General features: G+C 32.8%; 2 protein-coding genes and 4 long non-coding RNA genes across 6 annotated transcripts; 1 reads left to right on the plus strand and 5 right to left on the minus strand.

Annotated features, from left to right (window-relative positions):
- Positions 1-13,974: 13,974 nt before the first annotated feature.
- Positions 13,975-15,122, minus strand: LOC123923917. The gene is made up of 2 exons (XR_006814524.1): positions 14,812-15,122; positions 13,975-14,710 (listed from the first exon to the last, which is right to left on the minus strand). It is a non-coding gene; the product is annotated as an uncharacterized LOC123923917 (long non-coding RNA).
- Positions 15,123-21,231: 6,109 nt separating this feature from the next.
- LOC123923918 lies at positions 21,232-21,896 on the minus strand. Its single transcript, XR_006814525.1, has 2 exons — positions 21,750-21,896; positions 21,232-21,648 (listed from the first exon to the last, which is right to left on the minus strand). It is a non-coding gene; the product is annotated as an uncharacterized LOC123923918 (long non-coding RNA).
- A 6,881-nt stretch (positions 21,897-28,777) lies between these two features.
- Positions 28,778-35,794, plus strand: LOC123922740. Its single transcript, XM_045975436.1, has 5 exons — positions 28,778-29,271; positions 29,770-29,997; positions 32,287-33,299; positions 33,414-34,783; positions 35,672-35,794. Exons 1-5 carry the CDS (start codon positions 28,778-28,780, stop codon positions 35,792-35,794), a joined length of 3,228 nt encoding a protein of 1,075 aa, XP_045831392.1.
- A 16,542-nt stretch (positions 35,795-52,336) lies between these two features.
- Positions 52,337-53,394, minus strand: LOC123923920 (protein TIFY 11d-like). Its single transcript, XM_045976662.1, has 3 exons — positions 53,189-53,394; positions 53,033-53,074; positions 52,337-52,629 (listed from the first exon to the last, which is right to left on the minus strand). Exons 1-3 carry the CDS (start codon positions 53,296-53,298, stop codon positions 52,545-52,547), a joined length of 237 nt encoding a protein of 78 aa, XP_045832618.1. The 5' UTR covers positions 53,299-53,394; the 3' UTR covers positions 52,337-52,544.
- A 2,070-nt stretch (positions 53,395-55,464) lies between these two features.
- Positions 55,465-57,068, minus strand: LOC123923921. Its single transcript, XR_006814526.1, has 3 exons — positions 56,888-57,068; positions 55,784-55,884; positions 55,465-55,494 (listed from the first exon to the last, which is right to left on the minus strand). It is a non-coding gene; the product is annotated as an uncharacterized LOC123923921 (long non-coding RNA).
- Positions 57,069-57,991: 923 nt separating this feature from the next.
- Positions 57,992-58,439, minus strand: LOC123923922. The gene is made up of 2 exons (XR_006814527.1): positions 58,322-58,439; positions 57,992-58,213 (listed from the first exon to the last, which is right to left on the minus strand). It is a non-coding gene; the product is annotated as an uncharacterized LOC123923922 (long non-coding RNA).
- Positions 58,440-60,731: the final 2,292 nt, after the last annotated feature.

The raw sequence follows: 60,731 nt of genomic DNA on the forward strand, positions 1-60,731 counted from the left end.
GCTTCTCCCACTTTCTAATTAAAAAGTAGAATTTAAACATATGGTAGGTGGGGCTATACATTATCCACACTTCAAGCTCAAGTAGGCTCTTGCATGAGGGGGCGTGTTAAAAATAATATAAAACCATTGTTATGACTCTATCCTAACACCTTAAGGTTTTATGATCATTGGTTATTTGACAAAGTCTTATTTTGGATACAAATATGAAATGAGTCTTTAGGCAGGTTAATAAACTTTTTTATATATAATATGTTTGCCATTAAAAAATAAATAAACTATATCAAACTTTTCGCCATTAAAAAAAAAAAAAAACTATATCAACTCAAATTTGGGTTTAATATTTTTGAATAGACTAAGCCTAGATATTGCAAAGTTATAACCCAGAAAATTTATGAGCCAGGTTGAGGTTTTAAACTTATTATATTATTATGAATATGTCCATATAGCTTCAAAGCATTAGTTATGAAATTAAAAAAAGGAAATTTTGCATTGAAAATTACATTTTTTTTACATTTTAAAAATTAATATTGACTACATAAACTTTAAAATAACTTTACCATATTGAGTTTTTTTAACTAGTACCCCGAAAATACTTTGAGGCACTATAACTAACATTTTTCGATGTTGCAACTTGCAAAGTATGATCCAACCCAGTCTATTTGTATTTTTGTGTTGAGTTCATGGATGCAATTCAAAACATATTTCATATTAAATGTATTTTTATAATTTTTGTTTTGTTTAATATATAGTAAATGTATTTGCATTAAAATTACATATTTTATATAAAATGTAGTTTGTTAATTATGGATTTAGAATGATATCTATCGCAAAAATGTATTTTCCTTCTAGAATTTATCCCTCACAAATATGCTACAAATCTGTTAAAATCCATCACAAATATGCTACAAATTTGCTACAAAGTCATAATTAGTGATGGAACTTTGAGATTAAAAATGTTGATTTTTTGTTTTTTTTTTTGGAAAGGCTAAAAAACAATTTATTAAAAAGAGGCATAAGTTATGAACAAGTCAAGGTACATGTTGATTTTTTGATAATTGTTAGTGACGAATTTATTTACTCTGTGAGGGTTGTTTCCGTCACAATTTTGGAAAAAATTCAAATTTCCTCACTAATATTTTGTGACGCTCAAATTCATTAAGAAATTGGATCGTCACTAAATCCGTCTCCAAAAATATTTATGACAAAATTTTTTATTTGTTTGATACATATTTATGACGGAATTTTAATACTTTCATGATGAAAATCTACCATCTCTAAACTTAATTTTTCTAGTAGTGTTATAAATGGAGACTAAAAATATGGACTTTTAAAATATGGTTCAAAGGTGAGCATGGACCGTTTTTAGTAAAAGAAAATTATAATAAAAAAAATGAAGACTAAAATAGAAGTCCTAGACATCCGAGGCGAATGAACCGTTCGTCAACACGAAAAGGCCCACGTACCCGCTACTCCCTGCAACAAGCATCAAGCGATGATGACTTTTCCAAGTTAAATAGTTCGAGATCAAGGATCATACAGATAATCAGATACACCCAACAAAGTAGCTCTTTATCAACCTCTGAAGAAATAAGTCTTGTTGAAAATCATAGCAACCGAGAATCAATCGAAAGTTAGATCGCAAGATGGTCAATCAACGGAGCGAACCCATAATTAGTACGATGAACGACTACTACCGTCTACACGAAGTATCTACGCAGTTAGCCTTTTCGAACATTAAATCAGATCATGATGAGTCCAGATCGTGTGAGGCTTACAACAAAACAAGACACAAAGATGAACAATCCAAATTGGATTTAAAGGCAAGACACATTAAAGCCATTAAAAATTCATCACATTGCCATTTCATACAATAGACTGGTAGGACAAAATAATATGTCCTTATAGAACTGTAAAAGTAATTTTTATTTACTTTGCGTGTAATATATCAATTAAACTCTAATTTTATTTTGCGTGATCTATCAAAGGCAGAATATGCTTGATCTGAAACATATTGCTCAACACTCGAAAAAGCAGTAGCAATCAAAGCTTGCACAACTACCGTATCTTGCAAACTCCGTTTCGAGGCACTCTGCATTACATGATGCGTTAATAATACAAGGCCCTGACCAAGTTTCACTTAGCTTTCCACAAAGTCTTGCTTCAACCTCTACACAAAAATAAAAAGAAAAAATAATATACAAAATTAAAAACTTAAATATTACTAATTAGAATTGAAAAAGCACAAGAGAATTAAATATAGGTTGCTCAGCTAGTTTGTACCACAAGTGGAAATGAGAAGAAAGACAAGACAGAGGAACATGAAGATGGTGTAGAATTTTCTGAAAGAGAAATTCATAATTTCTAAAATGTAAATAACGTTTTGATCTACAAAAGGAACCAACAAAATGTTTGTGTTTATGTAAATATAGAAATTAAAGCAATATAAGATAGAAGAGGGATCAATTGACTCTAGGAGTAAGTCTCCAATGACTTATTCCGCTTAATATCTCGATATCGACATTATATTTCTTCAATTCAACCGTTGAATTCAAAGATCTTATTGAGTAGATCAACTCCACAAATTTTTATAAAAATTCATAAAATGTAGTTATGTATTCGGACTATTGAAATTCAACGGTTTTTTAAAAAATTTGTCGTACGTTCAATTGAAGTTATCAGAAAAAGTATCAAACGGTTTTGAATTTTTATAAAAATTTGTGGAGTTGATCTACTCAATGAGATATTTGAATTCAACGGTTGGATTGAAGAAATATAGTGCCGATATCGAGTTATTAAACACAAACCGTTGACTTACTCTAACAGTCAACGGATCCCTCCTCATATAGCTATAAATGAAAAAACTATTTTAATTTTTTAAAGGATATAGTTTTGCAAGCTGGGTATTTTGTTAATTTGTTTGTGATTTTCAATTTAATATTGTCAATATGTTTTAATCTTCCCATTTAGTCTGTCTAGAGCCAGGACATAGAAAGTTCATTGGACCGAAAATAAAACTTTTATTTTATTATTATCAACCAATTTTTTAATGAAAAAAATAATCAATTTCAATATTTGATGTTAGAGTTGGAAATACGACCGGAAAAAAAATTATTCTTGTTCAAAAAACGACCGGAAAAAATTATTTATATTAAAATGAGACAATCAGGACAAAAATATTTATTTTATATGTGGTTATCTACGTGCCTTAAAATTAATATTCAGAGGAGATACAAATGCACAAAAAATAAAGACTTTAATGTACTTTTGATCCCTCTATTTTAAAAAATCTGAACTTTTGATCCCCTTATTTTAAAAGCCAACTTTTTTATCTCCTATTTTGAAAAATCTGAACTTTTGATCCCCCTATTTTAAAAGTCAATTTTTTGATTCCCTATTTTGAAAAATCCAAAGTTTTGATCCCCTGTTTTAGATTTTTTGAATTTTAGTCTTCAAACTCAATTTGGTCAAATTTTTGCTGATGTGTCAAACTTATTATTGACGTGGTAGTGCCATGATGACAAAATGTTTTCATGTCTTTAATTTTTTTACATCAAATATTTTAAAACTATTAAACAATAAAATAATTAATTAATAATAATTTAAAAAATCAATAAAATTAATTAATTATATATATATATATATATATATATATATATATATATATATATATATATATATATAATAAAAAAAATCAGTAAATCACCCAAAAAAAGTTAACGATTGAGAACAAAGTCAATGAACGATTGAGAGGGAGCAAACAAAGACGAAGGATGTTAACACGAGCATGATAATTTGTGTTTATGATTTCTTTGGGTATCATGATTGGGAACCAGCGTTTGCTTTTCTGACTTCTTTGATTAATTTACTGATTTTTAGTTATATAATAATGTAAAGAGTTTTAATTTAGTTTTTTTTATCAATAAATTTAGTTATTATTATATAATGTAAAGAGGTTTATTTTATTATTTTAATACTTTTAAAATATTTGATTTATAAAAAATATTAATGACATGAAAATGTTTTGTCAACATGAAAATTGTCACGTCATTAATGTGTTGATGACTAAAATTCAGAAAAATCTAAAATATGGGGATTAAAACTTCAGGTTTTTCAAAATAGGGGGATCAAAAAGTTGGCTTTTAAAATATGGGATCAAAAGTTCAGGTTATTCAAGATAGGGGGATCAAAAGTGCATTAAAGTCAAAAATAAATAATAATCTCTTATTTTATTTATTATGACTTTTTAGCTCCTACCGAAACTTTCTAATAACCAGAGAGAATTCACATCATCTGATATATAGAGTTTTGCTGAACAGACCCTTTTAAGGTGAAATAGTAAAAGTATATTTATCAAGATTCGAACTCTGATTCCTGTATTTTACATGCAATATCTCTACCAATTAAAATATATTCCGGGACAAAGGGTAACATCTTTTAATTAGTACAAAGAAACACATGAAAAAAGTTAGGTCTTTTATTATTACATTGTCATCAAAACTCATGTAGTTAAAGTTCAAATACCTAACACATGTATTTGGGGTGATTGGTTTGGATGTATCATTATATAGGTAAGGTTTGAAAAATAGGTATATATATATATATATATATATATATATATATATATATATATATATATATATATATATATTAATGACACATGAACAAAAAGTAGACATGTAACAAGCTGCACCGTTAAACCTTTTTGTATAACAAAACTCAATATTTGTAAAGCTAAATTCATAGTGCTTTTGTAAAATATTAACATATATACTATATAATATTATAAATACATTAATACTGAAAATTTTCAAATTAATTATAAAACAAAAATATACGAAATCTTTATAATAAAGTGTCATGCTCATAAACTTTTAATCAAATAATTTTAAAGATCGCACCAAAATATAAAAACATCCAAATTACCGTGTTTAATAAATTTCTAAAGTTATTATAAATGGAAACAAACTTAAAAGGAAAAGAGTTGATTTCTTTAAAATTGGGTAAAATCAAAATATGTTAACTCGATTTTATCTCAATTTTACCCAAACTCACCGATTTCATGTAATTTATCAGCCGTGTTTCAATCATTTTAGAACTAGCTGTATAAAATATTCATTTCGAGTTTGTTTGTTGCATGCCATTGGTTTTTTTTTTTTTTTTTTTGGCTTTCACCACCAGTTTAATTTGGTTCAGGGGTCAGTTTTGGCATCAAGTGGTTCCCGCCCCCTCCCGATCGCAGTTGCGGAGGATCGAACCGCGGTCCTCCCTACCAAATTCACCGTCACTGGTTTTCTGTTGCTAGAATTATTGTATCATATAAGAGATTGTAAAATCAGGTAAAGGTCCATTTGAAAGATTAATTGGTCCATGAATAACTGTTCAAAGCGTCCATTAACTCGGTTGGTAGAAGTGTCAAGCTCATGGAAACAAATAAAAGCACCAAATGAAAGAGATTTTCTAAGACAATATGGTATAAATGCAAAGAATATAACTTATCAAAGGAGAAGAATGATATTTTCTCCATAAGTAGAGTAGACTCTCTCAAGTTTTTTTTTTAATGGCAAATATATAAATATAAAAACGAGAACAGTACAAAAGAAAGTTCGGAAAAATAAAGAAGTACATTCTATCGGAACCTAATAATCTTTAAGGTAAGATACAAAAAAAACTAGGCAAAATAAAATTACAAACAAGAAGGCATACGACCACCAAAATAAGAGTCCCTCAAAAACACCATGAGATAAAAAAAACCCTTCAAAAAAAGAGAGATAAGGATTAACCACGGGTAGGACAAAGTCAAAAAGGACCTCCAATCTTCATGACCCAACTAGAGACCCTCTCTCGAGTTTTCTTAATTCATGGTTGCATGATCTGAACTGAAACTTAGTGCTCAACAATCAAAGAAGCATAAACATTCATGGCGTACACAGTTCCCGAATTTTGCATACAATTTGCGGCACTCTTCATCACAGTACGAGTTAATAATACAAGGCCCTGACCATGTTTTACTTGGCTTTTCACAAAGTCTTGCTTCAACCTCTACAAATAAAAATAAAGAGATTAAGAGTAAAACTACTCTTATAGAAAATTAAAAACTTAAATAAAGCTTAGAATTGAAAAAGCACAAGAGAATAAAATATAGGTTAATTGCTTAATTTGTACCACATGTAAAAATGAGAAGAAGGAAAAAACATAGGAACATGAAGATGGTGTAGAATTTACTCATAATTTCAAAATGTGTTTTGATCTACCAAAGATACCAACAAAATGTTTGTGTCTCTATGTAAATATAGATATAGATTACAAAACTAGTATAATTATTTTAAGAAAAATGCTAATCAGTTGTTCCCTAGAGTACTGTAAATGTAGAAATATAATATTGAAGTTTGTAAAATCAGGTCTTTAAAAATCTAAAAAGGGTTATTTTTAATTTAAAACTTTTTTTTTTATTTTCTTAACCGGCAGAGCACCGGTTAACATGATCCTTATTTTAAAGGATAGTACTCACTCCGACGTTATTTATAAGCAAAAGTCAACAAAAATGTTTGGCCTCAAATATAAGCAAAAGTTATCAAAAATAATTATATTTAATGATATTCTTCCAAAAGTACCCTTGATTAATTGTTTCACTTTTAACATGATTTTATAATTCCAATGCAAATTTATTGTAAGGGGTAGTTTAGTAAAAATAACAACTTTATTAATATACATGAAACAAGAGAAATTTGCCTATAAATAAGGCTGAAGGAGAGTATAGTTTTGTAAGCTGGGTTGAGTTTTTTTTTGATAATTTTGTTTGAGATTTTCAATTTATTATTGTCAATTTTTTTTTGGGGTCAAGATTGTCAATGTCAATATGTTTTAATCTTTCCGTTTAGTCTGTCTAGGAGCCAAGACATAAAAAAGTTTATTGGGCCAAAAATCAAAATTTTAATTTATTATTATCAACCTATTTTATACCCCCCGTGTAGATTATTAATTGGAGGAAAAAAATATTTGCCCATATAGTGTGTCTATGAGTCAAGGCATGTCGATTTTTTTTTATATAGACGAAATGATAAAGTTACTATAAATTCACATATAAGTGAGGAGCTGGGATTTGAACCCCGATCATAACATTCAACCTAACAATTTTGACAGTTGATTAGAACTTGTGGACAAGGCATGTCGAAATTTTTCAGACAAAAAATCAATTAATTTGGAGATGACATGCTAGGGGAGTTGGATCCTTACTCATGCTAAGGTGGGAACTGGGAAAATGTCAGACTCTTAACGGCAAAAAAATTGAGTACTTGCATTAAAATGGGACATTGAGGAGTTTCCTAGAACACAGAACATTGCATTTTACATGTAGAGAAATTAAAATTGAAATTTTAGACATTTAATTTATTTATTTAAAGATGAAATTTTTAGTCACTAAAATAACAGACAAAATATGAGACAATACAATTATTTATTTTATATGGTGTTACTTAATTACGTACCAAATGGTGCATGGATTTATTACTTGTAAATGGGATTATTTTTCAAGTAGTTTTTTTTATAAGTTGACAAACTTAATTTTCCTTGCATAAAGTTATTCGTATTTTAGGGTTCATTTAGATTAATTTTTTTTTTTTTTACAAATGGATTTGGCTTATTTAAGAACTTATAAAAATAACTTATCCAAATAAATAAATTTTTATATTAATTCATAAGTTTTTACTAACAAACGTTTACTTTATAAATTATTTTTTCATAAACTACCTTAAAAACTTATAATAATACTTAAAAGATTATTGATTTATATAAATTGTTTTTCGTAAACTCAAGTATAAGCCAATCCAAAATGTCTGATATGATAATGTTGAATTTTATTTTACAAATGATAATGTTGAATCTAGAATTGAATAAATGTTTTCCTTTTATAACGATATACAGTATATGAAGTTTTTACTGCCGTTAATGATTACTGATCTTCGTCGAAAAATTTGTATGGCATATAAAGTGAGTTTTTTTACTCCCAACTGAATTGTTTCTATATGTAGGAGATAAAAATCGAACTTCTAACCACCTGCTTAAGTAAATCAAGAATCTTACCACTTAGAACAATTTATACTTATTGAATTGAGTGAATATTTATATGCTTCAAAATTTACCAATTGTACATAAAAATAAATAAATGTTGTGGATTGAGTCGAAGTATTAAACTCGACCTCTTAAGTTGACCTCCGAATTAATTTATATTTAATTTTTTTTTATTATAAAATCATGTAAATCACACCAACAATTTGTCACAAGTAGTTTATTAATTACTCCGTACTATATTATTATTGGAGATTAAAAATGAAATTTTTAAAAACTATAGGGACCATTTATTTATTTAACCATTAAAAATATCCTAAATATTATTTTTAAAAAAAAAAACAGTTTCATTAAGTTTCTAAAATTATCAAAATCCAAAATTAAAAACAAACTCAAAGAAAAGATAAAAGAGTTAGTTTCTTAAAAATCAAATTAAATGAAAATAAAAGTAACCGGGTATAACATTAATTTTACCCAATTTCACCGATTTCACATAATTTATAACTCGTGTTTCTTGGAGTTTATAAATTAAGCGCATAATTTTTTATTTAAAGTTTGTTTTTATAGCGCGCCACTGATTTTATGTTGGTAATATTATTTTTAATCGCCACACACAAGATCGTAAAACCAAGTAACTTGTTCAAAGTGTCGGTTGACTTGGTTGTTTTTTTTTTTTTTTTTGATAAGCGGTTGACTTGGTTGGTGAATATTTGTTAGTTCACAAGTAATTGGTTCATGTAGCATGTGTACTCCTAAAATGGTGAAGTACTCGTACCGGGTACGTACCAGTACCGGATACTCCATGGTACTCATATGGTACGCACCGATTCCGTACCCATTTTTATTTGGTTGATTTATGATGATGAATACGGAAAAAACATATTGGCTATTGAAAAATCTCTTAAAATATTATAATTTTTTATTATATTTCAATTATCTCTTATTTTTTATGAAAATAGTTGAGACGTGGACAAAAAAAATTAAATCTTCAAAGGATGATGATAATAATTCACTTAAAAATAATTTTTCTAATATTTTATATCAACGTGCCCGTACCTTAAATTTTTTAAAAATGTCGTACCACGTATCAGTACCCATACCGGATACCGGTACCGTACCCGTACCTAGGCAACATACTCACAAGTAACCTTAAGTTGTTTGTTTGACTTAAAATGGTGTAGTAAATGGTTTAGGATCAACCATAACTGAAACAATTTAAAAACATGATATCAGCTCCAGTATCAAATTGATCTTCTACAACTAGTACAAACATGTTTGTGTAAGGAGTAATGGTATTAGCTTGCATTCATTCTATGGGAAGACCCCATTATATAGTGCTTACAAGACATGAGTTAGTTACTAGGCCAGCCAACATAGCTTAAGGCACAAGTAACCTAACAATTGGGCCAAGCCCACATACTAAGCCCAAAGGCACTAATTACTCCTAACATATGCTCCCCTAATCTGAGCATTGACACAATCAGATTACAAACACAGTACAAAGACTCAAACAATACAAGAATTCAAAACATGAAATCAGAAACTACATAACCAGACTAGCTGTTGGAGTTGAAAGCATCACACACTCCAAGTTTTGACCTTAACTTCACAAAAGATTCCAGCTTGAGAGGTTTTGTCATGATGTCTGCAATTTGTTCATCTGTGCTGCAATGTACTAGTTCCACCACACCTTGCTTTGTCAAATCCCTTAAGAAATGGTACCTCACATCTATATGCTTGCATCTGCCATGCAAGATTGGATTCTTTGACAGTTTGATTGAAGAGCTGTTATCACAGTACATTGTGCTTGGTTTATCTTGCTTTTGCCCAAGTTGCTGCAATATCCTCCTCAGCCATACACCTTGACAAGCTCCTGATGCTGCAGCTACATACTCTGCCTCAGTGGTGGACAATGTTACAATGGGTTGCTTCTTTGAAGACCAAGATATTGCTCCAGAACCAAGCTTAAAAACATAGCCAGATGTGCTCTTGCGATCATCACTATCACCTGCATAGTCAGAATCAGTCCATCCTTTAAGTTTCATATTCAAGCTTCCTTTGTCATATAAAACACCATAACTAATAGTTCCTTTGAGGTATCTGAGAATTCTTTTAGCTGCTGCTAAGTGAATTTCTGTTGGCCTTTCCATGTATCTTGCAATAAGGCAAACTGAATAGCACAAGTCAGGCCTAGTTGCTATAAGGTACATCAAGCATCCCACCATCTGCTTAAACTGTGTGGAGTCTACACACTTTCCATTTTCATCTTTGAACAATTTAGTACCAGGTACAATGGGGCTGCATACAAAATTGCATGAATCCATGTTGAATCTATTCAGAATTTCTGCTGCATATTTCTGTTGATTTATGAAAATTCCTCTGTCATTTTGAGTTACTTCAACACCAAGAAAGTAGCTCATTTTTCCCAAATCTGTCATGGCAAAGTTTCTTTTCATGGAGCTTTTGAAATCCCTGATTAACTCATCATCATTTCCAGTGTATATTAAATCATCAACATACAGACTCACTATGAGTATCTTTTCTTCTACTTGCTTGACAAACAAAGTGTGCTCATGTGAGCATTTTTCAAACTTTTCATTACTAAAATATGCTTCAATTTTGCTATACCAGGCTCTTGGGGCTTGCCTCAATCCATATAAGGCCTTCTTTAGCTTGTAAACTTGACTTTTCTTGCCCTTTTGATATCCTAGAGGTTGATCAACATACACATCTTCACTGAGTTCTCCATATAGAAAGGCACTTTTGACATCAAGTTGGTATACAGTCCAACTTTCTGATGCTGCAATGGATAACACAGTTCTTATTGTGTCCCATCTAGCCACAGGAGCAAACACCTCTTGAAAATCTATTCCATATTGCTGAGAGTACCCTTTTGCAACAAGTCTTGCTTTATACTTTTCAACTTTTCCTTTCTCATTTAATTTTGTCTTATAGATCCATTTGACTCCAATTTTCTTACTTCCTGATGGTAACTCAGTTAACTCCCATGTGTCATTGCTCTCTATGCATTCAATTTCCTGATCCATTGCCTTTCTCCAAACCTCATGCTTTACTGCTTCATCAAATGTTGTAGGGTCAGTGTTATTGCAAAACACAGCTAGATTGTGCAGTTGTTCTTCTTCTTCCAATTCTTGACCAGTTACATAGTCACTAAGATATCCAGGCCTCTTAATCACTCTTGGTGGTAATTCATCTTCTGATTCATACTGTTCATCACTTTCACTATCTGGCACAGTTAGATTCTGAGGATCTTGTTCATTATTCACATCAGTGTCTGCTTCTTCTGCTATCTCTGCAGGTTCATCATCATTGTCATAAAGAGTTTTCTGCTGAGTTTCAGAGGCCTCTCCCCAATTCCATCCCTTTGATTCATCAAAGACAACATCTCTGCTGATTATTATCTTTCTATCAATTGGATTGTACAACTTATATGCTTTAGATTCCTCACTGACTCCTAAATGTATACATTTGGTGCTTTTGTTATCTAATTTCTTCCTTTGTGCATCTGGTACATGAACAAATGCCAAGCATCCAAATATTTTGAAGTGCTTCACAGAAGGTTTCATGCCACTCCATGCTTCTTCTGGTGTCACATCTTTGACTGACAATGTTGGGCTCCTATTCAATACATACACAGCCCATTTGACACTTTCTGGCCAAAATTTCTTTGGAACTTTCTTGTCATTCAGCATGCACCTGACCATGTTCATGATGGTCCTATTCTTCCTTTCAGAGACACCATTTTGTTGTGGTGTGTAGGCAGTGGTGAGTTGTCTTTTGATGCCTTGCTCAGTACAGTACTTGTTGAATGCTTCAGACATGAACTCTCCACCTCTGTCAGTCCTTAAACTAAGAATTTGACAACCTGATTCCTTTTCTGCTACTGCTTTAAACCTTTTGAAACTTTCAAAAGCACTTGCCTTGTCCTGCAATATGTATACCCATGTCTTTCTTGTGAAGTCATCAGTGAAGGTAATGAAGTATTTGTTACCACTGTTAGATGCAGGATTTATTGGTCCACATATATCTGAATGAATCAATTCTAACTTGTGTGTTGCCCTCCAATTCACTTTCTTAGGTATCACTTCTCTGTGTTGCTTGCCAAACAAGCAATCTGAGCAAACATCACTTGCTTCTTTCAATGCAGGTAGGCCTCTCACCATTTCTTTCTTAACCAGAGTGTTCAAGCCTTTATAGCTCAAATGGCCATATCTCTTATGCCACAGTTGAGAATCTATTTCATTTGTAGTTTGCAGGCACATAGGGACAAGCACAGTTGCCTTAATCACAAACATTCTATTAGCAGACATTGGTGTTGACATTATAAGACCCCTTTCTTCATGAAACACTTTGCAAATATCATTTTTGAAGACAATGGTTAAATTCTTCTGTTGTAATTGGCCTATGCTTAGCAAATTATTCTTAAGTCCAAGCAAGTAGTATACTTCACTGATAACTTGAGTGATTCCTCCAATATACAGTTTCAAGTTCCCTTTCCCCATTACATGCATTTTGGAATCATCTCCTAATTTTACTGACTCTCTAAAGGAATCATCAAAATCAAACAGCCATTCTTTATTCCCTATCATATGGTTGCTACAACCTGAGTCAAGGTACCATACCTCAGTTTTTGCATGAATTGTAGCATCTTGCTTGGTCATTAGAAGCATTTCCTCGTGTTCATTGAACTCTGCATAGTTGACATTAGGATCTTGCTCCCAACTAGGGCATTCACTCTGGTAGTGACCCAACTTGTGGCACTTATAGCATTCAACATGTTCCTTGCTATTGTTCTGCCTTCCTCTGCCCCTACCACGAGCACCACCACGCCCACGGCCACGTCCACGCTCTCCACGTCCACCACCACTGACTTTCAACACTTGCTCATCATCTTTGTCACTTTGAAATTTTATTCTCTGTTCTTGCACAATCAAACTGCTTTGCAATTCATCAATTGAAAGTGCCAGTACATCATTGGATTGCTCGATAGAACAAACTACATAGTTGAATCTTGGTGTAAAAGAGCGCAAGATCTTTTCAACTACATCTGAAGCTTCCATTCTTTGGCCTTGAGCTGTCATCTTGTTGACAATGGAGAGTGTTCTTGCAAAGTAATCATTGATTGATTCACTTTCTTTCATTGCAAGAACCTCAAATTCGCGCTTCAGAGCTTGTAATTGAGCACGTTTCACTTTGTTTGAACCTTGAAACTTTACACGCATCGATTCCCAAATATCCTTTGCAGTACCCTTTTCAAGAATCGTTTCCATGATTGTGCGATCAATGGATTGAAACAAGTAGTTCTTGGCTTTAAGATCAAGAAGCTTACTTGCATCTGCAAGACGTTGTTGCTCCATTGTAGCCATTGGTGGCGCAACCGTGACTCCATTCTCAACAACACTCCAAAACTCCTTGGATCGGAGAAGATTCTCCATCAACATAGCCCAATGGTCGTAATAACCATCAAATCTTGGTACACTAGGTTGCAGATAGTTGCCTGAAAACGCCATGGATGAAGCAAGAAATGCTTGATTTGAAAAAGGAATGAGCAAGAATCACAGCCAATGAATCGAATCGAATGAAGGAGGAAAGAAAAAGTTCTGTAACCGTCGTAACTAACTTTTTGAAACTGCGTTTCACCAATCAATAGGTCCTTGGAGTAAGGCCTACTGATACCACTTGTAAGGAGTAATGGTATTAGCTTGCATTCATTCTATGGGAAGACCCCATTATATAGTGCTTACAAGACATGAGTTAGTTACTAGGTCAGCCAACATAGCTTAAGGCACAAGTAACCTAACAATTGGGCCAAGCCCACATACTAAGCCCAAAGGCACTAATTACTCCTAACAGTTTGACGTGATTCAAATGAAATGCTACGAAATAGAATGAGGAAAGCTTTAGATTCACATTCGCATTAATATATATTGAATAAAAATTTACTACTTCACCACTTATACAAATAATTTTAAAATATATCCATACAAAAGGAATGATAGGACAAAATAGCACATATGTTTATTTTATATTAACTTTTAGTTCATTTCATTTAAACACTTACTATATATAAACAAGATTCATTTTTTAAATTCATTCAAACAGGAGTAACTAATATATGGATCTATAATATATTATCTGAATCATATACTTCAATAATGAACCTGAGGGAGTATTTTATTTTCTTAAATACTCCCACCGGTCACAATTATTAGCAAAATAGAACTTTTTAGATTCATCGAAAAATTGATGTATCTGGATTATATATAACACAGACCACCAGATACATATGTTCTTCAATGAATTTAAAATGTGCATTTTTCTTATTTTTGTGGTCAGGGGGAGTATGTATAAGAAAATTAAATTTGAATCAAATACATTTAAATTTTTGCTTATATTTAAGATCGGAGGGAGTATTTTATTTTGCGGAAATTATCAAAATGAAATTATGCTCGATCTGAAATTTAGGGCTGAATAAAACAATCAATGAAGCAGAAGCAATCAAGGTATACACAAGTACCGAATATTGCATACTCCGATTCACGGCACTCAACATTACAGGCCGCATTATTAATACAAGGCCCTGACCATGTTTTACATACTGCTCCACAAAATCTTCCTGTAGCCTCTACACATAAAAAGTCAAATAATTAAATAAATGCTTAGAATAGAAATAGCATGAGGAATATAATATATAAATATATAGGTTGCTTAGTTATTAATTTGTACCACATGTGGAAATAGAGAGAAGGACAAGATAGAGGAAAATGAAAATGGTGTTGAATTTACTTGTAGAGAAAGTCATAATTTCTAAAATGTAAATAACGTTTTGATCTACAAAAGATACCAACAAATGTTTGTGTTTAATTAAATATAGAAAGCAATATATATAGTTTTTGATGATCAAACTAGTTGATTTTTTTGAAATAATATAGTGTTGCTAGCCGGGTTGAATATTTTGTTTGTTAATTTTCAATTTATTATGATCAAATTTTCTTATCGACCCATATAATTTGCGTAGAGTCAAGGTAGGTCCATTTCTAAAGATTTTGATGGTTCACTACGAATTTATAATTTAAGACTCTAATTAATAGAGTATAAACAATTTAAATTTCCAAATTGTGAAAAAACAACTTGTGTGAAAAAGATATATTATTTTACATTGACAAATACGAGTAATCTAGTAAAAACCGTTAGATAATAGTATTATTATATGTTAGTAGTCTAAGTAGTCCATTATAAATTATTATAAATTATCTTGTAATCCTTATTTTGTTAAAAAAAATGTCATTCTCATATTATTGAAATTCTAGCCGTCACTTTATGTTTCTCTCTGAACTTTAACAAAAACATCAAAGTGGTAATTAGGAAGAACACTAGTATAAACCCAAAAAAAAAAAACACTAGTAAAAAAAATGGAAATAGTGTTACGTGAGTTTAGCTCGGTTGGCAGAGATATTATATTATATATACAGAGGAGGGCGGGTTTCGAACCCTGATCATCCCACTTATACACCTTAAGGTGAAATTTCTAATCCCAAAATTATTTGACAAAAAATAAAAATAAAAAATAAAAATGCAAATAGTGGTGTCGTTTTGCGGTGATATTTATGATTGTTGTACTGCCAACATCGTTTTTAGTTTCTTTTTTATTTTTTTAATTAAATAATTATGTAATTGTAAAAAAAAATAATTATGTTATTTTATATTTATAAATGTTAAATTTATCAACCACTTTAAATCAATCTCAACTAACTTTTCGATTCATTTTATCAAATAGACTCTTAGTTTATCCTAGAGACAAGACATAGAATGATAGAAATGAGGATGAGTCAAAAATTAAATTTCAATTTATTATTATCTGCTTTTCAATCCCCCAATATTGATTATCAAAAGAGAAAAAAATGCCCGATATGTAGTCACTCTAGAAGTTGCGTCATGGCAAAATTTATAGGCAAAAAATCAATTAAATCAATTCATTTGGAGATGCCCCATGTGTATTCAATTAATTTATAGGTAAAAAATGAACAAAAAAAAATCAAAATAATTATAGTAACTATTACTACTTTATTTTATTTACAATAATTTATAACTTATATTAAAATGAAAAATAGTCTAATAATTATAATTTTGCTCTTTAAAATAAGTTCTTAGAAATTTCAAGTTCATATTCTGTTCTAAATATACATACATAAAAAATTGATGTATCAATAGTGACTTTTGCTCAACGGAAAAGAAAACTCTTGTACCAAAAGATGCATGAATTTATTATTTTTAAATCGGACTTGGTTTTTAAGTAGTTAATTGCCTTTTCAGTATGATTTATAGGTCTTACATGGGATGGATGGATAAATGTTGTGATGGTGATGAATGCGGTGCACTTGTATACTACCGCATAGGTTTTTTTTACCTATTATTATTATATACCCCTCCGTAACAAAATATAAGAACTAGTTTGACCACTGCACGTGTGTTAATGCACAATTTTGATCACTAATATATTTAATTCTTTATTAGTAAAAATTATAAAAATTTCATATTTTGAAAATACTCATCAAAACAAATCAAACAAGATCTCATATGCTAATATTTGTATCTATATATTATTAAAAAAATACGGTCAAAGCAAGATAAATGAATAATATCATTTAGTTAAAGTAGCTCTTATAAAATGGGACGGAGGGAGTATTTAAAGTCGAACATATTAAATTATTTGTAATTGATGATCCTTTTTGGCTAGAAGAATTAATATTAAAAATTTACAGTTATTGAATTGTAAATGTCGAAGTTGAATTTTGTCAACAAAAAAAAATGTAGAAGTTGAAAATCTCTAAAACCTTAATGGGCTTTAAAGGGAATGAGGGATAAAATAATAAGAGGTGTGTTATTTCAACAATAATTTTGGAACAATTTTTTTTCCTTATTTTTATTGGACAATAATAATAAAGAGAGAGAAAAAAAAAAAAGAGAAAGTTGTCAAATGTTGTTCAAAAATTATTGTACAAATATAATTTTTCAATAATAAAGGGTTACAAAAAATTCACCGATTAGCCACGGTTTAATTGACTGTAGGTAAATATATCAATTTGCCACGGTTTAGCCGTGACTAATATAATCTACTTTTTTCTGTTGTTACTCTCACTCTAGCTTAAGGAAGAACACCCCAAAATCAACTCTAGGTTAACGAAATTTACTCTTCACTCTCGATTTCATCTCAATTTCGTGAATTGCTTCCGCCAAATTCAACCAAAAAATTATCTTCGGCCTAATCGATTTCGCCCAATTTCGACTGATCTTTTTATGTTTTCTCTTGTTGTTATGATGATTTGTGGTCATATTTCAAGGAATGTTTGTAACTGTAGTTATAATACAAGTGCTTATGTATAAGTACTTATCATGTTAAGCGCTTATGTATAAGTTTCTGACTTTTGAGTGTGGTTATGATACAAGTGCATATGTATTAGCTATTCCTATAAAAAAGATAAAATTAATTCAAACAATTTTTGTAAAAGCTATAAGATGTTTTCATAAACTATCATGGAAAGTTTATGGAAATAAGCTGAAAAACAGCTTATATATAGAAATGTCATAAGCGATTTCTGTAAGCTCCCTCAAAGTCTAGCAGTCATGGTTTTGTATAATTGAGTGGCTATTTTGGTTTATATTTCTACTGCTATTTATGCTTTTACTCACTAAATTTTAAATTCAATGAAATTGCATGAATTAAATTGTATGGTTTTGAGATATATGAATGAAATTGAGTTTAGGGATTGATTTATAATCTACACTTTTTATGTGATGTGAAATTTAGGGATTGAGTTATAGATCCGAAAGCCATTTCATTCACTTTTTCTGTCAAAGAGTGATCTCTCAGTATGGTGCTTCTCATGTGATGCTTATTTGGTTGCTCGAGTTATTCAGCAATTGTGTTATAATAACTTTTTTGTTGTTCATGAGGAGATAATTTCTAGAAACTATAAGAAACTACACTAAGCTAAAATAACTAACTCATTTCATTCATTTTGCTTGATTATTAGATGCATCAAATGTCATTATATATAGCTAACAAACTAACCAATGATTCATCATTATTCTAGATCATTCTAGAACATGATTAATGACCTAAAATTGACTAATACATCTTGGGCCTATTTTATTTTCCAGTGCCTATATTCATTCATTACAAATTGCGTCGAACTGGCCTATATATTGAAATTCAATGAGCCTGCACCTCTTGGAGCAAGCTGAAGCCTCGAGGTTCGTCTACCATTTGACCATGCTTTATTATTTGCATGTCCTGTACTTTTGAAGAGGCTTCTTAATCCCTACATTACATATGGGTGCCTCGTATGCTTTTCATGCTCATATATATATATATATATAGGGGGCTGCTAATTTAGACCCAGTTGGGTCTAAATTAGCAAGGTGCACCTTTTGAGTTGGACAAAAATACCCATTTTTTATTTTTTTGGAAGAATAGAGCAATAGGGGCATTTCTGTAATTTTACGCAACAGTACACGCACCCCCCACTTCTTTTTTCCCCCCCAGGACACGTGGCAGCGCGTTATTTGACAAAAGCCAAGCGCGTGCATCACACGCGCCGACAGGCGCGCGTGGGTGAAGGCCACACGCGGAGAGAGAAAGCTTTTAAAAAGGAAAGGCCACGTGTCACATTTTAATTGGCTGCGTTAATTTTTTTTCATTTTATACTTTAAACTCGATTATTTCGTCGTAAATTAATTTTTTATTTTTTAATTTTTATACCAAAATTCATAATTTTTTTTTCTCTACAAATAGAGACTTGGTTTGTTTGATTTGGACACCGAAAAAAAAACGCAATTTTTCACTACTTTAAACTCGATTATTTCGTCGTAAATTAATTTTTTATTTTTTATTTTTTATACCAAAATTCATAATTTTTTTTTCTCTACAAATAGAGACTTGGTTCGTTTGATTTGGACACAGAAAAAAAAAACCCAATTTTTCACTACCTTAATCTCATTTTTCACTACCTTACATCAACTCACTGAAACCATTCTACCAGAAAAATGGTTTCGGAGTACAAATCTCTGAAACCATTCTACAAGCTAAATGGTTTCAGAAGCAAATAACTAATAATCAACTTACTGAAACCATTTTACCAGCAAAATGGTTTCAGATTACAACTCTCTGAAACCATTCTACCAGATAAATGGTTTCAGAAGCAAACACAATTAATAAATTATTCACTGAAACCATTCTACCAGTAAAATGGTTTCAGAATACAACTATGTGCAACCATTCTACAAGCTAAATGGTTTCAGAAGCAAATAACTAATAATCAACTTACTGAAACCATTCTACCAGCAAAATGGTTTCAGTGAGTAATTTATTAATTGTGTTTGCTTCTGAAACCATTTATCTGGTAGAATGGTTTCAGAGAGTTGTAATCTGAAACCATTTTGCTGGTAAAATGGTTTCAGTAAGTTGATTATTAGTTATTTGCTTCTGAAACCATTTTACCAGCAAAATGGTTTCAGATTACAACTCTCTGAAACCATTCTACAAGCTAAATGGTTTCAGAAGCAAATAACTAATAATCAACTTACTGAAACCATTCTACCAGCAAAATGGTTTCAGTGAGTAATTTATTAATTGTGTTTGCTTCTGAAACCATTTATCTGGTAGAATGGTTTCAGAGAGTTGTAATCTGAAACCATTTTGCTGGTAAAATGGTTTCAGTAAGTTGATTATTAGTTATTTGCTTCTGAAACCATTTTACCAGCAAAATGGTTTCAGATTACAACTCTCTGAAACCATTCTACCATATAAATGGTTTCAGAAGGATTTCGGTGTCCAAATCAAACGAACCAAGTCTCTATTTGTAGGAAAAAAAAATTATGAATTTTGGTATAAAAAATAAAAAATAAAAAATTAATTTACGACGAAATAATCGAGTTTAAAGTAGTGAAAAATTGTGTTTTTTTTTCGGTGTCCAAATCAAACGAACCAAGTCTCTATTTGTAGAGAAAAAAAAATTATGAATTTTGGTATAAAAAATAAAAAATAAAAAATTAATTTACGACGAAATAATCGAGTTTAAAGTATAAAATGAAAAAAATCACGCAGACCCATTCATATGCTGACACGTGGCTGCCTTTTTCAAAAGCAAAATTTTCTCTCTCCAGCATATAATCTAGTGTGGCGCAGACAAGATGATCAGATAGATCAGGATGATCTGGTCTGTCTGATTGATCAGACAGTCTTAATGAGATCACATCTTGGCTGTCTGATGGAAATCAACGGTCTGTAACCATGGTCCTTCCGTACGCGCGCGACACTGGATCCACGTCTATTAATTGTTTAAGAAGGTGGGGCGCGTGTTGTTATTTTTTTTTTTTTATATAAAATTACAGAAATGCCCCTGTTGCTCTATTCTTTCAAAAATTAAAAGAATGGGTATTTTGGTCCAACTCAAAAGGTGCACCTTGCTAACTTAGACCTAACTAGGGTCTAAGTTAGAAAACCCCATATATATATATATATATATATATAGTGGGTGTAATGATTGCTATTGAAACTTCCTACTCTAGTGGATGGCATCAACTTTGGTCGGAAACGGATTCTCTCGCGGTGACTTTAGTTTTCCGCAATTCTGATATGATTCTTTGGCGTGTTCGGAATCGTTGGTTGAGTTGTGTCGATCTTACAAAAAAGATGATGTTTATTATTTCTCATATTTTTAGGGAAGGAAATCAATGAGATGATGTTCTTGCTAATATTGGTTTGCATATTTTCGACTTCCAATGGTGGGATACTATACCTCATAATATGTGTAATTTTTTTTCTCGAGAAATAGATTTTATTTTCCTGAACATAGATCCCCTCACTTTTTCCCTTTGAATTTTATAGGTAAGATTTTTAATAAGTCAGTTGTAATTTGTTTAGTTCCCACTTGAATTTTGGTCTAGGCCTCCCAAATTTTGTATCTTTTTTTTTCTCTTTTATAATATGTATGCGATGGCTCGCTTTTTAAGATAAAATAACGAATGAGTGTGAACATATTGAGATGTCTTTATTTATCTTATTTGAGTCATTACTTTTACTTAAAAAAAATCTTAACATATTTATCTATCATTAGGTTACTATAGTAATACAATACAATAATCTTGAATGGAATACAAGATAAATGTGTTAAGATTTCATGAATGTTGACCTAATAATTTGAATGTGTTTAGCTCTAGTCATCATACAATAATCTTGTATCATACATACACTCAATTTATTTCAAATTGGAAAATTTCGATTAATTTGGGTAACGAGGTGAACCAAAACTGATCCAAACCAACAAATAGACATAATGATGATAACATTTTAATCTAAGTGATGACATAGCATTTGGTGTCAAAGGTGGAAATTGCATGATCATGAACAATAAAAGTAGCAATAGCAAAAACCATTGTGTTCACAATAACCATAATTTGCATGCTCCGATTGCTTGCATTTTGAACTACATGATGAGTTATCAATACAAGGCCCCGACCATGTTCTACTTTTGCTTCTACAAATTTTTGCTGCTTCGACATCTACACATAAAAATTTAAAATAGTAATAATAATTATAATATGTAATAAAGCAAATTAAGAACTTTATTAACTATAAGACTTATAATTGAAGAAGTTTGTACCACTTGAGGAAAGAAGGAGAAGAAGAACAAGAGATAGGAACATGAAGGCGTTGTAGAATTTACTAGCAAACAAACCCATAATTTCTAAGTGTAAATAAAATATTTTATTTGAGTAAATAAATGAAGTTATTTGAATTTGAATATCGAGTTGGGGTTGTGTTTTTTTTTATATATTTATAAAATTTTTAGTTTATTATTTATATCAATTTATTTTAATCTGCCCATATAGTCTGTCTAAAGCCAATTCATGGCAATATTTTATATTTTTATTTTTTTGAGAAATAATTCATGGCAATAGTTATTGCGCCGAAAATCCATTTTCAGTTATGTTTTAATTTACCCATATAGTATATATAAGAGTCAAGACATAACAAATTTAAATGTATAAGAACACTTTGAGGAAAAAATTGGTCATTTTTATAAGAAATTTTGACCGATTTTCAAATGTTTTAAATGTTTAATTTCACTTATGCCCTTAAATATTTATTATGAGAGTAAATGTTGGGTTTTTGTAAGTTGGCTACATTTTGCAAAAACATATTTTAGCCAAGTGTTGAGACAAGTGTGCTGACCCCAAGTGTTGTGACAAATGTTGTTACACTTTGGAACAACATCTGACTCTGTATCGTGCGCGCCAGCTAGCGGGTTTAAATTTCTACTCAATCTTTTGAAGATCTGTTTGAAGAATTTGTTCAAGGTATCTTGCAGAAGAAGGCGCACGTGTTTAATGTGTTTCATGAGGCAGCTAAACCCTAGTTTTATTTTCCAAAGGAATTATATTTTTGGAAAATATATTTTTGCGGTTTCAAAAATATAACTATTGATTTCAAAAATATATCACTGCTGCCGCAATTCTAGAAGCCCTAATTTTGTCTTGAAGCCCAAGTCATTCTACTACTATAAATACGAAGGCAAGCATATGGTTTCAAGTATCTAAAATCGTGTTCTTACAAAGCGTGTGTTTTAGGGATTTTAGAGTGTTAATTGTGAGCCTATCTTGTGTCTCATTGATGCAAGCTTAGGACCTGAGTGTTATTGAGTTGTAAGTGTGAACTTCTCCTAAGCTTTAAAGTACGGAGATTGTTCTGTTGTGTTGTGTGGTTTACTCGCAAGCTTTTAAGCAAGAGTGAATCCTAGTTTCTTAGGAGTGTGTCTCCACCTGTTGTGGTTGTGGAATTGAATAGCAGCGCTGTCTGTGTTGCTAAGGTGGGAATTGGGACGGGGTCTCATATCTAGGAGTTCCTAGGTAGAAGGGTCATTGGGTAGTGATTAAGTGAGAAGTTGTAAACGGGTGAGTTTAGCTTCGAAGTAATACTGCTGATAGTGGACTTCATTCCTGGATTGGTATCCCCCAGAGTAGGCTTTAGGCTGAACTGGGTTAACAACTCTCGTGTGTTATTTACTTTACTGATTGTATTGTTTTATGTTATTTGCTCTGTTTATAAGACAAGTGTTGGCGCACCAGTGACAACATCTGTCTACAACAGACAAGTGTTGCTACACCTTGAGCAACACCTGTCCACTGTGTGCCAGGAATTTCAATTGGCATCAGAGCAGGCACCCTGTTCTGAATTTTAGGGTGAGCTCCAGGGAAATCGTTTCTGGCAAGGATGGACAAAGAAGGAGGTTTTGTTACCAGACCACCTCTCTTGGTTGGCGCTTCAAACTATGACTATTGGAAGTCCCGCATGATGGCCTTCCTAAAACAAATTGATAGCAAGACATGGAAGGCAATTCTGAGAGGATGGACTCCACCTGTGAAGATGGACAAAGATGGTAAACCAACTCTTGAGTTGAAATCTGCTGAAGAATGGTCCAAAGAAGAAGATGAGCTTGCTCTTGCAAACTCAAAAGCATTATATGCGCTATATAATGGTGTTGACAAGCACATATTCAGACTCATCAAAAAGTGTGTCTGTGCTAAGGAAGCTTGGACAATTCTTGAGACTGTTCATGAAGGTACTTCTAAAGTGAAGATGTCTAAGCTACAACTCCTAACAACTAAGTTTGAGAATCTAAGAATGAATGATGATGAAACCATTCAGGATTTTCACATGACCATACTTGATTTTGACAATCAATTTGATGCCTTGGGTGAAAAGATACCTGAAGAAAAGCTGGTAAGAAAAATGCTCAGGTCTCTACCTAAGAAGTTTGACATGAAAGTCACAGCTATAGAAGAAGCAAAGGATATCACAGATATGAAGCTAGATGAACTGGTTGGTTCACTACAAACCTATGAGGTAGCCACAAATGAAAAGATGGATAAGAAAAACAAAAGTATTGCTTTTGTTTCAAATGCTGAGGAAGAAGATCAACTGAGTGACACAGAATCTGAACAAAGCATCTCTGATGCAATGGTTCTTTTGGGAAAACAATTTAATAAGGTGCTAAAGAGAATGGACAAACGCTCTAAGACAGGTGCAACTGACATTGGTCGCAACACTTACAGGAATTTCAGAAAACCTGTAACAGATGAGAAATCAGCTCCAAATAAAGGTGTTCAATGCCATGAATGTGAGGGGTTTGGTCACATCAGAAGTGAATGTGGAACCTTTCTGAAGAAACAAAAGAAGGGGTTAACTGTAACTTGGTCAGATGAAGATTCTGAAGGAGAAGCCGATACTGCAAAAGCTATACATGTATTGACAAGTGTTTGCACATCTGACACTGAATCATGTGAAGAAGAACTAACCTTTGATGAGCTTGCTGAATCATATAAAAAGCTGTGTCTGAAGAGTGCAGAAGTCTGCAGAGTCTCTGAAGAGCAAAAAGAGACAATCACTAAGTTGCAAACTGAGAAAGCTGTTAATTTGTCAAGAATCTCTGAATTTGGTACTAAATGGGAAGATAGTTTAAAGATCATTGAGCAACAGAAGGCAACTATCATCAACTTAGAAGCTGACAAGATCAAACAACTGACTGAGATAGCCCATCTGAATGAAGAGGTAACTGAACTAAACTCTCATCTTGAGAATTTAAAGAAGCATGTTCTTAGGCTATTCAAAGGAAGTGATCTAGATGAAATCCTGGAAACTCTGCCTGCTCCTAGTAGATCCAAAACAGGCATTGGGTATGAATACAAAAATGTTAATAGGATTATGGATTACAACAAAGAAGGGAAATATATGCCTGAGACAAGTAAACAACCTTCTCCAAAAATGCATGACAGGATGTCGCCACACCTGGCTCCTAGACAGCAGAGACAAGTGTCACCACATGTGGCACCACATCAGCAAAGATGGCAGAGACCTAGATTTATACCTAGACCTAGAAGCAGGTACCACTCATGGAGATGTCACCACTGTGGAAGAAAGGGACACATAAGGCCTTACTGCTACAAATTGTATGGTTATCCAAGTGAAGTTCCTCAAGAGTCTGATCCATCCATTACTAAAACAAGGATGGAATGGAAGCAAAAAGATGATGCAATCAATACCAAGGAGTATACAGCTGAAAGCAGTGGGAAAAGTTTGATTGCCCATACGTCTCTCAGAGCCTCATCAAAAGAAGATTGGTACTTTGATAGTGGTTGTTCTAGACACATGACTGGTGTTGAAAAATATTTAAAGGAAGTAAAATCCTATGCCACAAGTTTTGTGACATTTGGAGATGGAGCAAAGGGGGAAATCAAAGGTATTGGAAGACTGATTGACCATGGTCTACCAAAACTTGAAAATGTTCTCCTTGTAAAAGGACTAACTGCCAATCTAATCAGTATAAGCCAACTATGTGATCAAGGCATGAAAGTCAACTTTACAAAAAATGAATGTCTGGTCAGCAATAATGGAGGAGACATCCTTATGAGGGGTGTTAGATCAAAAGACAACTGCTACTTGTGGATTCCTCTTGAAGAAGGTAATGTATCTACATGTTTCTTAACTAAAAATGAAGAGGTTAAGCTGTGGCATCAAAAATTAGGACACCTTAACCTGAAGAGCATAAAGAGAGTCATATCAGAACAAGCTGTCAGAGGACTACCAATCTTACAGATACAGGAAGGCAATATCTGTGGTGAATGTCAGATTGGGAAGCAAACCAAAGTGTCGCACCAAAAGTTGCAACACTTGTCCACCTCTAGAGTTCTTGAGTTACTACATATGGATCTGATGGGGCCCATACAAGTTGAGAGTCTTGGAGGTAAGAAATATGTTCTTGTTATTGTTGATGACTTCTCTAGGTATACTTGGGTGAATTTCATTAGGGAAAAATCTGAGACTTTTGAAGAATTCAAAAATCTTTGTGTACAACTTCAAAAAGAGAAAGACTGTGGTATTGTAAGAATCAGAAGTGACCATGGTAAGGAATTTGAAAACTCTAAATTTGCTGATTTTTTTGCTGCTGAAGGAATAATTCATGAATTCTCTTCACCAATTACACCTCAACAAAATGGTGTGGTTGAAAGAAAGAATAGAACCTTACAAGAATCTGCTAGAGTAATGTTGCATGCCAAAAATGTTCCTTACAAATTCTGGGCTGAAGCCATGAATACAGCATGTTACATTCACAATAGAGTAACATTAAGGAAAGGTACTGCTACAACATTGTATGAACTATGGAAGAATAGGAAGCCTACTGTGAAGTACTTCCATGTGTTTGGGTCAAAATGTTATATTTTAGCAGATAGAGAACCTAGGAGAAAATTGGATCCCAAAAGTGATGAGGGGATATTTTTAGGTTACTCAACCAACAGCAGAGCATACAGGGTTTTTAACTCCAGAACAAGAACTATGATGGAATCAATTAATGTTGTTGTTGATGACAGTGATACAACAAGTGCAGATCCAACTGAAGAGACAGATGTCATAACACCTGTCCCAACACCTGATGATGATCAAACTGAACCTGAACCTGATCAACATTCTGAGTCTACTACAGAGGTTCCTAGACCAAACAAGGGACCATCTACTAGAACACAGAAGAATCATCCTCTGGAACTTGTCATTGGAAATCCAAATCAAGGAATTGCAACAAGAAGATCAAAAGAAGCAATTTCCAATTCATGTTTCATATCAAAGATTGAACCAAAGAATGTTAAAGAAGCTTTGACTGATGAATACTGGATCAATGCTATGCAGGAGGAACTAACTCAGTTCAAAAGAAGTGAGGTATGAGATCTAGTACCTAGACCAGATGGTATAAATGTTATTGGTACAAAGTGGGTGTATAAGAACAAAACTGATGAAAATGGTGATATTACTAGAAATAAAGCCAGACTTGTAGCACAAGGATACACCCAGATAGAAGGAGTAGATTTTGATGAGACTTTTGCTCCAGTTGCTCGCTTGGAGTCCATAAGATTACTTTTGGCTGTGGCATGCATTTTAAAATTCAAGCTATATCAAATGGATGTAAAAAGTGCATTCCTAAATGGCTATCTAAATGAAGAGGTATATGTTGAGCAACCAAAAGGGTTTGTAGATCCAAGCTTCCCTAACCATGTTTATAAACTAAAGAAAGCACTTTATGGATTGAAACAAGCCCCTAGAGCATGGTATGAAAGATTGACTGAATTTCTTGTCAGCCATGGATACAAGAAGGGTGGAAATGATAAAACCTTGTTTGTAAGAGAAGAGAAAGGGAAGCTAATGATAGCTCAGATATATGTGGATGATATTGTATTTGGTGGAATGTCGCGACAAATGGTGGAACACTTTGTGCATCAAATGCAATCTGAATTTGAAATGAGTCTTGTAGGTGAGCTAACTTATTTTTTAGGTCTTCAGGTCAAACAAATGGAAGACACCATATTTATCTCTCAAGAAAAATATGCAAGAAACATTGTGAAGAAATTTGGAATGGAAGGTGGTAGTCACAAAAGGACACCTGCACCTACACACTTGAAACTTACCAAAGATGAGAAAGGGGTTGATGTGGATCAAAGTCTCTATAGAAGTATGATTGGGAGCTTGCTATATCTCACAGCTAGCAGGCCTGATATCATGTTTGCAGTTGGTGTCTGTGCAAGATATCAATCTGAACCCAAGATGAGTCATCTGACTCAAGTAAAGAGGATCTTCAAATATGTCAATGGCACATGTAGCTATGGAATTTTATACTCTCATGGTAATGATTCTACCTTAATTGGATATTGTGATGCAGATTGGGCTGGAAGTGCTGATGATAGAAAGAGCACCTCTGGTGCATGTTTCTTCTTGGGAAACAATCTAGTATCTTGGTTTAGTAAGAAGCAAAATAGTGTGTCTCTATCAACAGCTGAGGCAGAATATATAGCAGCCGGGAGTAGTTGCTCTCAATTGTTATGGATGAGACAAATGTTGAAGGAGTATAGTGTTGAGCAAGATGTCATGACACTTTACTGTGATAATCTGAGTGCTATCAATATCTCTAAAAATCCTATTCAGCATAGTAGGACTAAGCACATTGATATACGCCATCATTTTATAAGAGAGCTTGTAGAAGAAAAAATTGTTACACTTGAGCACATTGCATCTGAAGAACAATTAGCAGACATCTTTACTAAAGCTTTGGACGCAAGTCAATTTGAAAAACTGAGGGGCAAATTGGGAATTTGCCATTTTGAAAATCAATAGCAGTTACTGCATGAAGAGCGTGCAGCAGTTGATTTCTCTCTCCCACTTTTGGTGCACGCTAACTTAAGGGAGTTATTATTGTTTTTTCAAAACCAACCTATCTTCACGCAAACTTCTCATCTTCTTCTCTCTCTCACACAAATCAACTCAACTTCCACTTTTTATTTACTCAGAAAACTTTCAACTTCCATCTTCTTCAATCACAAATTTCACCACATTTTACTCACTATGTCTGACTCTGCAAAATCCTCACCAACGAAGACAGATGCTATTCCATCGCTTCAAAAAGTGGTGATTGACGCTGTTCCACTCAACACCGTACCTTCCACAAGTCCAACGATGAGGAGAAAATCAGTTGCAAAGAAGGAAAAATTATCACGAACGAGTATAAATCCTTCATCTCCCTCCGCGTCAATTAAGAAAACAAAGAAGAAGAGCAAGAAATCGCGAACTGAATCAAGAAGGGCCTATACAATGTCTGAACTGTATAATGATCCATTGCCATCAAGTGATGTCCCTACACCTGTCTTTAATTCTGCAGAAGCGAATGTTGATACATCTGGTAAGACTTCTGTTACTTTAGGTCTTAATGTTGAAAATCCTGCTGAAACCCTAGGTTTAAAGGATCCTGTTGTGTCTGAAAAATTGGGGAAAACTGCTCCTAAACCTCCTACTGCTGTTAATACTGATATTGGTGCTTCCACTGAGACCAATGAGGCTGTTGCTACTGAGTCTCTCAAGAAAACTACTCCTGAGACTCATGTTGCGCCTAGTGTTGCAACACCTGGCGCTGTGCCAAATGTTGTGCCAGATGTTACCACATCTTTGGCACAGGAAAATATTGAGGATCATTCTGAGTCTGATGAGAGTCCTCAACCTAAGTCTGCTGATAAAGAAACCGTTCCTAATAAGGTTGTAGATGAAAATCCTGAGGTTGTAATTGTTAATGAAACAACTGTGAGTGAAAAGTCTATTCCTGCAAATTCTGAAGCTAGTGTGGCTAGGAGGACTAGAAGTAGGGCTGGTAAAGGTGTAGAGACTGCTAACACACCTGTCCAAACACCCAAACCTTCTAAGGCTAGAAGAGATACTGGTAAAAAGCCTCTGTATGGACCTCCAAAACCTGTCAGTAAAGTGGTTCCTAGGACTGAAACTAAGAAAAGGAAAGCTCCACCTACAAGTGATTCTGAGTTTGAGCCAGAGACAGATGTTGCTGCATCTGGCAGCACATCTAGGAAGAGTATAGGAAGGAAGAAGGTGCCTCAAACTGTTCCCTATGCTCCTTTGGATAATGTCTCATTTCATCTGGAGAATGGGTCTGCAAGATGGAAATTTGTATATCATAGGAGGCTGGCTCTGGAAAGAAATTTGAAAGCTGATATTCTTGAATGTCCAAGTATTGTTGAAGCTCTTGAGTATGCTGGTTTGATGAAAACTGTGGTAGGTTTGGACAAGTGCTATGACAGGCTTGTCAAAGAATTTTTGATAAATGTGGCTGACAACTGTAATGATCCTGCAAGTCCTGAATACAGGCAGGTATTTGTTCGTGGTAAATGTGTTAAGTTCTCACCAACTATAATCAACCAATATTTGCAAAGGGATTCTGATGAAGTGACTCCTCTAAAAGTCACAGACAATGAGGTCTGCAAGGTCCTCACTGGTGGAAGAATCAAGGTTTGGCCAAGCAAGGCTAAGTTGGCTGCAACTTCCCTCTCACCATTTTATGCTGTTCTGAATAGGATTGCTGCACATAATTGGGTGCCTACGACCCACTCAGGTGATGTGGCCAGAGGATTGGGAAAGTTCATCTATGCTGTGGGTACCAAGGCCAATTTTGACTATGGAGCTTATTTCTTTCAAGAAACTTTAAGTCATGCTCTGACATATGCTGTTGAAAAGCCAGTTGCTCTCCCCACTCTGCTATGCAATATCATTCTTGAGCAACACCCAGATATACTAAGGAGTACTGATGTCCCTTGTAAAAGGAAAGGGGTGTTGGTGATTGAGCAGAGGCTGCTGGATGGGACAAATGTTGCAGCAGGTGTTGGCACATCTGTCCAGGGTGGTGTACTCTCTAGGAAGCAGATGATTGCAAACTTGACTGAGACCAGCAGAGCTCTTGAGGCCAGGAAGCTGAAAATAGATCGTGTGATTGAGGCACTCAAGGCTGAGGAAGCTGCTGAAATGGCTGAGGGTGAGCCAGATGGACAAGAAGGAAAAGAGGCTAGTGAGTCTGAGGATGGTTCTGAGGATGTGATGGAGGACTCTGATGAAAGTTCTTCAATCTGATTTCTGACGTTTCCTTATATTTGTTTCTGATGTACTTTTGGTGTTTCTTTTGTTGTTCCTTTATGGGCTAGATCCTGAATTTCTAGCACCTGTGTGTGCTCTATGGTCTGTGATCAGTGCATTTTAATGCACATTCTTCTACTATTGTACTAGTGTATTCCTATGGTTTAATTTACTATTTTCACTATTTTAAGGTGTTTTTATATTTAAGTTTATTTCTAACTCTATTTTATTTTCGCACTTAATTTATGAATAAATAGCACTTTGACACCCTTCCGGTCCGCAGGTCATAACTGGAGTTACAAATATCGGATTGAGACGCGGGAAGATGCGTTGGAAAGCTGAGATCAAGAGCTACGACTTTTATGTTGAGGCCAAAACCCAGTTCGGAGCGCAAGTGTGTCAAATAATTGCGTTTATGTTCCAGACGAATTTAATTTCAGCACAACTTTATATTTTTCGGCCCAATTGTTTTAAGGCCCGTTCCATGTATTATTTAAACCGAAAAAAAGGCAGCTAGGGTTATTTTCATTCTGATTTCACGAGAAACCAATCCCCAGAGCAGCCACTACCTTCATGGAGAACTAAACTTATTTTCAATCCATTGGTGTAAGGAATTTTGTTCTTGATTCTTGAGGTTCGGTTTTATTATCAATTCATATGTTTATGCTTATCATATATCAATTTTCGTGTCTCCTTCTTTATGTATGAGTTTGATACAATTGATGCTTAATTATTCTGTTTCATATTCATACTATCGAGACCATTCGAATTCATTCATCGCTTGTATAAATTAATTTGAATAGAAATTGATATATGCTTTTTCGCTTGTAAAAAGGGGCTGAATGAATTATCGTTATGATTTTATCTATGTTATCGGTGACGCTTGATCATCTCCATAGTCAATTGAACACGTTGGTGCTTAATCAACGATTCTTTATAGAATTGATTTTCGCTTGTTAAATTAGTTCCATAATCAGCCCAGCATAAACTAACGAACAATCTTATGAGAACCTAGGATAGATGATAAACAAGATTTCCTAAAACCAATGGATTGATTACTTTCACATTGATTAAATTCGTTATTGTTGTTACTGTTTTCAAAACCGAAAACCCCCAATTTGCAATCTTTAAATTGATTCTAACATTGTTAAACCGATTGTGAGTCCTTGCGAAACGACCAAGGTTACTACCTTGTACTACTTATTTTAAAATTATTTTGATCACGAAACGACGGTGATTAAATTGGCGCCGTTGCCGGGGACTCTCAATTGATTTTAGCTAATATTAGACTCAGTTTCTGTGTGGTTGCGTTCTAGCCTTGCTTTCCCGTGTTTTCTGGCTTTTACGTGCCCTAATAATCAGTTTTCGTAAAAAAACAGTTTTCTGGAAAATCTTCTCCAAATCTAGTGTTTCCTGTACCTGTTCATTAGAAAAAAATCATAGTTCAAAATCCCCTATTTTGGAACAAAATAGGTGACGGAAACCTAAAAAGTTCAAATTCCGTGTTTTACTATTTTATTTTAATTTATTTCTGTTTTTATAGTTTCAGAAAATTCCAAACTAATTTCCAAAAATCTTATTTTACTTAATTAGACTAAATTTCGTGTTTTTATATTTTTCTGAATCTATTTTAACCATATCTCTTCTTTCTTTTTGTTTCATTAACGAATCTGATTCTGATTCTTACATAGTTTCTCTTTGCATACTTTATTTGATTCTAAACTTGCTTTTGATAACATGGCTGAACAAAGAACACTAAGGCAGCTTGCTGCTCCTGATGTCAATTACAATGGTCTATGCATCCAATATACTGACGTTGATATTCCTTTTGAATTGAAATCTGGTTTGATACACTTGTTGCCCAAGTTTCATGGTCTTGCAGGTGAGGATCCGCATAAGCATTTGAAGGAATTTCAAGTTGTTTGTTCTACACCATTGAGGCCTGAAGGTATAACAGAAGATCACATCAAGCTCAGAGCTTTTCCATTCTCGCTCCAGGGTGCTGCCAAAGATTGGCTGTACTATCTTGAGCCGAATTCTATCACAACTTGGAATGATTTGAAGAAGGTCTTTCTAGAGAGATACTTTCCCGCTTCTAGAGTTGCGTCAATCAGAAAAGAAATATGCGGCATTAGGCAGGGAAACGAATCATTGGCAGAATACTGGGAAAGATTCAAGCAGCTAGTTTCTAGTTGTCCTCAACACCAGATCACCGAGCAATTACTCATCCAGTATTTCTATGAGGGGTTGCTACCAATGGATAGAAACATTTTGGATGCTGCTAGTGGTGGAGCACTTGTTGATAAAACTCCAGCTGCTGCAAAGGCCTTGATCGAGAACATGTCACTCAACTCGCAACAGTTTACAACTAGAAATAATTCTGCAAGTGTGAATGAGGTTCAGTCTTCCTCTCCTTCCATCAAGGCGCTCGAAACCAAGTTTGATGCTAGAATTGATGAACTTACTTCCTTGGTGAAACAGTTGGCAGTTAATAGACCTCAAATAGCTAAAGTGTGCGGCATTTGTACTTCTACTGAACATCCAACCGACACATGTCCTATTCTGCAGGATGAAACAATAACTGAGCTACCTCAAGCATATGCAGCAGCAGCAGCCCTTTACAATCAGAACAGGTACAACAATCCTGACCTCTCCACCAACCAGTATCATCCTAGTTGGAGGAATCATCAAAACCTCAGATACGGTAATCAGTCACAGGCTGCAGCCCCCTCTGCCCCACCAGCCATCCCTTCACCTTCATTGGAGGACCTTGTCAAGCAAATGGCTACAAGTAACATACAGTACCAACAATGAACAGATGTTAGCATTCAGAACTTGACAACTCAGATGGGGCACATGACAACACAGATGGGACAAATGGCTAATGCAATAGGCCAATTACAAGCTCAGGGCTCTGGTAACCTTCCTGCACAAACAGTGCCGAATCCGAATGTGAATGTGAGTGCAATTACTTTGCGATCTGGAAGAGTGTCAGAACCAGCACCAGAGAAAAAGAAGAAGAAAACCGTTGCATCATCATCTGCTCCTGAACCTCCTTCTGTTACAACTGAGACCGAACCCGAAAAAGAAAGAGTATATGTGCCACCAATTCCTTTTCCTCAAAGGGTGCAGAAAAATATCAAGAAGACAGTTGAGGAAGACAAGGAGATTTTAGATGTATTCAGAAAATGTGCGGTTAACATTCCTCTCCTTGATGCAATTAAACAGATTCCTAAATATGCAAAATTCCTGAAAGACTTGTGCACACACAAGAGGAAGTTGAAGGGAAATGAGAGAGTCAGGTTGGGACGAAATGTTTCTGCTTTCATTCAGCCCAAAACTGGTTCCTCAGCTAATGTCTCAGTTCTCAGTCAAACCATGCCAGAAAAGTGTGATGATCCAGGAGTTTTTGCTATTCCCTGTTCCATTGGGGATCACAAGTTTGAAAATTGTATGCTTGATCTGGGAGCAGGTATTAATGTTATGCCTAGTTCTATTTATAATAACCTTGATCTTGGTCCTTTGCAGCCTACAGGTTTAATCGTACAATTAGCAAACAGGAGCAATGCCCGCCCTGCTGGGAAGGTAGAAGATGTCCTGGTGCAAGTTAATGACTTGATTCTTCCTGCAGATTTCTACATTCTAGACATGGAGGGAGAAACTAATTCCAGCAGGGCACCCATCATTCTAGGCCGACCATTCATGAGAACGGCAAGAACAAAAGTTGATGTTTATGATGGAACCATGTCCATGGAGTTTGGCGACATTGTCGCTAAGTTTAACATTTTTGATGCCATGAAACATCCCGTGGAAGAACATTCTATTTTTTATATGGATTTAGTTACTAACACTAACCTTTGCTCTATTTGTGCTAAGATTGAATCTGATTTGCAGGATAATAACATTCATACAGGTGAAGTTGTTGTCAATGAGGCAGTCTGTACGGTTAAAGTTCTTGACATTCCGGCTGCCCCAACCAAACACTCCCATGATAAAGAAAAGACTACGCACTTCCATGATAAGATGATTTCCAAAAAGAAATTTTCTGTTGGCCAAAAAGTCTTGCTGTTTAAGTCTCGCCTGAAAGATATGGTTGGTAAGTTTCGATCCAAGTGGATTGGCCCCTTTGTCGTGACTAATGTTTTTCCTTCTGGTGCTATAGAAATTAAAAGTACAGGTACTGGCAAGGTTTTCAAAGCAAAAGGACAGCGGTTGAAGCTGCTCCATAAAAGTGTGGAAGGGCTTCCACCAAAACCACCAGACATAGAAGCACCAGCACCAGCCGCTACACCTTAGCCCCTCGGGTGTGTTCCTTCCTTTACTCTCACTTTATGTTTAGATTACATTGCGGACACTGTCTGGTTTAAGTGTGGGGGAGGGACATTTTACATTTACATTTACATTTTTGTGTTTTAAAAAAATAAATAAATAAATAAAAAAAATTGTCATGAGTAGTCACATGTTCTAAGGCTAGGGCAGATAACTGTAGGGTCAGTGAAATTTTTGGAGTTTTTTGTTTTGATACTTGACATGATAGTCTTTGCAACTTAATGCACAACTGCTTGAACACTGTCAAACTTAGTAATGTCTAGATAAACCTCTGAAATATTTATTCTTTAGACTAAGTTCTCTAATTTCAATATAATGGAGGGTATGATTAGAACTAAGTGTGGGGGAAAGGCTAGAGTAACAGATGGACCGATCATTGCTATTAATTGAGAAAAAGGGAAACTGCTTAAGAGCTAAAACTAATGAATATAATAAGTTCCTGTGCCTGAAACTGGAGGAACAAGTTCCTGTGCCCGAAACTGGAGGAACAAGTGCTGTGTAGGATGCTCTACTCTGAGTAACAGGTTGGACTTATTACAAGTAAGATCCCGTCAGGTGAAAAGGTGGAGTAGTACCTAAAGCTTAAAAACAATAAATAATAATAAACAATAATTCTTTTCAAAAAATAATAAACAATAATAAAGCTTGAAAGTAGTTGCCCCTGAGTTGATGTTGAAAAGCTTTGGATCTCTTGAAAAGAAATAGCCCCCCCCTAGTCTGAAATTCTGGTTAAATCTGAAATTATAGGAAAAGAATGACAGCTTAGCATCTAGAATGGTAGTTTCAGAGAGGGATCTTGACATTACTTTGGTTGATGTTGCGTTAAAAACACACCTAGAGCAAGTGTACTCTAGCGCAGAAGTAGTATAAAAGATTATCGTATCCACAGAGATTAATTAACAAGTACCAAACTATTTAAGATTATTTATTATTTAGACCGACTAATAGTGGAGGTGTTTTTTATAACTAAAAACATAAATAGAAAATAACAACGAACATGAACAAAAGTAAAAGTTGTGATTCAAAATAGAGAGGTCTAGGGTCATGGTTTCACTTGCAATTATTGATTCCCTATGTTTAGTTCCACTTGAATTCCTTTATTTTAACTCAATTACCAATCCCTTTACTAAAACTATTAACCCGTTTGGTCATTCGTGATTAATATTCTTTTCCCTAAATTAACCCCTTGTTTGGTCATGCAAAGAGTTGAAATTCAAGAAAAGCATAAAGCACAAAAAGGTTGAATGATTGGAAGACTAAGATTAAGGTTTGGTCATGCAATAATCTAAGTCTCATTTATCCTATAGGTCCACCAATTAACTGCAGTACGGTCGCTGATCAATCAATTGATTATAAACATTCATAGGTTGATCATTCCTAATCATGTGATAAAATCAATAGGATAAAATTAATTGAACTAAAAATAGAAATTCAAACAAGAAACTAGAACATAAAACTAAGACATAGTATAAGGAATTTCAATTACAAGATGTACCATAAACCCTAGAAGAGTATTTAGCTACATATAATCATGAAGAACACTAAAAGATTCATGAAATTAAGAGAAGAGAATAACCCAAAAATACTTCAATTGTTGTTGGTATTCTCCTCTATGTTCTTCAATCTCTGCTTCTCCAAAACTGTCTTCTATGTACAACGTGTTTAGAGAACAGAAGAAAAGCGTACCCCCAGTGTTCACCAAAGAGCTCTATTTATACTCCTTGCCTTCCAATTGCTTAGCCGCCTTCGCAAATCTTCAATATTAAGTCTTGTATCACCGCTAATCCACTTGATTTTAAGCTCCACTTGATTTTAAGCTTTGTCAGACCTTTTTCAACTTGCCATCCTTTTCATTGTGTTGCTGCCGCCTCTCTTACCCTTGAGAAGGCACATGTTACTTTCCTTTAATATTCCTTCGTGTTTGATTTCTTTTGGACCTGTAACATTGTTTTAATTTCATTTTCACATAATAATAATAATAATAATAATAATAATAATAATAATAATAAATAGTATAAAATATATAATGTTTATCTTTAAGTGATTCAAAAAGTAGATTTGCATTTTTTTAGCTTTTCTTCTCTTTTGTATAATATAGTGCAAATCAAGTGAGTTATTTATATAATAATAAATAATTACTCTAAATTAACACAAAAAATATTTACATAAAATACACTAAATTGGAGTTTATCAACTCCCCCACACTTAACCTTTGCTTGTCCTCAAGCAAATTTCCTGGCTTACTACATTTTCAAAAAGGAAGACAGAGATAGCTAAATGAGAGACCAAAAATTATAATCAACAATGACAGACAATATATGATATATGAGATGTCAAAAATTTGCCCAATTAGAGACTTTTAATATGTCCATGAAAACTATCTTTAAATGAACAAGGATATTCTCACAATCTCTCTAAAGTGTTTAGGGACTAGGCAAATAAGCACTCAAGTTTCCACAAAATGCACATTACCATAAGCTTGTAATTTGACCGATATCTCCACTAAATAGTCTACATGCATGCAAAAGTTGAGGTCTTACGGGTTGTAACGGGGCCATGGTTAAGTTGTGTAAGGTGGGATATAAGAAGAAATGGATAATCAAAGGGGTAAAAATACAAGAAACAAATAGCAACCTTTGAAACAAAAATGGAGCTCATATATACTTTATACTTTTAACTGTTGCTTCAAACTCCAAATCAACACCTCTTCCTTTCTTTTCTACCAAAGTGTGTTCTTTCAATAATATTTTTTCTTTCTTTCTTTCTATCATGCTCATTAAACAATTGAGCAACTCAAACATGAAAATCTTATTTTTCTTCTTTTCTTTTTGGTCTTTTTGTTTTGCAATTCTCATTCTTTTGAAAGAAATGTTCACTATAACCACACAACCTACTTTTATTTCTTTCCTTCCTGCTCATCATACATATTTTCTTTTGAATAGTTACTCCACTTTCAATTTCAAATGGTTACCACAAAAAAAACAATATACTTAATCATATCTAGGTACCAAGGAATAAATAATCAATAGGCTCAAAGTGGGCAACTAAGGATGATTTTAAAACAATAAAATTAAAGGCCAGAAAAAATACCTACAAATGCCCCAACAATTTTCACATGATGCAGATCAATTTTCGCTTTATCACGGTCACAAGACAAGTTCTAGAATGTGACAAAATGGGAAACACACTCACACAAAAAGAAGGGGTCAAAACATATACTTAACAAGTAATCCCCTTTATAAAGGCTCAAATCTCACATATAGAAGTTGGTTCACAAAAAGATAGTCAAGACGAAACATTATGCTAATTATTAGCTACCTAAAGACAACCCCATTATCTCAATTGAACAAGTCTGTCAAAAAATTTCAAAGGCCCCTCAAAGGCATAATCTCTATTTTTCAATTGTTTAGCATAGTTCAATCAAAACAAGCCAGAAAAATGCAATCAACTAGAACTAGCAAATGTCAAGTGCCAAAATATAGACCCTCCCCCACACTAGTTCAGAATATGGTCAAAATTCAAAACAAAATATTCAACTAGACACAAAAGTAAATAAGTGAGAGAGAGTAAAAGTAGCTTCCCTTAGAAAGCTTTCAACCATTGAGGCGAGCGACATATCTCACTTGGAGCAACCCTTCATCATAATGTTTTGCAACTGTCCATTAACTTTGAAAGTAGTGTCATCTTCTATAGAAACCTCAAGTGCTCCGTGAGGAAGAACTCCAGTGACAGTGTAACGTCTGAACCATCTTGAGTGCAACATTTCAGGATAAAGATGCTGATTTTCTTCAAAATAGAATTAAACATACCAACATAATAAAAATATAAGAAACTAAAATATAAAACAATAAACATGGGTTGCCTCCCGCGAAGCGCTTATTTAACGTCCTGAGCTTGACGAGAGCCAAATAATCAATCAGGTGGCTCTCCAAGGGCAAATTTCACCTTTAAGGCATTGCCCCTTCTTAATTTTCTAACCATGTGGTTGACATTATTCTTTCTTTTTCTATGTGGTGGATGAGTATCAAAGTAAAGTGAAATTTTTATCTTGACTATATCCACCATTATGCTAGAATCCTGCAAAATAGGAAATTTTTCCAAAGAATCCTGCATTCTTAAATCACTGAAACTGTTATGAATAACCACATTGTCAAAATAGGAAGAAATAAAATGAGAGAAATTTTCAATTGAATTTAGAGCTTTCAAAACATCATCTTCCTTACCACACCTTAAATTTACCTTTCCCTTGTGAACCTCAATTACAACATCACCAATTGTTAATATAGTTTGACCCAAAATGATTGGCGATTCTTTACTTTCTTCCATATTGAGAACCACCAAGTGTTCTTCATCATTGCTCTCTTCAGTAAGAGCTTCTTCATTTTCTATGGACACATGCTCCTCATGCTTCAATTCTTCACTTAAGTCTACACCACTAATGAGAGTGACATTTTCATGTTCTTCCTCTTGCTTGGGCTCAAGATGTGTGGATATTGAGTCTTGAGGATTTTGAGATAACTCAATAAGAGTGTTTTGGTTCAAGGTTGTAAGTGTCTCATTGACATATGGCTCTTCCGCTTGTTCTGGACACCAACGTCTCAAGCAAGGTGGTATGTAATTAATGTCCCTCTTGAAAGGGTGAGGATCATGTTGCTCCCCATTATGGACAATTTCACCATTATCCCATATACTTCTTGTCGGACATTTTTCACTTTCATGCCCCACTAAATCACAATGTTCACAAGGAAGAGAGGTATATATCTCACATTGCCTTTGAAGAATTTCCAATTTAGCTATTATAGCATCCAATTTAGCTTCTATGATGTAATCTCTCATTGTTTTCCTCTCAGCCATGACTTTTTCTTTTCCTGCAAAATACAATCAACTACAAACAGGCTCTTGAGAGCAGGTGAGTACGCAGAAGTGATATTAAGAATGGAAAATAACAAAATAAATAGACAAAAACTGTACAATGTCTAAATTAATAAAAAAAATCTTTTTCGTCAAATATTGTTAAATTAATCCCCGGCAACGGCGCCAAAAACTTGTTGCGTTAAAAACACACCTAGAGCAAGTGTACTCTAGCGCAGAAGTAGTATAAAAGATTATCGTATCCACAAAGATTAATTAACAAGTACCAAACTATTTAAGATTATTTATTATTTAGACCGACTAATAGTGGAGGTGTTTTTTATAACTAAAAACATAAATAGAAAATAACAACGAACATGAACAAAAGTAAAAGTTGTGATTCAAAATAGAGAGGTCTAGGGTCATGGTTTCACTTGCAATTATTGATTCCCTATGTTTAGTTCCACTTGAATTCCTTTATTTTAACTCAATTACCAATCCCTTTACTAAAACTATTAACCCGTTTGGTCATTCGTGATTAATATTCTTTTCCCTAAATTAACCCCTTGTTTGGTCATGCAAAGAGTTGAAATTCAAGAAAAGCATAAAGCACAAAAAGGTTGAATGATTGGAAGACTAAGATTAAGGTTTGGTCATGCAATAATCTAAGTCTCATTTATCCTATAGGTCCACCAATTAACTGCAGTACGGTCGCTGATCAATCAATTGATTATAAACATTCATAGGTTGATCATTCCTAATCATGTGATAAAATCAATAGGATAAAATTAATTGAACTAAAAATAGAAATTCAAACAAGAAACTAGAACATAAAACTAAGACATAGTATAAGGAATTTCAATTACAAGATGTACCATAAACCCTAGAAGAGTATTTAGCTACATATAATCATGAAGAACACTAAAAGATTCATGAAATTAAGAGAAGAGAATAACCCAAAAATACTTCAATTGTTGTTGGTATTCTCCTCTATGTTCTTCAATCTCTGCTTCTCCAAAACTGTCTTCTATGTACAACGTGTTTAGAGAACAGAAGAAAAGCGTACCCCCAGTGTTCACCAAAGAGCTCTATTTATACTCCTTGCCTTCCAATTGCTTAGCCGCCTTCGCAAATCTTCAATATTAAGTCTTGTATCACCGCTAATCCACTTGATTTTAAGCTCCACTTGATTTTAAGCTTTGTCAGACCTTTTTCAACTTGCCATCCTTTTCATTGTGTTGCTGCCGCCTCTCTTACCCTTGAGAAGGCACATGTTACTTTCCTTTAATATTCCTTCGTGTTTGATTTCTTTTGGACCTGTAACATTGTTTTAATTTCATTTTCACATAATAATAATAATAATAATAATAATAATAATAATAATAATAAATAGTATAAAATATATAATGTTTATCTTTAAGTGATTCAAAAAGTAGATTTGCATTTTTTTAGCTTTTCTTCTCTTTTGTATAATATAGTGCAAATCAAGTGAGTTATTTATATAATAATAAATAATTACTCTAAATTAACACAAAAAATATTTACATAAAATACACTAAATTGGAGTTTATCAGTTGACAGTGGGAGACAGTACACACACACACGCAAGATTATTATTGAAAGTTGATAGATAAGAATTGTGCCAATCTTTGAATTTTGACCCAAGGTTTGAAGCTTGAAACCTGGAATATGTTGACTGCTTGTGATTTGTTTTTAAGTTTTTCATTTGAGTTTTGCTCGGAGTGCAAAAGTTCAAGTGTGGGGGAATTTGATCAGTGCATTTTAATGCACATTCTTCTACTATTGTACTAGTGTATTCCTATGGTTTAATTTACTATTTTCACTATTTTAAGGTGTTTTTATATTTAAGTTTATTTCTAACTCTATTTTATTTTCGCACTTAATTTATGAATAAATAGCACTTTGACACCCTTCCGGTCCGCAGGTCATAACTGGAGTTACAAATATCGGATTGAGACGCGGGAAGATGCGTTGGAAAGCTGAGATCAAGAGCTACGACTTTTATGTTGAGGCCAAAACCCAGTTCGGAGCGCAAGTGTGTCAAATAATTGCGTTTATGTTCCAGACGAATTTAATTTCAGCACAACTTTATATTTTTCGGCCCAATTGTTTTAAGGCCCGTTCCATGTATTATTTAAACCGAAAAAAAGGCAGCTAGGGTTATTTTCATTCTGATTTCACGAGAAACCAATCCCCAGAGCAGCCACTACCTTCATGGAGAACTAAACTTATTTTCAATCCATTGGTGTAAGGAATTTTGTTCTTGATTCTTGAGGTTCGGTTTTATTATCAATTCATATGTTTATGCTTATCATATATCAATTTTCGTGTCTCCTTCTTTATGTATGAGTTTGATACAATTGATGCTTAATTATTCTGTTTCATATTCATACTATCGAGACCATTCGAATTCATTCATCGCTTGTATAAATTAATTTGAATAGAAATTGATATATGCTTTTTCGCTTGTAAAAAGGGGCTGAATGAATTATCGTTATGATTTTATCTATGTTATCGGTGACGCTTGATCATCTCCATAGTCAATTGAACACGTTGGTGCTTAATCAACGATTCTTTATAGAATTGATTTTCGCTTGTTAAATTAGTTCCATAATCAGCCCAGCATAAACTAACGAACAATCTTATGAGAACCTAGGATAGATGATAAACAAGATTTCCTAAAACCAATGGATTGATTACTTTCACATTGATTAAATTCGTTATTGTTGTTACTGTTTTCAAAACCGAAAACCCCCAATTTGCAATCTTTAAATTGATTCTAACATTGTTAAACCGATTGTGAGTCCTTGCGAAACGACCAAGGTTACTACCTTGTACTACTTATTTTAAAATTATTTTGATCACGAAACGACGGTGATTAGTCTGTAATAACTGCACACTGATATTCTCTATGCTCTGGTACACTATGATTTCCTATTCATGATGTTTGTCTAAATTGTGGCTAAAAAGGGGGAGTAGTGTGTGTGTGTGTGTCAAGTGTGTGGACAGATGTTCTCACATCTGGAGACTGTTGACTGTTTTTGCTTGAAATATTCGTATACTCGTATTGAGGGAGAATGTGAGTAATATGCATGTACTGAGGGGGAGTAGTGAATATTCTTTCTCTATCTGGTGTGTGTATGCATGAATTCAGGGGGAGTGTGAGTGATATTATCTCTTGATCGCCTGAATGTTTGATGACAAATGTTGTGCCAAGTGTTAGGGCACCTGACTATTGAGTCCACTATCTACTATGACTGAGAATTTATTTTTCTCAGATGCCTATGGGAATTTATTTTTCCCTTGTGTTGTTCCATGAGGCTAGTTGTATTTTATTCCGCTGTTGCATTGCCTCTGATACTACTTATTTCTCTTGGAAGTAGTCTTACTATGTGTTACTTTCTTTCCTAGTTGTGTGATCATGTTGACTCGAAGGAAAGGTAATACTGTATCTCTCTATATACTGGTCTAATATTGTTTTAGCCAAAATTTGCCAAAGGGGGAGATTGTTGGGTTTTTGTAAGTTGGCTATATTTTGCAAAAACATATTTTAGCCAAGTGTTGAGACAAGTGTGCTGACCCCAAGTGTTGTGACAAATGTTGTTACACTTTGGAACAACATCTGACTCTGTATCGTGCGCGCCAGCTAGCGGGTTTAAATTTCTACTCAATCTTTTGAAGATCTGTTTGAAGAATTTGTTCAAGGTATCTTGCAGAAGAAGGCGCACGTGTTTAATGTGTTTCATGAGGCAGCTAAACCCTAGTTTTATTTTCCAAAGGAATTATATTTTTGGAAAATATATTTTTGCGGTTTCAAAAATATAACTATTGATTTCAAAAATATATCACTGCTGCCGCAATTCTAGAAGCCCTAATTTTGTCTTGAAGCCCAAGTCATTCTACTACTATAAATACGAAGGCAAGCATATGGTTTCAAGTATCTAAAATCGTGTTCTTACAAAGCGTGTGTTTTAGGGATTTTAGAGTGTTAATTGTGAGCCTATCTTGTGTCTCATTGATGCAAGCTTAGGACCTGAGTGTTATTGAGTTGTAAGTGTGAACTTCTCCTAAGCTTTAAAGTACGGAGATTGTTCTGTTGTGTTGTGTGGTTTACTCGCAAGCTTTTAAGCAAGAGTGAATCCTAGTTTCTTAGGAGTGTGTCTCCACCTGTTGTGGTTGTGGAATTGAATAGCAGCGCTGTCTGTGTTGCTAAGGTGGGAATTGGGACGGGGTCTCATATCTAGGAGTTCCTAGGTAGAAGGGTCATTGGGTAGTGATTAAGTGAGAAGTTGTAAACGGGTGAGTTTAGCTTCGAAGTAATACTGCTGATAGTGGACTTCATTCCTGGATTGGTATCCCCCAGAGTAGGCTTTAGGCTGAACTGGGTTAACAACTCTCGTGTGTTATTTACTTTACTGATTGTATTGTTTTATGTTATTTGCTCTGTTTATAAGACAAGTGTTGGCGCACCAGTGACAACATCTGTCTACAACAGACAAGTGTTGCTACACCTTGAGCAACACCTGTCCACTGTGTGCCAGGAATTTCAGTAAATATGAAAAATAAGTAAGTTAGTTGAATTAAGAGTAATCAAATAAGAGTACAAGGAGTACATTTAAATTTATAAGAGTATTCAATGAAAATCACTATGTAAATGTGCTTCTTTGGTATGTGTAATTTTTTCAAAATGTTTCTTATAAAAAGGACACAATGGAGTATTATAAAATAGATGTGAAATAGATGGATTTAAAGTTGGATTCTAAATCTATATGAAAATGTTAAACAGTGTCCTCAATACATTATTTAGGTATATATACTAAATTTGTACATTCAACATCTTAAAAATATAAAAGTCATATTTTTAACATTAATTTTATCTTTAATTTTATTTTTTATATGCTTAACTAGTGTCCTGAGTGCATTATTTAGCATGACTCAATTTATATTCATTTGTCTTTTTTTTTGTCTATTAGTTCGTTAGTTTTTGTTGAGTGATTTCTCTTGGGGTGCTCCTTTCAGCTGGTTCGTCCCCTCTCTCTTCTTGGTGGTTGCTCTGGATGATCGTGGTGGTTTCTAGGAGTTATTTTCTTGTGTTTTAGTGATGTATCTCTTTTTTTCTAATTTTGTCTTTAGTTTTCGTTGAGCACTTCAGATATTCCTATTTTATACTCCGACTCATGTTTTTTTATTTTTATATATAATACATATTTGCCATTAAAAAAAATCCATTAGTTTTGTTAACAAAAGAGATTCAATATATATATATATATATATATATATATGTGGGTCAGGACTCAGGATCAAATGACACAAACCAAATGATTTTTGATTTGTCTGAAATTTTACACAAATGATGTATATGATATAAACTTTCAATCCAACAGTGGATTTTATAATATTTATATCGGTTAAAACTTTATTGAGATGTGTAACATTTGATGTCAAACTAGTTTGTGTCATTTGATCCTGACCGATATATATATATATATATATATAGGGGGCTGCTAACTTAGACCCAGTTGGGTCTAAGTTAGCAAGGTGCACCTTTTGAGTTGGACAAAAATACCCATTTTTTTAATTTTTGAAAGAATAGAGCAACAGGGGCATTTCTGTAATTTTCTGCAATTTTACACGCGCCCCCCACTTCTTTTTCCCCCCAGGACACGTGTCACGCTATTATTGCATAAAATCCACGCGCGTGCATCACACGCGCCGACAAGCGCGCGTGGTCTGAAGGATGGGCGGAGAGAGAAAACTTTTTGAAAAGGTAAGGCCACGTGTCAGCATATGATTGGCTACGTTAATTTTTTTCCATTTAATACTTTAAACTCGATTATTTCGTCGTAAATTAATTTTTTATTTTTTAATTTTTATACCAAAATTCATAATTTTTTTTTCTCTACAAATAGAGACTTGGTTCGTTTGATTTGGACACAGAAAAAAAAAACCCAATTTTTCACTACCTTAATCTCATTTTTCACTACCTTACATCAACTCACTGAAACCATTCTACTAGAAAAATGGTTTCAGAGTACAAATCTCTGAAACCATTCTACAAGCTAAATGGTTTCAGAAGCAAATAACTAATAATCAACTTACTGAAACCATTCTACCAGCAAAATGGTTTCAGATTACAACTCTCTGAAACCATTGTACCAGATAAATGGTTTCAGAAGCAAACACAATTAATAAATTACTCACTGAAACCATTCTACCAGTAAAATGGTTTCAGAATACAACTATGTGAAACCATTCTACAAGCTAAATGGTTTCAGAAGCAAATAACTAATAATCAACTTACTGAAACCATTCTACCAGCAAAATGGTTTCAGATTACAACTCTCTGAAACCATTGTACCGAATAAATGGTTTCAGAAGCAAACACAATTAATAAATTACTCATTGAAACCATTCTACCAGTAAAATGGTTTCAGAATACAACTATGTGCAACCATTCTACCAGTAAAATGGTTTCAGAAGCAAACATTAGTTTTTAATTACCGTTTTATCTCATTTAATTAACTAAAAATAGTTTCAGGTCTCCAAAAATTTCATAAAATATACCAAAAGTTCCAGAATATTATCTACTATTTTCCTGGTATAATGGTTTCAGTGAGTTGGTTGAGTGGTGCGTGTTAAATTACAACACACAAGTAACGTATTTAGTAGACAAAAAATGAGTTTAAGGTAGTGAAAAATTGCGTTTTTTTTTCGGTGTCCAAATCAAACGAACCAAGTCTCTATTTGTAGACAAAAAAAAATTATGAATTTTGGTATAAAAATAAAAAAATAAAAAATTAATTTACAACGAAATAATCGAGTTTAAAGTATTAAATGGAAAAAAATCACGCCCAGCCAACCATTGTGTGACACGTGTCCTACTTTTAAAAAGCAAATTTTTCTCTCTCCAGGTTTTAATCCAGTGTGACGCAGGCGCTTGAATCTGATGGATCTGGATGATCTGGGCTGTCTGATTGATCAGACAGTCTTGATGAGATCAGATCTTGGCTGTCTGATGGAAATCAACGGTCTGTAACCATGGTCCTTCGGTACGCGCGCGACACTGGATCCGCGTCTATTAATGGTTTAAGAAGGTGGGGCGCGTGTATATGGTTGACAAAATTGCAGAAAATTACAGAAATGCTCATGTTGCTCTATTCTTTCAAAAATTAAAAGAATGGGTATTTTGGTCCAATTGAAAAGGTGCACCTTGCTAACTTAGACCTAACTAGGGTCTATGTTAGAAAACCTCATATATATATATATATATATATATATATATATATATATATATATATATATATATATTGCATGCCACATACCCGCATGGGAAGACACAATGTATTTTATATTGTTAACATTTGACATGTTGTATAAGATGCAATTGAGATGTTAAATATTGGCATGTGTTATATGAAATGCAAATGACAAGTTAATTGTCGTTTCTTTGCATGTTATAAGTCACGGTTTTTTGCTTTTTGTAGACTAAAGTAAAAAATTGTGGCTTTAGAGAAAAGGTGACGACCGCATACAACACACTTCATAAACTGTCTAAACTTTAAGCCACTCTTTTTCGGTTTTGGCCACCCTTTTTGAGCTGTTGTGTATAGTTAAAAGGCTTAAATATGAAAAAGGTTCGTGCACTTGCGAGTCAATTGAGTTTTAGTACTGCACTTTCATTTTATTTTAAAAATAACTAGCAGGACACCCGTGCATCCGCACGGGAGTCGCGGCGTTGCCGCTCCTCACTTGGTAAGATGAAAGAATATAATATTTGGTAAAAAAAATAGAAAAAGAATAATGGTAAAACCATCACAAAAAAACTTTAGGTCTCCGTATTAATTTAGGAATATAAATATAGATAATGTAGAAATTATGAAGAAAAAAAATAGGCTATCTTATTAATATATTAGTAAAAACATAGGTGTTGAAAAATCACAAAAAAAAACTTATGTCCATGTATTAATATATGAGTATAAATATAGTCCCGTAAAAAATATTAAAAAATAGGCAATCATATTAAAATGTTAGTGAAAATATAGGATATGTCTCGCAACAGTCATCAAAATAATTAGGTCATCGTATTAAATATGAGTATAACCAAAAAAATTGTAAAAAAAAATAGACAACTTAATTTTTATTTTATTTTTGTTTCAAACAACTTAATTAATATATAATTAAAAGTATAAGTCCCGTAGAAACCACACAAACAAAAAAGTTTCCATATTAATATATGAGTTTAAATATAGGTCCCGCAGATGTTATAAAAGAATGGGCAAACTTATTAATATGAGTAAAACACCTAGGTTCCCATGTACAAAAAAAAAAACACATAGGTCCCCAGAAATCACACAAAAGATTAGGATCTCGTATTAATATATAATTATAAATATAGGTCTAAAAAAAATAGTAAAAAATTGAAAACTTCACTTAATAACATAAAATAGTAATTTATTGGGAAGTAGATTAAAAGATTAAAAAAATAGAAAGATATAATATTTGGTAAAAAAAATAGAAAAAGAACAATGGTAAAACTATCACAAAAAAACCTTATGTCTCCGTATTAATATTTGAATATAAATGATAATGTAGAAATTATGGAAAAATAGGTTACCTTATTAATATATTAGTAAAAACAAAGGCCTTGTAAAAACCACCAAAAAATTAGGTCTCTGTATTAAATATATGAGTATAAATATATCCTTTTAAAATTATTAAAAAATAGGTAACCTTGTTAATATGTTAGTGAAAATATAGGTCTTACAACAATCATCAAAATAATTAGGTCACCGTATTAAATATGAGTATAACCCGTAAAATTGTAAAACAAAATAGGCAACTTAATTAATATATAAATAAAAGTATAAGCTCCGTAGAAATCACAAAAAAAAAGTTTCCATATTAATATATGAGTATTTTATAGGTTCCGTATATGTTATAAAAGAACGGACAAACGTATTAATCGTATTAATATGAGTAAAAAACATAGGTCCCGCATAAACCACACAGAACATCAGGTTATCGTATATTAATATATGAGTATAAATATAAGTTCACAAAAAATAGTTAAAAACTGTAAATTTTATTAATAAGAGTAAAAACATAGGTCCTGCGTACGTGTATGATATAAACTGTTGTTTTGTTTGGCACACCTTGTGTCAATCAGGACTCATTATTAATAATAAAATTCATTTTAGTTTGTTAAAAAAAAAAACACAGGCACCGCAGAAATCACACAAAAGATTATATCCTTCTGTTAATGCATGAGTATAAATATATGTCAAGAATGAGCAACCTTATTAATATATTAATAAAAAAAATATATGGCTCGTAAAAATGAACAAAATAATTAGGTCCTTGTATTAATATTTGATCTAGTATAACCCGTAAAATTATTAAAAAAATAAACAATTTTATTAATATATGATTAAAATTATAAGTCTCGTACAAAAAAAAAAGGTTATCTTATTAATTGTTGAGTATAAATATATATAATCCTACATAAATTATTAAAGAACATGAAATCTTATTAATAAGAGGAAAAACATATGTCACTTTTTGCTTTTTCATAGCCGCCCCACAACAACAACATAGTAAACCCTACTTTTTGCTTTTTATTCTTGTTCATCTTTCAAAGAGGGGTGATTTTGGATCAATTTTGATATAAAATCACCCCTTTTTGATTGTTTTATATTTTTTTTTTAATTTAAAGGCTTTAATGCAGTTTTGGTCCCCCTATTTTCAATTTCTTGAAGTTTTGATCCCCCTATTTTAAAAACCAACTTTTTGGTCCCCCTATTTTAATTTTTCTTGAGTTTTGATCCCCACTCCATTTTAGGGTCAATTTTGATGACATGTCAAAGTCATTAATGACATGACATTGCACACTTGGCAAAAACATTATCCATGTCATCAATTTGGTATTTATCTTGTTTTATGGATTAATGTTTGTTCTTCATTTATTTTCTGCAACTCAATATTAAAAATATGATCTTCCACTCTTTGGGTTTTAGGGTTTGTTGTTGTGGATGAATAGTAATGGAGTGAATGATGGTGTTGATAGAAACATATGACGAAGGATGGCGATGACGTTGAAGATATGATTAAAGAGAGGGATAAAAAATATCAATCACTAATTAATATATTTAACTTTTTTTTATAGATTCTTTTAATTTTCTTAATATTTAAAATATATTTATTGAAATGGAAGAAAAAGTTTAATGACATGAATATTGTTTTGGCCAAGTATGTCATGTCATTAATAATCTTGACATGTCATCAAAATTGACCATAAAATGGAGTGGGGGACCAAAACTCAAGAAAAATTAAAATAGGGGGACAAAAAAGTTGGTTTTTAAAATAGGGGGATCAAAACTTCAAAAAATTGAAAATAGGGGGACCAAAACTCCATTTAAGCCTTATTTAAATAAGTGATTTTTCACACATTCTTATGTTTCATTTGAGTTTTCTTTTGTTGTTCTTGTCTGATGTTGTTTTAATCCCGTCTTAGTGCAGAGTTTTTTTGTCTTGAGTTCGCGTCTTGGTACGGTGTCCGGTTTAATTCCGTTGTAGTACAATGTTTGTTTTGTTCAGATTTGCTCCGATTCAGATTCAGTGCAGATTCACACGTACTCTACTTACTTGAATAAATGAATATTGTTTGTTGTTAGTCTAAAAAAAAGAAAAACATAGGTCCCGTAGAATTCACACGAAAGATTATGTCCCTATATTAATATATGACTATAACTCGTAAAATTATAAAAAAAAAATAAACAACTTTACTAATATATGAGTAAAAATATAAGACCCGTAGATATATTCATAAAAATTAGGTTCCCGTATTAATTTGAATAAAACCCGCAAAATTATTTTAAAAAAATAGGCAACATAATATTTTAGTCCTTTTTTTTTCTCCAATAATTTTCTTCCGCATAGAAAAATCTCATAAGAACGAAAGTCATATCTTTCTTATTATATCTTTCTTGTGTGATTTGTTTATGGTTTTGTTTCTCTGACTCTTTGTAAACTTTTGTAGTCTACCTCGGTACGTCTTGTGTTGGGGAGGTTTTCTATGTTACTATATCTCATTTTGGTTTGTTAAAATAAATATTAGTCCTTATATCAAAAACAAAAAATCTTTAAAAAAAAAAAAAACTTCTAAAAAATGTCATTTATTTTTCAACTATTTTCAACTTTGTATTTAATTTTTACTGTTTTTTTTAAACTAAATGTATCATTCACGCGCAACTGTAGAGAATAATCCTCTTGAGGTAACTGACAATTTTTATTGTTTTTGTCTCACCATTTTTTTACGGGAGTTTTTCAGTTTTTCTCCCACCATATTCTTGTATTAAATTAATTAAATTTATTGAGTTGAACTACAAATTGAAAATTAACTTAATTAAATATTGGATTGAAGTCCATAAATCAAGTTGAGTGAATCTAAAATAACGAAACATAAACAATAAATGATAAAATTACACTAAAGAAAGGGTTGGACTCAAATAAAATATCATAAATAAATGGAAACAACACCATGTACCTCTATATTGTAAAAAAAAAAACCATACATTTGTTGTCTTATTTGGTATAATGCACTTATGACGTTGAAATAAAGAATTTCATTGAATCTCTCATTTTATTTGTACATGAATTTTACTCTCTTATTATAAAAAAGAAAAAATAAATAAACACTTCCCTTTCTTCTTTTAACTTAACTCATGTTGATTATATGTTGGTTCCAAAAATATAACAAATTAATTCATATGGCTTAGTGGTAAATTTAATAAGAAGTGTAACTAAAAGGTTAAGGGTTCGATTCCTACTACGAAATTTTTTAGCATTTTTCTACTAACTTTTTTTAATAAAGACACAAAATAACCCTGAATTGATTATGTGTCAAAAAATGAAAAACGGGCAAATTAGGGATTTCATATGTACCTTCTTTTCTTATATAGTAGATTCCTGAATCCATTTTTTACCGAAGTGTCATGTTTTTACACACGTGGCACCGTTGACTTAATATTCAATTTGATGACTCATTAAATATTGCTCTAGATAGACAAAAATATATGAGATTAAGCGTAGTATGTAGCCACTATAGAAAAGTTGCAAAAACTTGAAGCTTTGGAATGAGATTGAGGAGTTGTTATAACAACTAGTATCCGGACCCGTGCCAAGCACGGGTAAAAATGACACTACAAAAATAAACATTTTAATATTAAATTTTTCATAATTATCGAATAAAAAAAATGCTTAATAAGTCACACTGAATAGTTTTGTCTTTAAAAATGGTTCAATTCGGTTTGATATTCATTCTTAAGTCGAATCATTTACAATCCTAGTTATGAGATCGAAAATATAAAACTCATGTTGATGAAGGAACTAATATCAGAAAAATGATATTGAGGACATTTACTATAACAATAATACTAAATAGAGACACACTCACATATAATGAATGTAAATAACTATAAATACATTGTTTTTGGGGTTAATCAGAAATACACTCTTAAATATGACACTAATAAGGACGCGCCACAACATTCACAAATATGTATAGATATTTTTTAGCATAGGACTCATTCTTACAAAAATAAATAAATACACATGATCTAATTGATCCAGTCATAGAGAAACAACAAAAGGGTAGCAGAGAAGCCCGTAAAATGTTGGAGTCTGTCCAACAAAACAAAATCAGTTAAAATATCACCGAGGTGGAGTTAACGTCAGATTTGTGTTGTTGTGATTATGGTGTAAGGGAGAGCCATGCCATGGATTTATCAATTGTCTTATTAATGGTTGTTGCTGGATAAGTTGTTTGATATGGTGCCCTGGCAACAATTCTGTAGAAACACAGTCATATATAGATTGAGATTGTTATAATCTATCACTCTACTTAGGTTTGAGACTAACCCAACTTCACAAACCCCGATGAATATAGGATAAGCTCTTATGTCACTATAGGTTCTATATCAAATTCAATCCTACAAAACCGACTTATCTTAATCTATGTAGCACTAACACTTCTAGTAGAATCCGTGTCCGTTGTCTGAATTCGTGTTAGTGTTTATATCATTGATCTTTACTAAAAAGTCCATCGAGATTCTAGACTTTATTTCTAAATGTCTTGAGATTTGAGTTTTTTTATTTTAAATAAGTGAATTCTATTGACAAAGATCAAACAATCAAATACATTAAGATTTTCATCAATTGATTGAGAGAGATATGGCTTACCTATTCTTCCTTTTCTCCAAGAACCGATGAAGTGAAGCTTTCCTAGTCATTGGTAAATTTGAATATATGAAAACAAAAGTCATGAATGCAAAACACACAAAATAAAACCATAAAGACATATGATTCAAATCAAACATATCCTCTAAAATATCATACATCCAAATAAAAGCAGCATAGTTGTTGGTAGAAAAGACCATGATGTCCTTGGCTTTTTCATCTGAAATATCATCAAGCACAATCACTTCTCCATCATAAAAGATTTTCATTTGTGCACATCTAGTTTCTTCCTTCTTTGTACCCTTAATTACACTGTAAGGGTGTAATGTTCACTGAAAGAAAGGAATTAAAAATGACAAATGATTCCTAAGGAAATGTAATAGTTGAGTACCGCTCAATGATTCCTAAAGGAATAAAAACTGAAAAATGATTCCTAAGGAATAATTTAAAAGGAATAAAAACTAAATCTTATCCAATTTCAAAAGCAAAACATTAGACGATGGAGATGAACACAATTGGAAATACTGAAGCTGAGTTGGACGATGAATTGGAAAAACTCTCTTTTTGGGGATGAGCAGTGGTGTTAGTGTGATTCTGCTTATAGATTCCAAAAAAAAAGTAATCTAGTCATAAATGACCATCTTTTATCTAATTGATTAGAGCCAAATAATTAACCAACAACATCAAATAATTTTCAAGTAACTGAATAATGTCACTTTTTTTAGGATATTACAATGAGTTTGATGATGGGGTTCCACTTCATTTTTGTAAGCTTATAAATCTAACTCATCTTGATCATGCAAACTGTAGTTTGAAAGGCCTAATTCCACTTGAGTTAGAGTGTGCCATATGCTTGCACATTCCAAATAAAAGCATATTTAGTTTATTTTCAATAAAACTTCACCTTAATATATCAAAGTTTAACAAAACTAAAAGAAATATGTTTCCTCATCTAATTTTGCATGTGCAAGTAAAAATTCAATTGTAGATATATGAGCTAACTGTAGATATCTGAGCTAATTGTGATAGGATAGGGTTCATCATTTATGGCATATGAGATTATTACTGACCACACTCGTAAGTAGGAAAATTAAGACAGAATCTGACCTTCAATAAAAGAAGGAATGAGAAAACAAACCTGGCTGCAGCATGCGACATAATCTATGTGTCAGAAGAGGATTTTAAAGCAGCAGGCAGCCCATTCTTTACTACGTACCTTCACAGATATTGGAAAAGTAAAGTGCAAATAAAATCAAATGCATCGTTGACATATTTTATGATTAAAATTAGAAAGGAAGGGAAATGAAGACATACAATATTAAATCTGAGCTTCCCATATTGATTGAATGACTACCGGTATTCTGAATCGTGAATTTGTGAAGCTGCAAAAGCAACGACTGCCATGTTTATCCTCAGACATTGGTTTGCAAAAGCGATGACCGTCAAATTGTTGTTCTCTGCCTACTGTAGAATGAAAAATTGGAGCAAAAAAAAGTAATTAGCAAACAATAAAAGAAGAGGAAATTTAAAGAATACATCTAAAGAGTATAACTAATAGTGAGAAAAGGAGAAACTATTTGTTATAAACTGAATGTAGTAAAAATAAGTGGAATGAGAATTGAGCTTAGACACCTAAACACAGTAGTAGAAAGACTAAAGAAACATGCTAACATTAACCGATTACATCTATATTCTGCTTCTTTGTTCCATTTTTCAGTCAGGTACACATATTACGTATATATAGGCATAAGCTACATACGTTTGTTGATACATATATAATCATCTCTAAGCAAATTACCAAATAACTGTTAGTATGCATGAAATCAACCAATGTTCTTCAATAAATTGTTGAACTTCATAGGCCAAAATAATTTATAATGCAAAAAATAAAAGATTGAAACACACAGTTAATTATTTTCTTCAATTTACTGTAATGTTAAACCGCCTCTTACAACGAAAAGCTTAACTCCAGTGCTCGAATATTCAACATGAGACTGTCTTGAAACATCATCGATATTCCATACAAACAAATAAAAGAATAAAAAAATCAGAACAAAGGCAAGAATCGATTTTCTTTCATACTTCACAAAAATGAAAATACAGAGCAATTATGATAGCAAAATGTAAACAAAATCAGGACCCAAAGGCAAGAATCATATGATTTCATGCTTTATAAATAAACAAATTAATCATAGAGCAATCGCAATATCAAAATAAAAACAAAAACATGGTCACCTATTTTGTTTGTATCGTCTGGCAGAGTGAGGGCAAAGACACTTTGAGATTGCAACAATCTGAGATTGAAGACAGAGCAAGGCGATCAACCATGAGAGAAGGGGACGATGTGAGATTGAACGACGATTCTGTGATGCGTGAAGAGGAGTACAGCGTTGCAATTTGAAGACTACGACGATTTGAGGACAAGTATGGTGTTTCTGAATAAATTCATTTGAGTTTTTGGAGACCTATAACACAGTCACATGATAAGTAATCAAAACAAACTTTAAAACCGTAAGATTTAAATCAAACAGAGGGTGAAGATTGGGAGTAATTCTATTGAGTTACTCTTGGAGTCAATTGATCCCTCCCATGAATCAATAACAAAAAGCACAAAATAATTCAAAGAAAAAAAAACCAAATTAAGAATAAGATTGTCCTTACTATCTTTGCACAATAAATCTACAGCAAAAAACACGACACAATAATTCAAAGAAAGAAAATTAAAACATAAGTTCAGAATGAGAATGTCCTTACTCCTTACTATCTTTGCATTCCCCTTCTTCTGTAGCTCTTCCATACATCAGTGTTGGCCAACCAATATTTTAAGACCACTACGTGTTGTCTAGTTCCTTCATCTACCATGGCACATTGCCACATGAATTAATATTAATAAAAATCCTGAAATTTAAGTTCTAATACTAACACAACTTTCACCGTAGAAATAATGCGAGAGATTGCATTAGAGAAAATTAAAACCAATATATTAAACTATAGACTATTAATCTCAACAGGTAGATCATGATAAGCTTCTAAATGTGAATGTGATAAAACATCATTTCAGATTGTGAGAAAAGAACAGTTATATATGATTTTTAATTGACACAACCTACATAAGTAGATTAAAAATGTATATCTTCCCCATGTAACCTTTCTGTAAGTTCTGTTAATTCTGGTCATTAATAAAGTAAGTTCAACATGTGGCGTAAACCTATAAATAACACCACACCATTTGGGTTCAAAAGATAAGCCAAAAAACTAAAATAACATTAAAAAAAATCATTTGTACGAACTATGATGAACCCAATAATGTAAAGAAAACTCCTAACTTGAATAAAACTCTAACAACTGCATATGAATATTTCAAATTCTAATCTTTAAACTTCAAATCAATATTAAAAAAAAAACTTTACATATTTTGATGCTAATAAAACTTGAAAAAGAAAATAAAGAAGGGAAAAGTAACATGCCCGTGTAGCATTGGACACGACATCGTAATATTTTTCCTGATTAAATGGGTCTCAAAGGATAATTATGCAGAGCATTCATGTTTATTTACCTTAGCAGAGATTGGAAACAATAGCTACAAATAAAATAAAAAAGAAGGGGATAACCTGATAGAAAGGGGAATGGGTGTGAACTGATTTGAATTAAAAAGAGAAATAATAATAATAATAATAATAATAATAATAATAATAATAATAATAATAATAATAATAATAATAATAATAATCAAAACCTAGATAATAATAATAATAAAATAAAAAAGAAGGGGATAATCAGATATTGAAAATTGTTTTGGAAACAAAGATATCAATTTTTTTCAGCAACCTAGGAGATTCAAAACTCAAAAAAACCTACTTGTTGCTGACAGAGGTTGAAGCGTACGGCGGTAGACAGAGGAGGGCCAAGCACGTGAGGACGATGCTGCATCATGAAGGTAAATTGACCCGTCCCTAAATCACACAGTGATGAGCAACCTGCAATGTGAGGAGAAGGTGTAGCGGCATGAGAACGACGACGTCGCCGTGACAGTGCAAGGAGTCAGGTGTTGTGGTGTGGGTTTTAAAAATCACACTTAAATCTGAAATAAATCTGAGTAAATTTCATTTAATGATTTTGATTTGTGTGATAAGGTCGTATGTTTAGCAGTTTTGAAAATTGTTTATTGTAATTAAGTCATTTAAGGTGAAAAGAAGCAGAGGTGAGAAGTGATGATAGAATGCATTAAATGTGAGGAATGAGGTTGAATGAGGAGAGGAGAGAGAAAGACAAATAAGTCTGGCTTATTACATATTATAGATTATAGATTTATCAAAGGGCTACAACTTTCCTTTTCCTAGCCTGTGGCAATGTGCATATTTGCACGCCCACCAGTTTGCAAGGTGCAACATAGATAGGTGTTTGGTGACAACAAAGTGAGTATAGGCATAATGTGTTTTCGTGTTGTTACTCGCTGATGCTTAGTGTGAAAGAAGGTGAAGTTTATGAGTTGCTACAAGTCATCATGTGGATCTCATAGATGACACGGACAATATCATTTTCGAGTTTGATGCAAAAGTTGTGGATAATAATTTCAATAGTCCTTCTCATAATTAATCGTTTTTTGTTTTATTATTAAAGATTGTATTAGTAACTTAAATTTTTATGTCTAAGCTCATTGATTGAGTTTTCTAGGAGATCGATAGACTAATGTTAATGTATGTAATTCTACTCATGAGTTAGCAAAGTTGACGATATATCTGGTTAATGCTCAAATATTAGAGTTGATGTCAAATTGTATTTTTGATACTATAAGTTAATAATATGAGATATATAAACTTATTTCCATATAAAAAGAACTCATTTCTCAAACGATAAGTTCTACTTCAACTGTCAATATAAATATTGAATTGTTTGCAAAAGACAATACTATTATCGTTAAGCTTAACATCTTTATTCAAATTTAAATTCAAAATATCATGGTTGATGTACGAATTTCAGTAAAATTTATCACTTCAGACAAAAATAAACTCGTTGCTCAACATGTGAAGTAGCATAAGCATTGTAAAAAAAACATGTCTCGAGGCATACAAGCACCGTAATCTGCATGCTCTCTACTGATGCAGTCTACATGACATGAGTACGGACTACAACCATATGTCAATTTTGTATTCTTTGATGCTCTACAAATTTTTGCTTCCACTTCTACACATAAAAAAAAATTAAAAAAAGCAAATTAAGAAGGTACATAAGGGTTAGAATTGAATAAGTACGAGAGAATAAATATAATATCCATAGTTAATTAGTTTGTACCATATATGAAAATAAGATGGGCAAGACACAGGAAGATGAAGATGGTGTAGAAAATATTAGCAGAGGAAGTCATTTTTTTTTGGGTACATGAGGAAGTCATGATTTCTATCTAAATGAAAATGATGTGTATATATACAAATCACTATAGGTAAAGATGACAAAACTATTTTATTTTTATTTTTTTGAAGTGATATATCTAGCACAAAAATATGTGAGCCGGGTTGAGTTTTTTATTTATTTATTTTTCATTAAGATTTTTAAATTTATCATTAGTCGCCCATAATAGTATGTCTAGAGCCAAGGCTTGTAAAAGTTTACAGGACCAAAATCAAATTTTTAACTAATTATATATTTTTTTTTGTCAAAAAAAATAGCTAATTATATATATTTTTTCACTGATTATATTATCAATTTGCCTATCTAAGAGCAAGGCGTGGCAAGGTTTATAGGACCGAAAATCAAATTTCAATTTATTATTATTGATTGTTTTTTATCAAATGATTTAGTTGCTAAAAATATATTTTTTGACGTGAATTTTGGATATAAACTTTGACCACCATATTTATAATACGATGTCAATTGAGAAATACATTTGGAGATATTGATAAGACAATAAAACTCATATATGTGGGTACGCTCGAACCCTATCTGTTTTGACGAAGAAAATCTGATTTGACTGAGACGAAATGGGAATACCCGAACTTCGTTAGGTATGAGTTTGAGGTTCTAATTTATTTCTGCTAAAAATTGGGATGGATATAGAGATACTGGAACTTTATGGTTTTGGGTTTGTGGAAGGCCAAATCCATCCCTGCCACATATTTCGCATTAAGATATGTTGTTGTAGCAAATGCATGAAATTTGACATTGTTTTCAATCTCAATCGTTAATTAATGTGAGATCAGACAGTTTAAATTAAAACTGTGTCTTTTTAATTAAAACTATGTCAGTCGTTGATGTTTAATCCGACGGTGGATATTAAGTACAGTGTGTTACATCGTGCTGTTATAACTGTAGGGAATCTTTTTCCACGTATTTTCATGCCTACATCAATTATATTTAGGAAAAGTTAACATGTTCCCTAAAAAATGAGCCATTGGGAAAGCAACATCCATCAATAGAACGCGCCACTGACAGTGTGGCATCCTTAGGAAAGGCGCGCAATTGAGATTTTCTAAGTTCTCTAAAATTGTTCCATTGATTTATATATTAGAATTTTTTAACGGCCCATCCGAATTTTATTTGAAAAGACGGAACAATTGGGGAATTTTATTTTTTGTTACCAGAGGATTTATAAAAAAACAAAACTAACATATCCTAGATTGATTTAACGTTATCACGAAGACACATGATCGACAATCTATTTTAATGAGCTTGGACATGCATAAAAGACATGATCAATATATAGCTATGTGTTGAGCAGACTTGTTATCGTAGAAAAGGATAACCTCGGTAGGATTACCATTCTTATCATAATTAAAATGCTAAAACCTAAAGCCACGGTCTAGTGGTGAGGGGTTTGGATAGTATGTTATAAGTTCTGGGGTCAATTTTCAGCTATTATAACCCAAAAAGATAATACTAAAACCTAAATCTCATAAAAAAAAAAAACTCAAATAGTCCCACATAAAAACCTAAAACTCATAAAAACTAAAATATTATTATATACCTTACTTACAAATTTAATAAAACTCAACTAATATTAATTATAATTGTTGAACAAAATAAAGGGAGCTATAAAAGAATCTCTATCTCTATTTTATATACATAGCGAGATTCTCACGGAGTTCTCTCGTGCATTCTCATAGAAATTGCTTATGTGTCATTTAATTAGAGGGATTGCTTACGTGACATCTCTATTTTATATGCATAGTGAGATTTCCACGGAGCTTGCTTACATGTTCATTCTCATAGAAATTACTCATGTGTTATTTAATTAGAGAGATTGCTTACATGGTATTCAATTGAATCCTCTCTAACTCATTATTTAAAAAAAAATAAAATCTTCAAACAAAAAGATTTAAAAACAAAAAGGAATAGAAAAGGTCTCAAAAGCAGATTAAAAAAAATAAAAAAATCTTCGTATCCCAAAAAAAAAGATCCTCGTATCTCACTTATTTGTTGGATTGATTGTTAGATATATACAAATTAATCTGTAACAAAAAAACAACTAAATTAATCGGATATATATGTAAGTTTAAACAAAGTTATGTTCTATTCTATTATATATACATAACTCATTCATTGTGCAGCTTTAGTGCACACCACAAATTCATTCTTTATGATTGTGATTCAAAAACTCGTTTCTTTATTTATGGTTTTGTGCTTATGTTTATTTGTTCTTTTTAACTTTTGACATGATGAATATTGGTGGATGCGGAGGTACCCAATGACAAATAATTTTGTTGGC

This window comes from Trifolium pratense, linkage group LG4 (assembly GCF_020283565.1).
Source record: "Trifolium pratense cultivar HEN17-A07 linkage group LG4, ARS_RC_1.1, whole genome shotgun sequence".
Lineage (NCBI taxonomy): Eukaryota > Viridiplantae > Streptophyta > Magnoliopsida > Fabales > Fabaceae > Trifolium > Trifolium pratense.

Coding starts and splice junctions, on each gene's coding strand:
- LOC123923920 (XM_045976662.1), bottom strand. CDS start 53,298: ATGAAAATCTTTTATGATGGAGAAGTGATTGTGCTTGATGATATTTCA. Junction 53,075..53,188: donor TATGCTGCTTTTATTTGGAT/GTATGATATTTT, acceptor ACCAATGACTAG/GAAAGCTTCACTTCATCGGT. Junction 52,630..53,032: donor TTGGAGAAAAGGAAGAATAG/GTAAGCCATATC, acceptor AATTGTTGCCAG/GGCACCATATCAAACAACTT.
- LOC123922740 (XM_045975436.1), top strand. CDS start 28,778: ATGTCTGAACTGTATAATGATCCATTGCCATCAAGTGATGTCCCTACA. Junction 33,300..33,413: donor TCATCAAAACCTCAGATACG/GTAATCAGTCAC, acceptor AACAATGAACAG/ATGTTAGCATTCAGAACTTG. Junction 34,784..35,671: donor AAAGTACAGGTACTGGCAAG/GTTTTCAAAGCA, acceptor CTGAAATTATAG/GAAAAGAATGACAGCTTAGC.